This window comes from Myotis nattereri (assembly GCF_964212035.1).
Source record: "Myotis nattereri genome assembly, chromosome: 6".
Classification (NCBI taxonomy): domain Eukaryota; kingdom Metazoa; phylum Chordata; class Mammalia; order Chiroptera; family Vespertilionidae; genus Myotis; species Myotis nattereri.
The window spans coordinates 9,685,235-9,756,787 of record NC_138081.1 but is presented as its reverse complement, the minus strand read 5'-3'; the positions used below and the strand labels follow the sequence as shown (position 1 = coordinate 9,756,787).

General features: G+C 46.9%; 2 protein-coding genes across 3 annotated transcripts in view; one reads left to right on the top strand and one right to left on the bottom strand.

Annotated features, from left to right (window-relative positions):
- Positions 1–11,054: 11,054 nt before the first annotated feature.
- On the bottom strand, positions 11,055–43,837 carry LOC308521083 (bombesin receptor-activated protein C6orf89 homolog). Of its 2 annotated transcripts, XM_081093914.1 has the most exons (8): positions 43,666–43,837; positions 32,131–32,338; positions 31,490–31,703; positions 19,067–19,221; positions 18,804–18,943; positions 17,493–17,622; positions 14,682–14,805; positions 11,055–12,189 (listed from the first exon to the last, which is right to left on the bottom strand). In XM_081093914.1, coding segments are annotated over exons 1-8 (1,068 nt in total). In that variant the 5' UTR covers positions 43,668–43,837; the 3' UTR covers positions 11,055–12,094. The 2 variants fall into 2 exon arrangements, with proteins under 2 accessions (XP_080950040.1, XP_080950041.1); XM_081093915.1 differs by lacking the exon at positions 32,131–32,338 and having other exon boundaries at positions 43,666–43,824.
- Positions 43,838–49,893: 6,056 nt separating this feature from the next.
- The window catches only part of PPIL1 (peptidylprolyl isomerase like 1), a 22,674-nt gene continuing 1,014 nt past the window's right edge, over positions 49,894–71,553 (top strand). The window contains exons 1-4 of the mRNA XM_081093631.1: positions 49,894–50,199; positions 53,847–54,001; positions 70,790–70,858; positions 71,399–71,553. The exon at positions 71,399–71,553 is cut by the window's right edge and continues 1,014 nt beyond it. Of these exons, the coding sequence (XP_080949757.1) occupies positions 50,144–50,199; positions 53,847–54,001; positions 70,790–70,858; positions 71,399–71,553 (435 nt within the window). The 5' untranslated portion in view covers positions 49,894–50,143. The remainder of the gene's footprint in view (positions 50,200–53,846; positions 54,002–70,789; positions 70,859–71,398) is intronic.

Here is a 71,553-nt window from a genome sequence, read left to right as displayed (position 1 = left end):
AGTATTAAAAGGAGAGAAGACAAAAGTCATAGAAGATCAAAACAATAAAACAAAGAATCTGAAACAGAACTCAACAAAAAGAGAAAAAAAGAAAGTATTCATAAAGCAATACAAGAATCTTTGTGAGAATTGTTAACGTAAAAAACATTTAAACCTATAAAGAATTTTTGTGTTTATTTGAGCCAAACTGTTGACAATTGCCAGGAAGCAGTATCATTAACGGATTGAGAGAATGGAGGGTTTTCCTCTATTTTTATACATTGCAATCAAAGGAGGGACATAGATAGCTAACATGAAATCCATTGGTGATAGACTAGAGAGGCGGGAGAAAGCAAAGCAGGGAAACCTCTGGGATTGGATAAAAAGTAAAATGATGGACACATACTTAGGTGGGTGCAGGATCAATTAACATGATAATGAAGGAATTCATGGTATCTGTCCTGGCGCCCAGCACATGAGGTTGTGCCCCAAGGGGTCCAGAAAAAGGGAAGTTACAAGTTACCCAGACATTTCAAGGGTATGTTATCATAGATGCAAAAAGACAGACAGGCTCAGTTAAGGTAAAGGTTGGCCTTGTCAGGGAAGATACCGGCCTAGGATGTAACTGCCCACCAAACTGCTTTTAGTTAAAGTTTAATCTCAGACCATCCTTTGTGGTTACTTTAGGTCTCTGAGTTTGCAAACCGCCATGCAGGCCTCCCTTAGCTTGTCAGGTCAGCATGTGGCCCCTTTCATCCACAGAATGAAGAATGGAACTGGAATTCAAAAGGGCATACCTTGAGCCTGGTGCTGCTCACTGGTTAGAGTACCAGCCCGCATACTGAAGGGTTGCAAGTTCACTTCCCAGTCAAGGGCACACAGCTGGGTTGCAGGATCCATTTACGGCCCCAGTTGGGGCCATGCAGGAGGTAACCATTCAATGTTTTTCTCACATAAATGTTTCTTTCTCTCTCTTCCCCTGTCCCTTCCTTCCACTCTCTCTAATATATATAAGAAGGAATATATACACCTAAGTGACTGTCTGACCGTACAACTGCCCAACCGGTAGCTATGATGCACAATGACCACCAGGGGGCAGACACTCAATGCAGCAGCTGCCAAGCTGCAGCGACTTGGCAGCTACAGTTCTGAGGTGACGCACCTGGAACCAGAGAGGAGGGAGCTCGATTCTGGGGTGCGTCACCTGAGAACTGTCCTCTCGCAATACAGGACCCCTCGGGGGATGTTGGAGAGCCAGTTTTGGCCCAATCCCCACATGCCAGGCCGAAGGACCCAGATTTGTGCACTGGACCTCTAGTGTGTGTGTACTAATAAAAGAGAAACATGCAAATTGACTGTACCTTCGCTACGCCCTAAGCCACACCCACCAACCAATCAGAGCAACTATATGCAAATTAAGCCAACCAAGATGGTGGCCAGCAGCCACAGAGCTGGAGCAAGCAGGAGGCTTGGTTGCTCCGGTGATGGAGGAAGCCAAGCTTCCCGCCTGCCCTGGCTGGCTGTGGCCTCCGCTAAAGGCAACAAAGTTTCAATTATAGAAGATAAATAAATCCCAGATACCTGCTTCCAGCCAGCCTCCACTGGGAGCTTGGGTGGCTGGGGGCTGTGGCCACCGTGCAAATAGCCATCAGCCCCTCACCCAGGCTGGCCAGGCACCTCAGCAGGGACCCCCACCCTGAAGGGACTGTGGCCAGCCTGCAAATAGCCATCAGCCCCTCGCCCAGGCTGGCCACACCCTCAAGAGGTGAGGGTCCCTGCTGGGGGGCTTGACCAGCCTACAAACAGCCCTCAGCCCCTCACCCAGGCTGGCCAGGCACCCCAGCAGGGACCCCCACCCTGAAGGGGGTGTGGCCAACCTGAAAACGGCCCTCAGCCACTCACCCAGGCTGGCCAGGCACCCAAGTGGGACCCCTGCCCTGATCCGGGACACCCTTCAGGGCAAACCAGCCAGCCCCCACCCATGCACCAGGCATATAAAAAAAGGGTAATATGCAAATTGACCCTAACAGCAGAATGATTGGGAATGACTGGTCACTATAACACACACTGACCACCAGGGGACAGACAAACAATGCAGGAGCTGCCCCCTGGTGGTCAGTGCGCTCCCACAGAGGGAGCTCTGCTCAGCCACAAGCCAGGCTGACGGCTGCCAGCACAGTAGTGATTGCGGGAGCCTTTCCCGCCTCCTCAGCAGGGCTAAGGATGTCCGACTGCAGCTTAGGCCTGGTCCCCGCTGGCAAGTGGACATCCCCCAAGGGCTCCTGGGCTGCCAGAGGGATGTCTGACTGTCAGCTTAGGCCCGGTCCCCCGGGGGAGTGGGCCTAAGCCAGCAGGTGGACATCCCCCGAGTGGTCCCAGACTGCGAGAGGGCACAGGCCAGGCTGAGGGACACCCTCACCCCCCTCCCGAGTGCACAAATTTTTGTGCACTGGGCCTCTAAATATATATATATCCTTGAGTGAGGATTAAAAAAAAAAATAGAAAAAGAATGGAATTGCAACTCAAAAGGACATAACTTTACACCAAAAGGTTGTGGGTTTGAATCCCAGTCAGGGAACATATCTAGGTTGTGGGTTCTATCCTTGGTCAGGGCGTGTACGAGAGGCAACCGATGGATGTTTCTCCCTCTTTCTCTCTCCCTTCCTCTCTTTAAATAAAACAAACAGCCCTAGCTGGTTTGGCTCAGTGGATAGAGCGTCAGCCTGCAGACTGAAGGGTCCCGGGTTCGATTCCGATCAAGGGCGCATACCTGGGTTGTGGGCTCGATCTCCAGTAGGGGGCATGCAGGAGGCAACTGACGTTTCTCTCTCTCTCTCTCTCTCTCTCTCTCTCTCTCTCTCTCCTCCCTTCCTCTCTGAAATCAATAAAAATATATTTAAAACAAACAAACATACTCTTGGGTGAGGATTAAAAAAAAAAAAAAAAGCCACATCTTGTTCCAGGAAAAACTGATAAAGAACAAGAAAGAAAATTCTTCAGGCATACAGATTATTTTTTTTAAAGAAAAAAGAACAAAAGAGAGCACAAATCACCTTCATTTTGAAGGGATGTCAGGCTGGCCTGTCTTGTCCCCACCAACAGTCACTGTTGCCAAATGACAACGGAGAAATGTCTCTCAAGTCCTGAGCCAAACCAAGTGTGATGCAAGCAGCATGGTCTCTTCAGCCAAGCTGCACGCACAGAGCGTCCTCGCACACGGAGCAGGCAGCATTCATGGCCCGTCCTGGGAACCTTAATGATGCATTTCAGCAACCAAGAATTCAAAAACGACTCAGGAGTGACGAAGCGATGGTGACGGTAGGGGTGGTGGGTCACACATCAGTTTAAACATAAAATGAAGGCTAAATAACCATGAGAGTTATGGTTTCAGAGAAGAAAACGCACAGATAGTGACAAAAATCAATATACTAGTAGGGATAATTAATACAAGTTGGGAAACAGAGGAAGAGATAAGGCGGGAGAAAGAGCAGACAATTTCCTCATCTTCAGAGCCTTGAACCATGGCATCTAAAAAGGAAACCTAGCTCTGGCCAGGGAGCTCAGTTGGTTAGAGCATTGTCCCGATACACCAAGGCTGTGGGTTCTATCCCCGGTCAGGGCACATACAAGAATCAACCAATACATGCATCAATACGTGGAACAACATCAATGTTTCTCTCTCCCTCCCCCACCCTCCCTTCCCCCGTCTCAAAAAAATCAATCAATAGGTTAAAAAATGAAAAGGAAACCTTATTAAGAAGAATTCTAGTTTCAATGTTTCTCACGATCTTAGCTTCAGAGATAACTTTTAGGAACTAATATTATTTCTTTTTCTTATTCACATAAAATCTATTTAGTACTTTTATTCTTTAAAACAGCATGACTAGTCCCATTTTAATAAAAGCATTTCTATCTGTTCTAGCTAGAAAGATCCTGGAGATGCCTAAAATGCTGTTCACCTAATGTTAGTAGTTATCTCTGAGTGGAGATTTTCATAAGATCACCCAAACTATCTTCAATTCTTACAAGAAGAATGTATCATTTTTTACAAAAAATAAGTCATTATTCTGAGAAAAAGACTAGTGAAACATCTGTCTTCAACATGGTATCTAGGGGCTTGTCAGTTTCATTTGTTAAGAAAGAGTAGCCCTGGCCCATGTGGCTCAGTTGGTTGGGGGTCGGCCCATGCACTAAAGGCTGCTGGTTCAATTCCCTGTCAAGGGCATATGCCTGGGTGGTAGGCTCAATCCAAGCAGGGGACCATATAGGAGGCAGCCAATCAATGTTGTGCTCTCACATCAGTGTTTCTCTCCTTCTCTCCCTCTACTTTCCTTTCTCTCTAAAAACCAGTAAAATATATATATATATATTTTAACATGCGAAGTGTCCCCTCGGGAGTTTGACCAGGAGTTCAATCACTCACTATGATGTGCGCTGACCACCAGGGGACGGTGCAGAACGAAGGAAGGCCCCAGCCAGCAGCCAGCAGCCTGGGAAGGGAGGCCCCCGCCAGCAGCTGGAAAGCCCTGATTGGCCCTGATTGCCAGCCAGGCCTAGGACCCTACCCATGCACGAATTTCGTGCACCGGGCCGCTAGTTAAAAAAGAAAAAAGAAAGAATAAAGGACACATGCCACATGGAGGAATGTGCACTAGTAAACTGGAAATCAAACTGAGCAAAAAGGACATATTAAAATCCCCAAATATTACATGGGATAGGAATTATAACTTCTAATTAAAAACAACCTGGAAGCAACTCGATCTATAGATTCAGCCAATCCCAATGATAACTCCAGCAAGTTATTTTGTGAATAGAGACCAACATTCTGAAGTTTATATGGAGAGGCAAAGGACCTCAGATAACCAGCACATTATTGAAGGAGAAGAACAAAGTTGGAGGACTGACACCACCCGACTTCAAGACTTAAAGATCGCCCTAGCCCAGTGATGGCGAACCTTTTGAGCTCGGCGTGTCAGCATTTTGAAAAACCCTAACTGAACTCTGGTGCCGTGTCACGTATAGAAATTTTTTGATATTTGCAACCATAGTAAAACAAAGATTTATATGTTTGATATTTATTTTATATATTTAAATGCCATTTAACAAAGAAAAATCAAGCACAAAAATGAGTTCGCGTGTCACCTCTGACACTCATGTCATAGGTCCGCCATCACTGCCCTAGCCGGTTTGGCTCAGTGGGTAGAGCGTTGGCCTGCGGACGATTTGATTCCAGTCAAGGGCACATACCTTGGTTGCAGGCTCCTTCCTGGCCAGACCCTGGCTGGGGCTCGTGCAGGAGGCAACCAATTGATGTGCTCTCTCACATCAATGTTTCTGTCTTTCCCTCTCTCTTCCACTCTCCCTAAAAATCAATTGAAAAATACCCTCGGGTGAGGATTAAAAAAAAAAAGACAAAGATCAATAGAACAGAATGGAGGCCCCCATAAATGTCCTTGACAAAGAAGCAAAGACAATACCACAGAGCACACAGTTTTTTCAGCAAATGGCGATGAAACCACTAGACATCCACATGCCAAAAAAAAGAATGTAGACACAGACCATACACCCTTCATAAAAAGTAACTGAAAATGGATCATAAACCTAAATGTAAGATGCAAAACCATAAAACTCCTGGAATAGAACATAGGAGAAAACCTAGATGGCCTTGGGTATGGAGATGCCATTTTGGATACAACACCAGAGGCATGATCCATGAAAGCAACAGTTGGTAAAAAAAAAAAAAAAAAAAAAAAAAAAAGCAAGCAAGAAACATCAAGTGCCTATAATATGATCCCATTTTGGTAAAGCCATGACAAATGCCTTATGATGTATGATTACGAGGGCCCGGAGGAGCATGGCAGAGCATGGCAGTGCAGACATGACATTTCCCTGACTAGGGGAGGGAGACTAGGGTGAGGAAGGTCCAGCAAGTAAGGGAGGAACAGACAGCAGGACACTAAACACTATATAAGAAATGATTATATTCATGCATTTATGTAAAACTATGTAGAAAATTACTAAAAAGCATGAACACGCAAATATGACTTAATCAAATCTTCCCTGAGTGTGTTGAGAGTGGCCCAATCTGCTGGGAGCTGGGTGAACCATCCAGGGCCCTGGCTGTCCTCCTGCAAGGGCCCAGCACGTCCAGGGAGGCGACCCGTGAGGGGCCTGGGCTGCGCGCAGCCAGCAGGTGAGAAGGAAAAAGGCACCAGGGCTCCTGTGAGCTCTGGGCTAAGTGCAGGGACACGGGAAGGTATTGCAGGCCTGAGGATTCCTGGCAACAGCAGATTGCAAGGCCTGGTAGACAAAGGCCGGGAAGAGGGATAAAAAGGAGCCTGTGAATACCAATGAGTACAAGCTGGGTGAGAACATCAGGGAACCCAGGCCAGGTGGGCCGGGGGGCCCACAGAGGAGCCCCGAGGCCTGCCTCAGGAGTAGGCTATGACTGGAAGTCTCCTGAGTTATGGGAAAAGAGAAAATGGGAGAGTTAAAGAATGACAAGTACAGGAAAGTTATCAACCCACATACACACTTTTAATTGCAAGAAGTAAAACACCTTTGTTACGTACGTTCTTCACATGGTGGACGTCTTCCAAGCTCGCAGTACATTAAGTTACAATATTCTGTACTGAGCGCATAGTAACAGCTTAGACCACTCAGAGCACAAGCGGTTGGGGCAGGAGCCTGTGTTCCGCTGCTCCCAGCCCACCCAGGCCCACACCCTGGCGCTGCCGGCTTCTGTCTGTGATGACGTGTGACATGGTAACGTGATGGTGTGATGGCGTGATGACGGCAGGAGGAGGCTGAGCGGGGCTCGGCCTTACCTCTGCCTCCCAGTCTCCCTACCCCAGGCCTGTTACTGACCTTCCCACAGGAGGGAGCGTTTTCTGAGGGCGGAACCACAGAAAGAAGTTTGGAGGGAAAGTTGCCTGGGGTGAGACTGGGGGTTCCCCCTGGGAAGGCCATGTGTCAGATCCTGTCCTCAATTCTCATCGCCAAATGGACGGATTGTTTCTGAAGAGGCTGCTGGAGTTTGAAGGCTGGGACACCGCACCGGGCATGCAGTGGGCTCCTCCTGGCTGGACGCCCGCAGCACCGGCGCGGGGAGCAGTCCCCGCCAGCCCCACCGTGTGCGGCAGGCCAGGCTCGGCCTTCTCCCCACCCTCCTAAAGGTCTGGACTCTCCACGTCTCCAGAGAGAGAAGGATGACAGACGCATTGAGCTCTAATGCTTAAATTATGCGGGCCGGGAACCCAGAGGCTGGGGCCTGGCAGAGGACAGCGGCTGGAGGCTTCCCGCCAAGGCCAGCACTTGAAGTCACGGTGTGCCCTGGGGAGGGGTGGGGTTTGGACATGGGGCGAGGGGGGAGCACCTGTCTGTCCTCTCTGAGATGCTTTTGTGGAAGATGCTGCTGATATGGGGTAGAGGGTGCAGGGGGTGAGGCGGCCAGGAATTCGCATGCTGATGGCGCATTCCCAGAGCCTCCCATTCTCCAGGTGCGTCAGGGCACCCTCCCTAGCAGGTGGCCTTCCCAGCCTCCCGACCCTGACGCACATCAGCTCCATACACCAGCTGTGCAGGGATCTCACCTCACTCACCCCGTCAGAGCCCATCTCCGCCCGCCTTCCCTCATGGATTAGTGGGTGACAGGGCGCCACTGAGTGAAGGAGAATGGGCCTTGTGAACTCGGGAGAATTCCTCCTCCATGGTCAGGAGAACTCGAATGCCCAAAAGACCCCTCTGTTCACTGCCAGGTTCACAGAGGTAGACAAGATGGCCTCTGTCCATGCAACCAGGCTCGCTGCTTCCTCTCCCGAGGCTTGGCCCTCCTGCTGGCAAGGAGCAGGGGAGAGCGAGCCTCTGCTCTGGGTCTGCAGTGCTCACTGCGGAAGCCCCTGGTGAATGAGCAAACTCATCCAGGCGACAGGAAAACGGCAAGCCAGCACCTGCAGCTAAGGACTGGGGTTTTGTTAAAACAACTGCTCCTACACTGGGCCTATGCTGGATTTGAGGAGAAAGGAATAGAAAACAGAACTGAAAAACAAGTGATGTAAGCTCCAAGGGGACCCGCAACTGGAATTGGGCAGAGTCCCTCTTCTGGTCACACATCTGGAAATGAGGAGTGGCGGGGAAATGGCTGGACACTCTGAGTTTTCAAACGGGGAGGGAAAAGTGAAAGACTTTTTTATAGAAGTCATCTGGTTAGATTCTCTCCTCCATTTCAGTCCAAACAGTTTTAAAAACAAACGCCGAAGAGTCCCGCCCCCGGCTGGCGGACCCTGTCCCGAGCCCTCCTCCCCAGTGGGGGCTCATGGGGGTCCAGCACGCTTCCTCCCGGCACTGCGCTGCGCTGAGGCGGGAGAAGATGCTGCGGAGCCCACTGCCCACCCACCAGTACGTAACTGCTCTAAGCCTCAGCTTCTTTACTTATAAAATGAGGATCTAATCCTTACTTTACAGGACTGAGTTACCATTAAAAGAGACCGTAGACTACACAAATGTCAATGGCTCCTGTCTCTTAAAAATGAGCCCAAATCTGCCTATTTAATTTAATAGACCGTTTAGACCAGCGGTTCTCAACCTGTGGGTCACAACCCCTTTGGGGGTCGAATGACCCTTTCACAGGGGTTGCCTAAGACCATCGGAAAACACATATATAGTTACATGTTGTTTTTGTGATTAATCACTATGCTTTAATTATGTTCAACTTGTAACAATGAAATTGGGGGTCACCACAACATGAGGAACTGTATTAAAGGGTCGCGGCATTAGGAAGGTTGAGAACCGCTGGTTTAGACGGTAGATACTGTTTTCATAAACCGTTATTCCATGACTCTCCCCTCCCCTCAGAGGAAAAGGGAGTAGGGGAAGGAGAGGTGCAGTCTGTTTAGTACTTGCCCTCAGGCATCTGGTGTCTGCGCAGCCTTCCTCCAGAGTCTGTGCTCCGGGACCTATAAAAAGGGAGCCTAACCCATGTGTGGAGGTCACGTCACCTCTTGGTAAGCACCCAACAAACTTACGAGCAAGTCCCCCTCCTGGAGCCCTGTGGTTCTGTTCTCAGTTGGCGGAGGTGGGAGCTGGTCAGGTGGTTCCCCTGACCCTGCTTCCTCATTAGATGACCCTTTCCCACACCGGGTCACCTGGAGGGCCTTTGGCTGCTTCCTTGGAGGAGCTGAGAGCGAGGTGAGCAGGGAAGGCCCACAGCACCTCACACAAGCCTCGGAGAACCAGGAAGGGCAGGCTGGCATCCCCGCCCTCCCAGCCATTCCTATAGGACTGGTCAGTGGTAGGTCTGGCTTAGCAGAGCTACCTTGAGAAGAAGGCAAATTATCCTATATAATAAAAGGCTAATGTGCAAATAGACTGAAAGGTAGAACGGCTGGTCGCTATGGTGCGCACTGACCACCAGAGGGAAGACGCTAACATAGGAGCTGTTCCCTGGTGGCCAGTGCGCTCCCACAGGGGGAGTGCCGCTCAGCCAGAAGCTGGGCTCACGGCTGGCAAGCACGGCGGTGGTGGCAAGAGCCTCTCCTGCCTCCGTGACAGCACTAAGGATGTCCGACTGACATCCCTGTGGGGAGTGGGCCTAAGCCATCAGTCAGACATCCCCCGAGGGCTCCCAGACTGCAAGAGGGCACAGGCTGGGCTGAGGGACTGCCCCTGAGTGCACGAATTTCATGCACCAGGCCTCTAGTCTATATAATAAAAGCATAATATGCTAATTAGACTGGACATCCTTCCAGACAAAACTGCAGCGGGCAGGGGCCATGGCAGAGGCCCCCGGCCACAGTGGCAGCGGGTGGGGTTGGGGCCAAGGCCCTTGCACAAATTTTGTGCATCGGGCCTCTAGTCTATATATATAAAAGGCTAATATGCAAAGTGTCTCCTTGGGAGTTTGACCAGGAGTTCAATCACTCGCTATGACGTGCTGACCACCAGAGGGCAGTACGGAACATGGTGGGCAACCAGCGGGGCGGGGCGGGGCGCTGAGGGAGCGAGGGAAGGAGGCGGGGAATCTGATCAGCCCTGATCGCCAGCCAGGCCCAGGGACCCTATTCGTGTATGAATTTCATGCACTGGGCCTCTAGTTTGTATATAGTCAGCAATTAAGAGCAGAAACCGTCTCGAGAATTTCTCCTCTGAAATTTACATTCAATTCTGAATGGGACCGATTTTAATAAAATGAGTAGCACATGCACACGTCCCCACTTAGCAGAGCCACACACTCTTGGTTGAACTGCAGCCAGCTCAGGCTGAGAGGACTTCCCAGGGGTGCCGGGGAGCACCATCACGGGCAAGGGTTTCTTAGCTTTCAGAGTTTTGAGCTGAAGTGGGAATTTTCTGAACATTTAAGGTGTGAAGAGCAGGAGTAAAATGGGAAGGAACACAGGGTAATTCATAAAAATGAAACAGAAATCTCAACCATTAAAACAGCTGCTTTGCGCTTGAGGAAGCCTCCCTTTCCTTAGCCCGAAGGGCATCATTTAGGGAAAATGAGCGGCTTCTCAAGAGCTTGTTTACGTCCGTCCAATCCTTCCCCCCCAGGCGGGCAGATAAGGACGTGCAAAGGCTCGAAAGGCTGGACAAAGCTGGCTCTACGTGCCCCGCTGATTGCAAACCTCTTCAAACCACTGCTTAGCAAGCGTGACTTTCACATGGACAGAAAGTTTTGTTTTTCCTGCATTAATCAACACAAGGCGCTGACTCCTTCACAGAGAACTCCCTCAGGTACAACTCATCCCAGTTTCGCTGAAGCCTCCAGAGGCGGCTGTGTCTCCACCCTGAGCTCCGTGAACCCCGCTTGTCCTTGACAAGCCCGCAGACAGGTGGCTCTGAGACACACAGAGGCCCTGGGGCAGGTGCGGGCGGCAGAGGATGCAGAGGGCCTGAGAGGGGTCACCCGCTCCCCTCACGGCTGTCCGCATGGCCCGTAACTGACACAGACACTCCTGTGCCCATTCACTTTCTGCCTTTCAGGACTAGGGGCCACAGTGTGCTTTGTTTTTCTTCGCAGTGGTGTTGGCATGACCAGGTACCCAGAGGTATCAAAGGAAACAAGAAAAGAGCCATCCTAATTTCATGATTTGATTAATACAGCACTTAAGGGAAACAATGAGCATAGTGAATTATCCAGTCAAAAGGATACAGCTTTATATTGTTACAAAAAGTAAAAACCTCACCTTGTTTCCAGGACAGAGACAGATCACTGTAACACAGGATCACAGAGTTGCACACCCAGCTGGCAAACACTTTGGGTCTGGAATTCCTTCCCCAACCACATTACATCAGCTTAACACATCTGTAAAACATCTTCCCTGGAGTCAGACCCTAAAGATCAGGCCCGGGAGGCACCCTCCACCCGGCCAGCATCTAGCTCATCCCCCCCTGAAGACACTGGTAAGAGCAACACAGCCCACAGCGATGGTGCTGCCTCAGCAGGCAAGGGAGGGGGACCAGCAGCCTAAGTGCCAAGAAACCAGCCAGGAGAAGGGGGGGAGAGCCAAAAGATAAAATGGAGAAAAGTATGACTTCAGGAGTAACCATTTCAATTATAATCAACTTCAGTCTGGCATCGCTGAGACCCCGAGAGCCGCGGACCCTGGGAAAGTTCACTTCTTGAGTGCAGTTTGAGGTTGTTTGATCTTTTCTCAGTGGTTCTTGATTCATTCTGTTTGGGAAACAGCAATGACTTCTTTCATCAGCCATGGCTTTCCTAACACAGCACAGGGTGGGGTGGCCAGGAAGACGGGCACGCAGGCCCAGCTGCAAAAGGATGGCTCTGAAGTCGGGCCAGCAGAGGGGGTCGCTGTGCAAGTGAGGGAGGCACCATCAGTTCCTCGCTGGGAGCTTGGCCTTGAGGCTGCGGGGCCAAAAGACCTGGCGGAGCCCAGTCTCTCCCAGACAGGTAGGTACTGGAGAGTGCTGGCCCAGCAGCGGGGGCGCCAGGCGCTGGCCCTCAGCTGGCTCACAGCTGGCTCACACATGCATGCACAGGGCAGGGAACCAAGTAACCAGCCCCTGGAAAGTGGTTTCATTGTTTTTTTTAAAAAATTATTTCCTCCTTTCAATCCGGTCTTCACCTCAGAACCGTTTCTCGGCACAGTCCTGTTTCCTACGGTTCTGAGAGAGTGGTCGCATCGCAGAGGACCAACGGCTGGACCCCTCGGGCTACAATGTAGACCTTCCAGTGGACAGCACCAGCGTAGCCTGCAGGGTGACAGCAACAGAAGCTTGTGAACGTCAGGGCCTGGGCACACCTAAAAGCAGTTATTATCAGTCTTCCTGTAACCTGACACCCGCCAGGAGCCACTGGAACCAGCTCCATTGCTGCCCTCACCTGGGGACTGAACGCCAATCCCACAGGTTCACATCGGCAGGTGTTCTGATGAGCTGGTGCTGGGCATCAATTCCGCAAAATGACCTTATCGTTTTCAGCAAGAAGACAGGATGGGCTGAGGGGGAGGGGTCCCCTGCTCGATTTTCCTGAGATATCTACAACAGGGCCTCATTACCCAACATCCAGATTGGCCCAACCCAGCATTTCCTAAATTGTGTCCTGTAAGAGGTCCAAGGAAAATGGGTTCTGTGGCCAAGGAAGTTTGAGAAACACTAGATTCCTCCAGGGCTTTTCGGAGCCTTTTATACATAATGTGCACTATGTATTGACAAGACCGGCGTTTCCCGAAGTCTACTGACCAAAGGACCCATTTGCCCAGGGCCTTCCCGCGGGGCGCCTGCTCCTGCCGGTCCTGAGTGACCTGAAGAACTCCTTAGGATACACTGACCAGAATCATGTGAGTGGGCGGAAAGGTGACTTAAACCCTGACCACGCCAGCACTCTCTGGATGGACATTTCGTAGCATCTGATGTGCCCCACTCCTCTGTACACGGAGGGCCCCGAGCAGACCCGAGCCTCCGCCTGGGGAGTCAGGAGAGCTCACTGTGAGCAGTGACTGGACAGTCCGGCGGGTGCAGGCTCACAGCGCCTGACCCCCACGTCAGCCTTGGAGACGCCCCTCTCTCAGGTTTCTGTACCCTTGTCCCCTCCCCTCAACCTTCACAGGACAATGCTTATCATGACAAAAAGCACAGAAGCTGCTTGTCACGCTGCCATTCCTAAGGGTCCCTGAGCTGCTCAAGATGCCACCTGTCCTCAACCCTCCACGGTGGGGCCTGCTCTTGGGTCCTCACTTGTAACGGAGGCGGCTGCAGCCAGGTGTCTGTAGCTGCCACTGCTCAGGTGCCCACTGTCCTCCCTGCCTTCTCCCAGGCACGTCCTCTTCTCTTGTTCTTGTCTTGTCTTCTGTCCCTTCTCCACATCCGTTACGTGGCTGGCCTTTCGTGGGCCAACCTCAGGGCTCCTTTCCTCCTGGTCTGAGGCCGCCAGTCACAGCTCGGCAGGCATTGGCTCTGGATTTCAGCTAGTCTGGACTATGCCCACTGGACCTGCTGCTCAAAGCTTCTCTGATCTCTGTCAGGCACCCATTGTTTCTTCTCCCCTCACTCTATAGCTGGCATTCTAGATGCTTGTGGGAGCCAGAGGCCTGGGATTTGGATAACTAAGGTGTTTCTGCAGTTGTCTGTACTGTCAGGATTTGTAGAGTGTAAGATAGACTTTGAATTCACAACTACACACTCCCAGTGCCATGCCGTGCAGGCCTGTGCAGCTGTCACTCCACCACAGGAAAATAGGTCCAGAACACTTTCCACACAAGAATCTTCCTTTTTGCAGAAATTCCCAGGGGCCAGACCAGCTGTGCTCCATCATTAGTCAATGGTTAATTTGTGCATTTTTATTTTTCCATTTCTAAACTGAAATCAAAGTTATGTAACTTGGATTAAAACTTGGCACACTTCACAGTGTGCACCCTTCCTCCAAAAGAGGTGAGGTTTCTGGGCCCAGGTTTTTTGAAAAGGTAAATTAAAGAAATCAACTGAGAGTCCAGTCTGGGCTCTGCCAGGGACTCCAGGCCTCCCCTAGGTTTTGCGAGGCAGGAAAGACACGAGAGCAATGGGATGCTTGCTCATTTATTTGCTTCTGCCAAGAAAACTCTACAGTCACACTGATTGCTACTGACAGCAGTTGATTTAAACCTGTTTCCCTGGAACCAACTTCTAGAATATAATGCACAGAACAAGTCACAGTTGGGAAATCATGGAGCCAAGGGTGAGTCATGGCTGTGAGGCTGTGACCTGCCTGTGGGACCCACCCGGGAGGTGAGACTGCCTGTGTGGCTGCTGCCCTTACATGCTGCTTGCATTGCATTGTTATATTAGCAAAATGGCACCGAAAGGGGTTTCCTTGAATCTGGAATTGAACCTCCCCTGACCTGACTGCTAAACGAGACACTGAAACTCGAGGCTTTCGTTGCTTAACTGACAGAGGGGCCCTGGTGCGTCACCTCTCCTCTCTGGGTCTCTCTCCTCAGCTGGAAAATAAAGGCCTGCTCTCCATATCGGCATAAGCCTTCCTAACATGGACACGCACATTCTAGATGAATATACAAGACCTTCCTTCTGCCACATTTTCTCATTATTGTTCGGTTTAAGCATAAATACTGACCCTGTCAGTAAAAAATGCTCTTCTTCACTCTACTTCATTGATCTTTGTGAAGGCCATATTTAACTCTTACACTATTTTTTGAGTTAAAGACTAAAGAGATCCTGGGGCCGACCTTGCCCTCCTGGGCCCCACCTACCGATATCGCCGGGCCCCAGCGGCATGGCCATGGAGTGGCAGTGTCTCCGGCACTGGAAGGGCGGGATGAGCTGCAGCATGGCCTCTCCGCTGCCCAGGGTGAACAGGTCATGCATCCTATGCATCTGGAGGGAACACGGGGCAGAAAAGGAAGGGAAAGAAAACAAAGTGAACCCGGGGCTGTGGGAGGCTAACACACAAACATCCACACACTCTGAGCTCCCCAGCAGCCTAGGCTAAAAGGGAAACAGAACCAGTGACACAATTCACAATTCCGTCCAAAAGACGAAAGCAAACTAGTTTCTCCAGAGCATGGCACCTCTCGGCATTGAGACCAGGGCAAACATCGCTCCTGAGAGCTTCTACAGAGACACCGTAATTAAGTGGGGCCTCAACAATCGCCCTACCGCAGAAATGGCACAAGCTTCATAATTTACAACTATTTCCAGTCACAGCTTCAACGTAGGTCAAAGGCAAAACATCTAACTGCAATTTTACGAAAGTCTAGCAAAGGCCAATACGTGTTGGTCTAAGAAAGAAGTCTTCTGAGGGACTAGTTTGATCCAGACTTTTAAACTAATAGATATCTACATATCCTTTGGGCAATGCTCATGAATATTCCTTCTTACTGCCAGGGTTTTGATGAGAATCAAAGAGTGGCAAGTTCAAGTTTACACTTTCTGGCAAGACCCAGGTGAGCAGATATGTCATGCTACTGATTGAAAGCTAATGACAGTAAGATTGGCCTCTGATTCTGAAAACCAAGGAGGCCACCAGGTTATGCACCTGCAGCGGCAATGGCTACACTTCTGAGGGAGCACTACTGCCACCCACAGGCATGGCATGCACCCTGCTGGGTGCCAGGCACAGTTGCAAACCCTGGGCCAGGAAGTAGGACAAAGGGAGAGGCTGATCTCGCTCACCTAGGTAAGAGAGCACCCCTAGCCTCCCCTCCCAGTCCTGCCCGTCTGGGAGAGCCTCCAGATGCCCACAGAAAGCAGGGATCCAAAGTCTGACTTTCCTCTTCACCACTCAGGGCCTCCAGAGTCTCAGATTTGGCCCATCTTCTCTTGTCCCCAACCCTGGTCTCCCTGTTGCTCCCACAGGCCCTGGCCATGACTGATTCCATGGCCACACGAGAGCCACTCCAAATGTTGCTGCGGTGAAAGGAGGAGGCCTAGGGAGGCCTGGGGGCTTGCGCTGCCTGCAGCTGACTGGCCCCAGCAGAAGCGCTGACACCTGCAGTCTTGAAAAACCCCTGAAGACCAACACCAGGCGGATATACTAGTATTTCTTTTCATATACGCCTGACGGGGCGGGACCATGATCCTCCACACCCAGGGTGGGAAGCAGCAGACACCAGGGTGGAGCAGGCCCGCTGTGGGCAACTATGTGGAAGGGGTGCAGGGACCTGCAGCTCCCCACCTCTTCCCCCAGTGCCTCTTAACAATCAAGTCTCCACTTCTGGATCCCAAGGCTCCTGCAGACATGGGGTTTCCGGGCCCAGGGCCCAGGGACATGGACAACAGGGTGGAGTCGCAAGGCCGTCTCGAGCCTGGGCCAGGGTGGGGAACAGATGCTCCAAGAAACCAGACTCAGGATTTTTGCCTATTTGGGCCACTCCCCTTCCCAAAACATCCTTGAGAACCATAACAAGATGCCTCTGATAGGCGGCTGAGTAACTCTGTATTTACCACTTTGGCTGGGCTCCTTGGGTTGCTGTTAAGCAGGCTGATGACATTAACTTTAGATTCAAGTGGGACAAGCAAGATAAAGATAAAGGCCCTCGCCCCAGGATGATATTCTAATTGTGAAGATGAAATCATATGAGGGCCCCGAGTCCAGCCAGCGACAGGATAAACGTCTTTAAAATCAAGGAAGAGCCCAGCACCTCCGCCCTGCTGCTGGCAGACAGAAGAGCTCACTTCTAGACACAGTGATTGTTTTTCTAGGCTTTGAAATTCCTTTAACACGATTCAGCAAACTGGGAGCCAATAGTATCAGGAGGTTGAAGACATAACCCAGTGTTGGTGGGGTCATGGTTTGGGAAATTTAATTTTTTACAGAGTAAAAATTCATGATTTTAATTCTTTCAAACCAATCCAGGCTCAAAAACCTTCCTCAGGAATGAGATTCAACAAAAGACCAACTCAGAGACAAGTAAGCCACCATAGACACAGCATGGCTCTGCCGAGGCCAGTGGAGGGGGACATGAGGGGCCGGGTTGGCCCTGGCCTGAGGTGAGAGGCACGGCCACTACGCTGGGCTGCCTACCTCGGGCACATGCCCATCCACCATTTAGTCCCCAAACCTCTCCATGCTCCCAAGCTTTCTGCTTCTCCAGTTCTCTAGCTGAGGTTCCTCCTGTATTTCTGGGGAAAGCCAACCTGGGAGTGCGGGGGGGTGGGGGGGGGTGGTTCCCTCCTATTAACTTGCTGTGTCCTTGGGCAGATCATTTACTCTCGCTGGGGCTCAATTTCCTTATCTACAAAGTGAGTGACATGGACTATGGAATTACATACTGTTCTCTTATAGTTGCTGCTTTCTACTTTGAGGTAGAGAAGTCAGACTAACTTAGGGTTCTACGTACTTGAATGCAGAAGCGTGGCTTGCGGAAGATAGACTTGCAGGAGGCAGACTCTCCATTGCATGTCTTCCTAAAGGAGCAGGCTGCCCGGTCTCCTGGCTACCAGGGAGGGTGTCCCTGCAATTCGCCCCCTAAGTTGATGTGCAGGGAAGGCCTTGATTATGTCATCGGCCCAGGTCCCAAAGGAGGAAAGTTCTGGATCTAAGTGCTCTCAAAATTTCCTACCTTACTCCCCACAATAGGTTCTGGTTGAAGAAAGAAGCACTTTTTCAAGGAGGCATCTTTTGGAAATGGGAGGTGGGTGAAAACAGGAAAGAGCTCACGTAAAATGTGTGATCTGTTCAGAGGTCTTCTCCTATAAAAGTTTGGAAGAGAAAAAAGTTATTAAACTGGGCAAGCCAGCCTCCGACTAACATAGAGCTGAGCAGGGTGGGAAAACTGTGGGTGGTGGGTAAAGAGGAAAAATATCAGGACAATATCTTAAGTATAAGGTCCATGAAGAACAGTCATGCCAAATCAATTAACCGTAACATGTACACGCACACACATAAACTCCACAGCCACGATTTGTCCACGTGGGTGGGTGTTTATAAAATCCAGCTAAAACAACATATAGAGGAAGGAAAGAAACAATCCATTCATTCTATCTTGGAAAAGAGACTGAAGTACTAACAAGCCAAGTGGGAGAAGAGACCAAGGGAGGAGGAAGCAGCAGACACCGTGAGCCTTCTCCGGAGGCAGAGCGCCATACACTGGGAAGCCTGACTAGGTTGTTAAACTGAGTCACTGATCACGAAAGAAACAGCAAATTTAAAGAAAAGCAGAAGCACCGAGAAATTATCCAACAAAAAGCCTGAAAGCAGTTCTCCTTCCCTGTGGAGGGGTTCTAGATCAGCGGTTGCCAACCTTCGGGACCTCAGGGACCACCGTGGTCCTCGGACCACCGGTTGGCAACCGCTCTTCTAGATGGAAACTGGCTTTCCGTTTCTTTCTAGACAGCACCCCAAGAAATGGACCGAGCTTCTGTAGGACACAGGGAGGAACAGGGAGGCAGATCTGGGTGACCTTAAGCAAGGTAATTAACCTCTCTGATCGCCACTTTTCTGATCTGAAAGGTGACAATGACAATTCCTACTTTCCAGAGCTATTCTGAGCATCACCGCTGAGTAACAGACACTATGCACCAAGGCACACTGCCTGGCACAGAGCGTGATGGGGAATGCAGCCTCCCTTCCATTCTTCACATGCTCTCTCTTCAGCCCTCAACGCCCAGGACCCACGCTGCAGAAACACAATGCTAAACACATACCTAGAGGTAAACTATGAATCAATTAGGCAACCCTGGTGTCCACCCATGCTGTCACTCCTCCATGCACATCTCTTCACTCATCCCTTTCTCTCTCATCACTGGTTTGTCCACTGTGAGCTCCTGCGTGTTCTCTGACTTGCACGGTACTGCAAGGTATCTGCACAGTGTTGACAGTCGGTCTGCCCCTTTCCACATACACACAGGCCAAGCGCCCTTTGGACACTCACCACGGATAAGGAAATGGGAACCACCGGTGAGGAAAGCAGCGCCACCACTTGGCGAAAATCCCTTCCTCGAAGCCTTCTGTCACCTCAGGGTACTGGCACAAAAAATGCTGAATGTCCTTCGACAACAGGGGCCGTTCCGTCTTGGCAAGGCCAAAACCAAAAGCAAAGCAGAACAACATAATTACTTTCCAGGAATGTCATAGAGCTTGGCGGTTTCTGGCCATTAAAAGGGTAGTCAGTGGGAGAATCAGCCTCTAGCTCACCTTGATCACCAGAGGATGGAGTCTCTCAAATTCCTTTGGGGCATCTCCCAGGAGCATTACCTTGAGGGGTAATTTCTGGGCACAACCAGTGCAGTTGGCAGGGATGGGGTCTGACTCATTCTGCTCACGGTCGTTTGTCCACCAGGGGTCAAAATCTGAGTGAGGATGAGACGGAGGAGGCAGATACAGGAAGAACACAGCAGGTAAATCCAATAGGCCAGCAATGAAGTAGGAAGGAAAGATATACTAAGAATTTTTAAAGCTGACAATGGCAACCTCTGAAAAGGAGCAGAGTGCTGGGCCGGGGGGGGGGGGCGGGGGGGGGGATGGGGGTTGTGGAGACGGTGCAGGAAGGTGGGGTACTTTTCCCTGCAGGCTCTTCTACACTGTATGGGAAATATTTTTTTAACCTGTACACATATCTCCTAAGCCAAACCAACAAATGAAGCCGAACAGGAAGACATTCAGTGGCATGGGGTAGAGATGTAGTTCCTCCACCCTTTTTTAAAAAATATGTTTTTATTTATTTCAGAGAGAAAGGGAGAGAGAGAAAGATCAATGAAGAGAGAATCAATGGGCTGCCTCCTGCATGCCCCACACTGGGGTCGAGCCTGAAACCCAGGCATGTGCCCTGACAGGGAATCAAACCCGGGACCCTTCAGTCCCCAGGCCAACGCTCTAACCACTGAGCACCACCGGCCAGGGCCCCTCCACCATTTTCTAACCTGGGGCCCACACGTGTGAACCGTCTACAGCACACGGGGGAGGGGCGGGCAGAGAGGGGTCCCACCATCAGTGCTGAGTCCCGCTGCGTGTCTTCTCCAGCACTCTGGGTGTGGGCCTAGACCAGCGATGGCGAACCTTTTGAGCTCGGCGTGTCAGCATTTTGAAAAACCCTAACTTAACTCTGGTGCCGTGTCACATATAGAAATTTTTTGATCTTTGCAACCATAGTAAAACAAAGACTTATATTTTTGATATTTATTTTATATATTTAAATGCCATTTAACAAAGAAAAATCAACCAAAAAAATGAGTTCGCGTGTCACCTCTGACACACGTGTCATAGGTTCGCCGTCACTGGCCTAGACCCTTGGTTCGCAAGCCCAAATGGAGGCCAGGCTAGCTCCAGGAAGGAGGGGTGAGAGGAGGGAGCAGAGAGGAGGGGTGGAGGGGGGACAGGACACTCCTGGGCCCATCTCTGGAGCAGAGTGAATTGACTGGCCCAGCTCAGAAGGGGCTAGGGGGACTAACCACGGTTTCTCCCCAGGACAGCAGGTGGGTCAAAGGAGGAGTGCTCTCCCGGGCCCTGATGTGCGGGCTGGGTGGCCCCTGCCTGAGGGGTTGGCTCTGCTGCCACACAGTGCTTCTCCTTTCCCCGTTCCTGCCCTCCGGCACGCCTCTGTTCACAACCTTACTGCACTATTTCTTGTTTGCTTTTTGTTCCATTCTGGGTTTTACACGTGTTCTCTGAGATATGTGTTTGTGATAAACTCTAATTTGAATCCAAAATGTTTCACCAGATGGTTTCTGATTAAAACCCAATGGGAACCAACTCAGGAGAGAGCCTAGAACAAAGACAGCAGACAAGCCAAGGTGGCTAAACTGGCCGTCAGTTCTTCACACCGACACACACTCTGGGGGACTGACTCCTGGCCACAGCATGTTGTCGCCGCAGCAGCGCTTTGTCCGTGTTTCCTTACGGCCGCAGCATCAGCGTGGAGGACGCCCTGTCAGGGGCAGCCTGCCTGTGTTCTCAGCGAGTCTCCCAGGCACCCGCCACCTCCGGCAGACAGAACCTGTGCTTCCTTGAGGCAGCTGCCACCTCCCCTTCCCGCCCCTCTCACCTGTGGGAGATCACAACCAGAGGACTGCTGCCCCTTACCCGGGGGGCCTCTGTCCCGCACTGCTCGCCAGGAGCTGCGGGGCAGCTGAAACCCTTTGGTGGCACCGGAGGCTGCAAAGTTACAGGTGTTTTGGTTTTTTTTCCTTTGGGAATACTTTCAAATATTCCTTATCAGAGGCCAAATATGATGGATTCTTTTATTTTAAACAATTTTACTTTATTATTATTTTTATATTTTTTTGTTGATTTCAGAAAGGGAGAGAGAGCTAGAAACATCAACGATGAGAATCATTGATTGGCTGCCTCCTGCATGCCCCCTACTGGGGATTGCGTCTGCAACCTGGGCATGTGCCCTTGACCGGAATCGAACCCGGGACCCTTCAGTCCACAGGCCGATGCTCTATCTGCTGAGCCAAACCAGCCAGGGCAATATGATGGGTTCTTGCCACCATACAAGAACTCTGGGTAATGGACATACATGAGGCACACATAATCATGACAACATGTCTTAATTATATAGCATTTCAGTTTCCAGAGCACTTGTGAGGGAGAAGGGAGGGGAAAGGGAACTAATGTGCAAAGTGCCAGGCCCTATGCTAGTCATTTTCACGCGCTGTGGGATTACTTTTTATCATATGATTATTGAGGAGTTGAGCACACTGACAGTGAGGCAGAGTGTGGTGGGAAGAGCAGAGGATGCGGGCGGCTGGGGGGATGAGAGGACAGTGGCTCCGAGGAGGCTGTAATGAGGGTCCAGGGCTTGGAGAGCTTGAAGCACTTGTGGCTGTACTGAAAGCAAAACAAGGAACCATCACAGGCCTGTGAGGAGTGGCTTCCTGATGTCCAGGAGGCTATTCTGGCTGTGAGTGGGCTGGGTCCTAGAGACGGGGCTGGGAAGAGGAAGACGGGGCTGTACTCCGGCTTTGTCCTTTTAGGTGGGGGGTTGTACTGTGGTGAGAGGCAGTAGGCTGGGGGGGAGGAGGGGACTCCCGGTCAGGGATGAGCCATCTGTAGATCTAAGCAGCACTACAGCATGTCTGTGCGGCTGGCTCTGCCCACGAGCTCCGCCCTGAGGGGGCAGCAGCATAGAAGGCAGAGACCTGAAGGTTTCTCATCACATTTGGGGCATGAGGAGGCAGGACTGGAGGGAAAGGGCACTATTTTGCTTTCTCTGTGGAGATACCATATTAAAACAACAGCTTTACTGAGATTAATTCACATACTATAAAATTCACTCCCAGTGTACAATTCAGTGGTGTTTAGTATATTCATAGAGTGTGTAACCAGCACCATCATCCAACCAACACCCTAAAAAGAAACGCTGCTGCTATCAGTAGTCCCTTCCCATTCCAACCTCTCCCGCCAGCCCTGAGCACGGATTTGCCTGTTCTGGTATTTCACAGAAATGGAATCTACATTTTGTGTCTGACTCCTTCAACTCAATGTAATGTTTTCAAGGTGCATCCATGTGATAGCCCGTATCAGTTCTTCATGCCTGTCTATTGCCGAGTGGCATTCCTTATATGGGTAGACTGTATTTGTTTATTCATCCGTAAGGTGCTGGACGTTTCTACTTTGGGGTTATTATGAATAATGCTCTTATAAACATTTGCGTGCAAATTTTTGGGTGGGCATATGTTTTCAGTTCTCGTGTGCATACCTAGGAGTGGAATTACTAGGTCATTTGCTTACTCTGTGTTTAACTTTTTGAGCAACTGCCAAACTGTGTTCCAAAGCAGCTGTGCTATTTTACGTTCCCATCAGGAATGGATGAGGGTTCCAATTCCTCCATGTCCTTGCCAACACTTCTTATTGTCTATCTTTTTGTTACAGCCATCCTCGTGTGCGTGAAGTACCTTCTCGCTGTGGTTTTGGTTTGCATTTCCACGATGGCTATTGATGTTGAGCATCTTTCATATGCATATTCGTTATCTGTGTATCTTTTTGGAGAAATGCCCATGCAAACCTTTTGCCCATTTTTAATTGGATTATTTGTCTATTATTGAGTCGTAAGAGTTGTAGAGAATAAATTCTTGAAAAAGAAAACATTGTGAGGGAGTGGCTTTACCAGGTGTAGCAGCACAGTGGCATTCTATAAAGCTGGTGTGAGTGAAGTAGTAAAGGCAACCCTCAGAACTCACAGGCCCCTGTCGCCTACTCCGAGATATCTGTAACCCACGCGAGACCCCAAGGCTTGCGAGTCACCCCCACATGTGCAGAGCAGCAATCCCAGCCGAGGGGGGCCCAGGCCTCACTCTGCCTTTCTGTTTCACCTCCCCCACTATAAACACATGTTCTTTTCACCGTTCACTTAGTGCCACATTTTCTGCAGTTTCGTTGGAGATTTTACTGTTTAAAATGGCCCCGAGGCTGTGGGGGAGTAGAGGAGCAGGGAACTCTCTGTACTTTCTGCTCAATTTTGCTGTGAACCTAAAACAGCTCTAAAAAATAGTGTGTAAGGATAATAAAAAAATGTCCCCTGAGCCAAGTGCTAAAGTACTTTCTAGTGTCCCTAAGTACAGGCTGTGATGTGCCTTCCAGAGAAAATACATGTGTTAGATCAACTTTGTTCAGGCAGGAGTTATAGTGCTGTTGACTGAGTTCAATGTTAGTGAATCAACATTGTAAAATGAGGTGTCTTTAAACAGAAACATACAGAAAACAAGGTCTGTATTGATCAGCTGATGATGTGGCTAGAGCAGGGGTGGGCAAACTTTTTGACTCGAGGGCCACAATGGGTTCTTAAACTGGACCGGAGGGCCGGAACAAAGGCATGGATGGAGTGTTTGTGTGAACTAATATAAATTCAAAGTAAACATCATTACATAAAAGGGTACGGTCTTTTTTTTTTTAGTTTTATTCATTTCAAACGGGCCGGATCCGGCCCGCGGGCTGTAGTTTGCCCACGCTGGGCTAGAAGCTTTAGGAACCTGCCTCTATTTCCCCTGGGGTGTGGGTCAGTATTCACTAGTTCAGTGTTTGCAGGGATTTTACAGAACATAACCACAGCACACAATGAGAACCGACTGTATAATCCCACAAAGGAACAGACAAAAAACTTAATAAAACAGAATAAAGAATGTGGCAAGAGATCCAGAATATTTAATTCATGATAAAGGTCAATCTTAATTCACTGACGATAGAAGGGATTCAGTAAGTTATATTGGGACAAGCGGCTACCTATTTGGAAGAAAATAAAGTTTAATCCTTACCTTTCACTATACACTGAAATAAATTCTATATAAACTAAACATATAAATAGAGAAAACAAAATTTTAAAAATAATTAGAGGAAAATATGAGATGATTTTTATAATTTGGGGAGCCAAAAAGGCTTCTTATGCAAGGCATAAGTCAAAATGCAAGATGCCAGATTTAATCAGTATTTGCCTATAAGAAATATAAGAGGTTAAAAACTAATATCTTTAATACATAATGAACTCCTATTTGATGAAAAAAAAAGTTTAAATGGGCAAAGAATAGGAACACTAATCCACAGAAAAATAAATATAAATGACCTATAAAACATATGAAAAGACATCTAATACCATTAATATAGAAATGCAACTTAAAATGAGATACAATTCTTCAGTTTTCTAACTGGCAAAATAATGGCAATATCCAGTGTTGATGATCAACACATGCAAGTTTATGAAGACGATTTGGTAGGTAGTATTTATTAAAATGTAAACTGTGCATGCCCTTTGATCCAGCCATTCCACTTCCAAGAATCTCTCTTATAGCAATAATAGTGTATGTGTATAAAGGTAACTGTATATGAATGTCCCATTTTTTATAATAGCCACTAGTAACTGTTTAATTATGGAATATTCACAGAATGAAATAATATGAAATCTTGAAAAATGTATATACTAGGTTGAACAGTGTCCCCCCAAATTCATGTCCTCTGGAACCTCAGAATGTAACCATATTTGGAAATAAGGGCTTTGCAGATGTAATTCATTAAGACAAGGTCATACTGAAGTTGGATGGGCCCTAGATGCAATCTAAATGGTGTCCTTGTAAGAAGAGAGGATGTGCAGACACACACACAGAGGGAAGAGGCAGAGCTACCCCAGCTAAGGAATGCCACGGATTGCTGGTAACCACCAGACACTAGAAGAAAGATTCCTCCCTAGAGCCTTCAAGAGGGAGCATAGCTCTCCCGATTCCTTGATTTTGGACTTCTAGCCTTCAGAACTGTGAGAAAATGAATTTCTGTTGTTTTAAGTCACTAGCCTGTGGCATTCTGTTATGGCAGCCTTAGAAACTAATATAATGTGTCTAGCCAAGAATAGGTAAATAAGCCTTTTTCTGTGTGCATGAACCAAAAAGCATTTTATATTTATGTATAGTAAGTATCTATCTGTATAGCCATGGAAAAACTCAAGGATGTATATAAAATTATTACCAGTGGAAAAGAAAAAAATTATTACCAGGGTTGTTTGAGTGGAGGAGTTAGAGCAATAGAGGCAAGGATATTAAAAGTATATTTTAAAACATGAAAATCTTACACCTCTTTATTGTCTTTGTATGTAAGTGTTTTATGTGTTTTCCAAATAAAAATGTCTTTGGAGACTGAAAAATTAAGCTGAGTGTCAACTTTAAAATGTAGAGTTCAGTCACCTCAGAGGCAAGAACGGAGAACTGTGGCCAGGCTGGTGGCCAGCAAAGGAAGAAGGGAAAAGAATCACTGAAAGGGGGTAGCGTATGCCACCCATATGAATTAGAGGAGCCCAAACTTCCAGAAGAAAGAGCTGCTTCCCTGGCCGGGTAGTTCCTTTGGTTAGAGCATCTTCCTCATACACCAAGGTTGCAGGTTCAATCTTTGGTCAGGGCACACACAAGAATCAACCAATGGCCGAGGCCAGTTTGGCTCAGTGGATGGAGCGTCGGCTTGCAGACTGAGGGGTCCCAGGTTCGATTCCGGTCGGGGGCATGTGCCTGCGTTGCGGGCGCGTCCCTGGTGGGGGATGTGCAGGAGGCAGCTGGTCGATGTTTCTCTCTCATCGACGTTTCTGGCTCTCTCTCTCTCTCCCTTCCTCTCTGTGGAATATCAATAAAATATATATTTGGAAAAAAAAAAAAGAATCAACCAATGAATGCATAAATAAGTGGAACAACAAATCAATGTTTCTCTCTCAATCTCTCTAAAGAAGAAGAAGAGCTACTTTTGATTTCTCTGCAACCTTGAGATCACCAAGGTGGATAAAGAATGTGCTTATATTGGGTAGTAAGGGACTGAGGAATGGCCAGGCAGTGAAGTGTCTGCGTGCTGGGGACAATTGGGGTTCTTCCTCCCCTTGCCATAGATCCCCCAATAGCAAAGAGAGCAGTGCTCCAACGTGGCCTCCATCTATCTGAAGAGGTTTTATCTCATCTCTATACAACTGACTGGAGCCATCACACCCAAGAGTAAGCAAGTTCCACCCTGGAAAGCAGCCAACAGCACACAGCAGACCATCGCGCCAGCCCCGTCCACAGCCACCTGCCATCCGCCTCTCACTTCTCACCAGCCCGGTTTCCATCCACTCTTCTTGCAACACAGGACACAAAGGCCAGTGGGAGTTGGACAGCAACTTCCTTTTAATTTCCGAGGCTTCTTTACCCCAGAAAGCCTCCTTATACTAGCTGTTTTATATTTTATAAAGGTATGACAGGCAAGTGAAATGCCCATATAAGAGTTCAATAAAACTCATGACCTGTATTCCAACTTCACACCATGAGTTGGAATCATTTCAGTCTGAGATATCAGAAACAGTCTCTGAGACAAAACACGGCCCCAGAGTTAAGAAAGGCAGAAACAGTAACCTCCCAGCCTTCTCTGCAAGTCGGGCATTGTGTGGGAAAGTGGTGGCCAAGGCCGGCCAGGAGGAGTCCTGGTGCCTGAGAGCTGTTTATAAAGAAAACACACTTAGGCTGGCTTGCTGTGGACAACCATAACATGCCCTGGAATTCTGAGTGGAGAGAGTCCTTTGACACAGATTATTAACCTGGAGAAAAGTGTGTGTGTGTATGTTGGGTGGGGGGAGGGGGAGACTTCTTTCCAGGACAAAAACCTCCCTCCGGGTAAAACAGATAGGAAAGAAAGGCACAAAGCCAAGACTAGCTCCACAGGAGCAGGAGGACTGTCTGTTTCCTTCACGGCTCTGTTGAGAACAGTGCCTGGCATACTGTGAGGTCTCAATACACATTCACTGAATGAGTGAATGAATGAATGAAACCTTGACTTTTCAGAAGCTTTCGCAAGTAAGTCCATGGGGAGAAAAATCAAATGAGCAGTCTGACTTTGGAAAAACCCAAAGTAAATATTACGAAAGTACAACTTCTAGATTTCTTATATTACAAATGTACCCAAGAAAAGCCTGCAAGCCCACAACAAAGTTTCTGTGACTTTCCCTGGTGCATGCTCAGTATTTAATCAGGCTACTCTCCAGCAGCTCATTTCTTAGCACCTCTTCTGCAATCCTGGGCATGAGGCAGGATGAAGTCCTGATGGTGAAGGCGCCCTGGGCCAGGTCCCCTGCATGAGTGGCCGTGAACCCAGAGCCATTTTCATGACGGTAGGGATGGAAGGAACCCAAGAAATCACTGTACCAATAGCCTTGCCTTCAGAAGCAATGTGTTTGAACCATTCCGAACCACAAAGTTCACGTATGTTCATGAGTTCTCCTTGTATAAAAATGTCTCTAACTGTGAGATTTTAGGTAAGTTAGTCAATCCCATTGGCATGGTCTTTGAAATGTACATAGAAACAATACTCTTTGTGACTGTTGTGAAGACTGAGAAAATTCATGGCACAGAGCCTGATACAAAGCAATGCTTGATGGAGCTGGTATTATCAGCTCAAGGAATGCTTTATTCTTTTATTTGAAAATAAAAGAGTAAGGTGTTGCCTGAGGTCCAGCATTTCATCGTGGGCGCTGGCCTGGACTCAGTCTGATCAGGCCCTCAGTCCTGAATGAATGATCTGCTATTCCCAGCACTCCTGGGTGTTTCAGCCTCCCCTTGACAGCTCACAGCCGCATCGAGCTCCAGGGATGCAGTGCAGATACGGAGATGCACTTTCTCCTTGTAGGAGAGAAGGATCCCAGGCCTCCTCAGTATAAACAGGTGTTTATAATGAAAGGTTGTAAATGCCCAACATAAACAAAATCACTGAACCTAACATGCCGGAATCTGGCTTGACTGGGTGGATACAACTGGCAGTCAGTGTGGTGTGATGGGAAGAATGCTACACCAGGTTCAGGTGCTAGTTTGCCACGTTTAGCTGGGTAACAAGTTACTTCACCTCTCCTGGCCCCCATGTCCTCTTTATAAAACGGGGATATGTACTAGATCAGTTCCTTTTTAAAAGTTCCTTTTTAGCTCTAAGACAATGATGCCATGGGAGGGTGAAAGCCAAGAGAACGGCTGCTGGCAGGGTCACGGTGGACATAAAGGGGACTAAGAATGGAAGGGAAAACTATGGGTTAGTAAGTGAAAGGATTAAGTCAAACAATAACAGTGCCTATGATGGCGCCGACAGGGAGGACGAGCTGGGTTGAATGCCCAGGAAAAGAGTGGTTCAGACAAATTCTAAAGGGCCAGTAACTTGGAGGACTCTTGTCTTTGGACTTGCAGTGCCAGTGAGAAAGAGCCTTTTCTTTAGGGACTGGGAGCTGAAAGCAAGCATCCGATGCCCCGAGGGAGAGAGAGTGTAGAACTCCCAAATCAAGCTCCTATTCTTCGGTACTGTGTAGCTACAAACAATCATACCACATGTTAAGAGCTCAAACTCTGAAGATGGGCTGCCTGCATTCAAATTACGGTTCCATTACTTAACTAGCTTGGGACCTTGGGCAAGTGACCTCATTTCACTGTACCTCAGTGTCTTCATCTGTAAAATAGGCATAAAACCAGAACCTATCTCACAGGAATATTATAAAGATGAACCAATATATAGAAAGCCCTTTGAATAGGGCCTGGCATCTGGTCAGCTTGTTTATTTCCTGCTGCAACAAGGGATGTTTACATGGCTCACTACAGTCCCTGCATGCTCCTCAAGGCTTTCCCACCCAAGGCTGACACCTAGAAAAAGAACCTCAATTCTGTTGCCTTCTATTTCCCGGGAGGAGCTGAGACCAAGAACTACCAGTGTCAGGAGGAAACCGACCACTTTCGCCACAGCTCCTGCTGCCCTCCATCGTTCAGCAGGAGCCTCGGACGGCCCTGGGAAAGCTAGACAGGCCAGCCCTTAAGGAAGCAATCCCCTCCAGGACTTCCCACAGCACTCCCCCTCCACATTTACTTTAAAGGGACTCCTAAGTAATCCAAGCTGAAAGGCAGTGCTTTTTGGTAGCACGACATTACGAAGGCCAATTAAACTTTTTCACTTTTGGGGCCCTCTCAAGTTAATTCTCCCCAATATATTTCTATTTACCCCTTACAGAATGTCACATTCTTAAGTTTCCTTCCAAATGCTCAGCAAACGCTGTTAGTTTACATGTCTACAGCTTTCCAGAATCATCACACATGGGGAAATACGGCGCATCAATATCCACGTTACAAGTGAAAGCAGCCCTTGAACAGAATCAACAACATTTTAAGAGCTAAACCACACCCTTCCAATGGTCTCTCTTTATAACTGAGCTCCAAGGACTCATTTTACTTCCATCTGCAAAGCAAAATATTTATTTGGAGTGGACCAAAAAATCAGGCTTGTTGACAAGACTCTAACATTTTTTTAATTTTAAAACTCTGACTTAGAAAATGAGCAATCATTGTCCATTGACTATTATTGCTTAACTCAACAGTCTATGGAGATTTACTTTATAGGACAGAGAGAAAGACCGTAACTGCTGTCACCCTGGTCCTAAAAAACCATTGACTTCATCTCCTGTGCCCATGAGCAGAAGATGCCTTTCAAGAGCCGGTGAGGGGGAGACAGGTAAGGAGCTGGCCTGACTGAAGAGGTCCGCTGGCTCTTTCCCCCATGTGCTCTGGACTTTCCTGATCAGAATTAAAAACTTCATATTTTCTGAGCTTTGTTGATGACTTTTCAAAAACAACCTTCCCAATAAATACAGGAAGTTATATTTGAAATTTAAAACTCTAAACATATGAGCTAATTAAAACAACAACAACTCACAAGCCCGAGGTTTTGATTTATGATGTTCCCTTCCTCTGATTTTGATATAATTTTGGAAATCTTTCTGTGATTTCCTCAAATGTACAACAAAAGATTTCAAAGGAGACCAAGCCAAGGGATGATTTTTATGACTGATTAGGTCTTGCTTAAAGACTGGTATTATGACTATTGTCCTGGCCAGTGTGGCTTAGTTAGTTGGGCATTGTCCCATGCACTGAAGGGTTGTGGGTTTGATTACCGATCAGGGCACATGCCCAGGTTGAGGGTTCAATCCCTGGTTGGGGTGTGTGCAGGAGGCAACTAATCGATGTTTCTCTCTCTCTTTCCCTCATCCTTTCTCTCACTCCCGCCCTTTCTTCCAGCCCTCCCTTTTTCTCCCTCTCCTTTCCTCTCTCTCTGGGCTCTAAAGGTTTCAGAGCACAGTTACATAAAAGACCTATAATCCATTTGTGATATTAATTTATACATTCCTTCATAAGGACAAATAAGATTAACATCACCAAAAAAAGTAAAATCCCCAAATGTTATCCTTCTAGTCTTTCTCAAAAAGTAAATTTCAGGTCTTACCACATGTGTCACTATTCTTAAAGGAAACTCCTCAAATGGTCCATCAGACTAGGAATTCCTATGCTACCACTGATGCACTGTTACCAAATTTAAATGTTTCTTAAATTCAATTTATTGGCAAAATTGTACACTAAATAAGTACACTGTGAGACAGAGAGAAAAGACCACATTGGAAGAGCGAGAGATACTTAAGACGAAAACCTAGCCAACAGGCTAAGGGGGTGGTTAGAGGATCTGGTTAAAAGCAGGCTGAACTCAGATGCCTTCAAGAAGTCAACAGCTATTTATTAAAATATCTATTATGGTTTGGGATCACAGGAGAGAGAAAGGTAGAACAGATACATTCAAATCCTTCCTATGAATAAAAACACTCATCCCTAACACATGTGTTTTGGATTTGGCTCCATCAGATGTGTTTTTCCGGTAAGCTTCTTTTTTTTTTTTAATCCTCACCTGAGGATATATTTTTCCATTGACTTTTTAGGGAGAGTGAAAGGGAGGGAGAGAGGAAGAGAGAGAGAGAAACATCGATTGGTTACCTTCCACACACACCCAACAGGAGCCGGGGATCAAGCCTGCAACCAAGGCATGGGTCCTAGACCAAGAATGGAACCTGTGACCCTTTGGTCCATGGGACAACGCTCTAACCACTCATCAACCAGCCAGGGCCCAGGCAAGTTTCTTAATCTTTCTGAGCCTTAGTTTCTCAATCTGCAAAATGAGGAAAATAAAATCTATCCCATAGAATTTTAGTGGGGATTGAATTAAATGAGACAATACAGGAAAAGTGTCTCTCATGAGATGTCAACAAATGTTATTTCCTTTCCTAACATATACCGTCAAGAAGGCTTACTACTCATACGTAGTAAATGAAGCATCTACCTGGAAAGGATCTGTCTTCATCACCCCCATGCAGAGGAGCTCCCTTATTTTCTGGCATATATTTCTTGGTAATGGGCAAGGACATCAGCCGGATGTGATGGATGAGTGAGCGCCAGGTGTACGCTCCAGAAAGCACTGGTTCAGGTTGTAATGGGCTGAAAGGCTGAATCACAAAGTAGGCAGTGAGCAAGATTAATCCCAGGGTTGCGAGGACCTACAAGGAAAGACGGGAAAATTATTAGTACTTATCCCAGCAAATAAAATACTTTCATGCCAAGAAAATAACAGGCCTCATCTACTATTAGTACTTTAAGAACTAATCCAGTTTCATAAATAAGCCATTTATATTCACTTCTGAAAGCACTTAAAGTTTGAGAACCAAGAGGACTGCAAGGCTCACCAAGCTGCTATCATATGATCAGGGGGTGTGTCCACCATTAAAAATACACACAAATATAATTTAAATATAAATACACAGCTTTCATTTAAGACAGTTAACAAAACAGTCAAATTTCCTCATAACACGTTAATTAGAGCGAAGGCCACGGTTCAACGGTGGAATCAGTCACAGTAGTATTTGGGGAGAAAGTTGAAGGCTTTGTGCTCCAACTAAGTTTTGCCAAGTCAGAACCCATTTTTACCTTATACACAGCTATAAGGAGAGGGTACTGGGGGGGCCCCCTCTGAGGTTCATTCTTTTCCAGCAGCTGTCTGATAAACTTTTCAATTGCCTTCTCTGACATGCCGCATTGATGGCCCGTCTGTCTCACCAAATCAACGGTCTCTGAAAGTTTGTCATAAATGCTAATCTCATTGGCAGCAAGATCCATGTCTTCCAATGCAAAATCCCTGAGGGAGAGAAAATAAATGTAAAGGAAAGATGGTTTCTTTAAAGTTCTTCCTCCTCAAAGCTGCTTGCTTTAGAACAGTGCTTTTTGACTGTCTGTGGAAAAGAACCAGTTCGGTGCTTTTCCCAGTCCACTGCAGGCCAATATTTTTGTAAAGTACAATGACTACGTGAGACAAGGTCAAGTTGCTACATAAGTTTTTAAGTGTGGCTTAAATGTAGGCTGGTAACAAATGGTTTACAGACCAAACACTTTGAGGAGCACTGGCCTAGAGCACAATAAATCCCCAGGCGGACTCTGAAACACCAGTGCCATCCAAAATGACTTCTGAAACCCTTCACAAAAGATCTGCTGCTGGTAATTTACTAAAATAAAAACAAATGGAATATGGAGAATGTTGCTAATCAATTATTTCTTTCCATTTATATCAGATAGACCAAACAAAAAAAATTAACTTCCAAGTCTTTTTTGTAACTAACTTTTATTGAGATAAAAATACCAGCCAAAAGGAAGACCAGTCTTGGGCATGGAGTTTAAACCCCAGCAGCGTAACTGGGTAGATGAGACAGCACGCCCATTCTCCCAGAGTTCTGCAAGAGTTTTTATACATCAGCAGGGGGACGGGAAGAAAGAGGTGGTGTGAAAGAAGCTTACGGTAACATGGGCAAAGGGGTGGGAGAAGGTGGGGGGCCAGCTCTGGGACAGCGGCGGAGTCCACATAAAGACGCGTGCGCTCCTGCAGACTGGCTGTGGCAGCAATCCGAAAACAACCAGTGAGGCTCCTGGACTGTCAGGGTAGCCTGGCTATTCTGTGCCAACAGCCACCTGGAAAGCAATCCCACAGGCAATGGAAGGAATGAGCAGTCTGTTAGCTGGCTCTCGGGCAACAACAGATGAACAATTCTGTCTCCCACTCTCTGGCTGGCCTGCCCCTGTAATTTAATTTAGAACATCTCAGAATTTTCTCCTTATCAGACCCTTTAGCAACACAAGACGAGGAACTGATCCCTGAAGGCAAGATGTACGGTGAGGAATATGCTGATTTGCTTTGTTCCTGACAGAGCGAGGATTTCAGGCACACAAAAATCATGGCATGGGAGCTCTTCAGACCTTGCAGGTTACAGTTCTCATGCTTTTCCACAAATACAATTTTAGACAATACAGGGCATTTCATTGTATTTCACATACTGAAAAGACCTACGATCTACAACAATTTCAAGATCCAACTTGTTCTCACAGTTAAAGACTAGTCGTTTCACAGTGGCTATAGAATCAAAGGTAAAATGCCAAGTACAATTCTATCACTTGTACAATAAAATTAGTTTAGCCCTAGCCAGTTTGGCTCAATGGATAGAACATCGGCCTGTAGACTGAAAGGTCCCGGGTTCGATTCTGGTCAAGGGCACATGCCCGGGTTGTGGGCTCGATCCCCACTGGGGGGTGTGCAGGAGGCAGCCAATCAATGATTCTCATCATTGATGTTTCTATCTCTCTCTCTCTCTCTCTCCCCTCTCCCTTCCTTTCTGAAATCAATAAAAATATATCTTTTAAAAAATTAGTTTAGTCCTCTTAAAAAAGTGCTTTTGTTACAGAACATTAATATTTTTCTTCATTTATAAAGGGAAAAAAACAGTGCTAGAGATTTATGCTCTCTTCTATTTTTTTTTAATGCAAAAGGTTCTCTTATTTCACATCCTTCATTCCCAAAGTGTTTCTAATCTCAAAAACCACTGAAGGGTACACTCTAGTGCAGGGGTGGGCAAACTTTTTGGCTCGAGGGCCACAATGGGTTCTTAAACTGGACCGGAGGGCTGGAACAAAAGCATGGATGGAGTGTTTGTGTGAACTAATATAAATTCAGAGTAAACATCATTACATAAAAGGGTACGGTCTTTTTTTTTTTTTAGTTTTATTCATTTCAAACAGGCCGGATGCGGCCCGCGGGCCGTAGTTTGCCCACGGCTGCTCTAGTGTTTCAGTAAGGAGGTGCCGCCACCGGAAGAGCAGAGACAACAGTCCAGCAGAGACAAGGAGGCTGAAATGCCACAAGCCAGCACACCTCAGTAGATCTCTCTTCCAGCAGCGCCTCCTAATGACTCCTGTTTGGTTTTCTTTGTGACTGTAAACCTTTAAGCTCACTAGTGCTGACACATGCCTGCACATCAGAATCACCTGGAGAGCTTTTAATGCATGCTTGTACCAGGGCTCCAACCCAAATCAATTAAATCAGACTTAGACTTTTCTAATGGCAGGTCAGCTAGACTTTGAGGAACTGGGGGAGGGAGGAGTAACCCTACACACTACAGGGGATACATCCTTTCCCCAAACTCTCTGCTCTTGTTTGTTGATGTTAATCTTCACTTGAGGATATTTTCCCCACTGATTTTTAGAGAGAGTGGAAGGGATGGGAAGAGACAGAGAGAGAGAAACATAGATGTGAGAGAGACACACGGATTGGTTACCTCCCACACCCCCCCCCCCAACTGGGGTTAGGGATCAAGCCTGCAACCGAGGTACATGCCCTTGACCAGAATCTAATGCACCACCCTTCAGTCTGAGGGCTGATGCTCTAACCACTGAGCATCACCTAGGGGCAAACTCTCTGCTTTAGCTCAAAGTATTCTTTGTTTTTTTTTTAAGATCTCCAAGGTTTATGTAAAAGCATGGTGTAAACTCAATTTAAAAATGTGTATTTTTTCCCTGGCCATGTGGCTCAGTTGCTTCAGCATTGTCTATACCAGCAGTTCTCAACCTGGGGGTCGAACGACCCTTTCACAGGGGTCGCCTAAGACCATCGGAAAACACATATATAATTACATATTGTTTCTGTGATTAATCACTATGCTTTAATTATGTCCAATTTGTAACAATGAAAATACATCCTGCATATCAGATATTTACATGACGATTCATAACAGTAGCAAAATTACAGTTATGAAGTAGCAACGAAAATAATTTTATGGTTGGGGGTCACCACAACATGAGGAACTGTATTAAAGGTTCGCGGCATTAGGAAGGTTGAGAACCACTGGTCTACACACTGAAAGGTCACCAGTTCAATTCCTGGTCAGGGCACATGCCTAGGTTGTGGGTTCAGTCCCTGGTCAGGTTGCATATGGGAGGCAACCGATAGATGCTTCCCTCTTCCTTCCTCTCTCTCTAAAATCAATAAACACACACACACACACACACACACACACACACACACACATATTATAAGAAAAGTATAATTTGCTAATTAGACCAGACATCCTTCCGGATGACCTTCCGGAGGAAGCCAGGGTTGCGAGGGAAGCTCGGGTCCCGGGGCCAGAGGGAAGCTGGTGCCGGCAGCTGGGGGAAGGCCTACTCTTGCATGAATTTCATGCATTGGGCCTCTAGTACACACACACACAAATACTTAAATGTGTACTTTCAACAAATAGTGCTGGGACAATTGGATATCCACATGCAAAAGAATAAAGTTGGACCCTTCCTTCCAAAATGAGCCTAAACTTGGGCTACAACTATAAAATTCTTAGAGGAAAACACTCCTGGCACTGGATTAGACAACAGCTTCTTAGATATGGCATCAAAAGCATGAGCAGCAAAAGAAAAGATAAACTGGACTATGTCAAAATTAACAATTTTGTGCTGCAAATGATACTATCAAGAAAGTGAAACAAACCACAGAATGGGGAAAAATATTTGCAAATAATATATCTGATAAGGGACTGTATTTAAGTACATGATTCTTACAGTAATAAAAATATGAAAAACCTAATTAGAAAATGAACAAGGGATTTGAATAGACATTTCTCCGAAGGTATCATAAAAGATGGCATCATTAGCCATCAGTGAAATACAAATCAAAAGCACAGTAAGATACCACTTCCCCACCTACTGGAATGGCTACATTAAAAAAGTCAGATAACAATAAGTGTTGGCAAAGATGTTGAACAACTGGAACCCTTGTACCCTGCTGGGAATGTAAAATGATTCAGTTGCTTTGGAAAAACAGTTTGGCAGTGCATCAAGCAAGCAGGAATAATGTTTATTTATATATACTACAATAAATTACCCAACAATACCTACTTAAAATCCATTAAAGCTCATTAGACCAGAAAAGAGAGCAGAGGGAATTCTAGAAAAAAAAAAATCCAGTAAAGCTTTTTAAAGTGTTGGGAGATGGGGCACATGGAGGTATCCCCCAGGCAGAAGAGGACATCATACTGGTGTGCCCTTAGGAGAACCATGAAGGGGACAGAGTGCTGGTGAAGTGAAAGGAGGACCAATTATCATCATTTTTAATGGCTGTTTTACAGCTTTTGTAAACCTCTGCCCATTTCTGATACACATAAAAATCTATTAAACTCCCAGTTTAAATCACAAAAGCAATAGTTTCTTTTTTGTAATTCAAATATACAATGATATTACGATACTGAATGTATTTCTGCAATCTGCTCATCTTCTTTCCTGATAGTCTTTTTAAAAAAATATATTTTCATTAATTTCAGAGATCAAGGGAAAGGAAAAACATCAATGATGAGAAAGAATCATTGACAGTCTGCCTCCCGCACGCCCCCTACTGGGGATGGAGACTGCAACTGGGGCATGTGCCCTGACCATGAATGGAACCATGACCTCCTGGTTCATGGGTCAATGCTCAACCACTGAGCAACACCAGCCAGGCCTTCTTCCCTGATAGTCTAACACCAGTTCCAAAGTTATCGGAAAGGTAGTTACTTATAATTTAGTGAAATGTCTTGACTAAATTATCTTGATAATAAGTCCTCCTTTTGCCTTCCATTAGGTCAGTGGTTCTCAACTAGGTGCAATTCTGCCCCGGGCCGGGGGGGGGGGGGGGGGCATTTGGGAAGTCTGGAGACATGGTTAACTGTTACACTTGAGGGATACTACTGGCATCTAGTGGACATGAAGTTAAACAACAAAGATCTTGTCTCTAGGTAAGGGTTTCATACTATCAGAGCAGCTCCCTCCCTGTGATCCAGTGAAAGTCAGCTGTCAAACATGAGAGTTTGGCCCTGGCCAGCTCAGTGGATAGAGCGTGGGCCTGAGGACTGAAGGTCCCGGGTTCGATTCCCATCAAGGGCACGTACCTCGGTTGTAGGTTCAATCCCCAGCCGTGGTCGGGGTGTGTGTAGGAGGTAACCAATCAATGTGTCTCTTTCACATTGATGTTTCTCTATCTATCCCTCTCCCTTCCACTCTCTCTAAAAATCAATGGAAAAGTATCCTTGGATGAGGATAAAAAAAAGAGTTTGTATAAAAACAAAATAATATCCCTTCAAAAAAAAATCAAACACAAAGTCCTGGCTATGCATCAAGTATAAGGTGACTGAGTGAAATCAGCTGAAGGCTTGAGGGCAGAAAGAAGTTCAATTCTGGCAGAAATGAGCTTGGCCAGAGAGGGAAGTTCCGAAGAATGACTCTGCCTCCTAACAGTGCCTTAGACCTGCAAGGGCACAGGCAGGAACACTAGCAGCATCACACAAATCAAAGCATCATGCATGCACCCCCTGGACATGCTGAGTTGTCAGCTCCTCTGGGAGAGGGGCCCAGGGGCAGAAGTTTTCTCTGCTGACCACACCCCCAACTAGGAGACACTGCTTTGAAACAAGTTCTCAACTAGGGGTGATTCTGCCCCCCAGGGACATGTGGTGATGTCTGAGGATATTTTTTCTTGTCAAAACTGAGGGGGTACTACTGGCATCCAGTGGGTAAAGACTAAACATCCTACAAAGCACAGGACAAACCCCGCAACAAGGAACTGTCCTGCTCAAAACATTGAGTACTGAGGTTGCGAAATCCTGCTTTCAAGAGAGGCCTGGGGTAGGGACGCCAGGGAGCTGTCCACTTCTGAAGGAGCACTTCAAGAACAGGAGGAAGAAAATGACAGCTCTGACGAAATGTTCCCCACAATTCCCTCGGGGTCTCAATCTAGGAAAACACAGGGCACAGGCATAACAGAACGACTGATGGAACATCTAAATAAAAATGTTTGTTTAAAGCAGAAAACAGGTTAAAAGGTCAGACTAATGTGAACCCCTCCTTGGCCCTGTTTATTTAATAGAATGATATATATATGTCCTAAATACTGCTATGACATCAGCCTGGAGGTTCTCAGCTTGGTAAACTAAACAGATATGCCAGCTAGGCAACTCTAAGAGGCAATTATGATTCATCTAGTTAAAACACAAAAGGGGAAACACCAGAGTTGAGAAATAAAGTTTCAAAAACCCATCTAAATATGTCCCAATCTTCAACAATGTGAGCAATATCCAGAATAATATTAAATTTTGTTTTTCCCCTACTAGGTTCTTTAGTATTATGCTAGCTACATAGTATGCTAATCCATTCTTTAGTATTATGAATATGTTCTATTATATTTTGTCCAATGATTGCCACTCATTTTCCCTCTACTATAGGGGAATAAATGGGGCCTTTGAATTATAATAAAAACCACTAAAAAAAAAATCTTTAAAGAAAAATAATTAAACATAACTTAAAAGAGTAGCAATTTAAAGCTGCAATAAGTATTTAAAATTTATAATTGTGAGAATTCTACTTTTTCTACTACTATCATCACTTGACTCTAATGGTCCCTTTCTTGCCATCTCTTCTCAATGAGATTTGAAGAGTCTAGTACTTTCTTCACTCTCTGAAAATAAGCCTTTTCCATTATTCTCTCAACTTTTTATGTTGAACATTTCAAGCCTCCAGAAAAACTGAACTAGTACAATGAACATCTGTATGTCTTAGATTCACCATTTGTTAACACTTGGCCATACTTGTTTTCTGTCTGTCTCTGTTTTTATCGGAACCATTTGAAAATTAGTTGCGACACATCACAAAATCACTTCTAAATGTTTCAGCATGCATCTCCTAAGAATAAGGACGTTATTATATAGTACATTAAGCATCATTATCATACCTATTAAAATTGATGATTTTCTAGTCTTATCTAATATCCAGTCCATAGTCAAATTTCCCTAACTCTCCCCCAAAAAGGTCATATTGCTTTTTAGAAAATCTAGGAGCCAACCAATGTGTCACACATCAGTTGTGTCTCTTTGGTCTACTTAAACCTAGAACAGATTCTGGTTTTTTTTTTCTTTTATGACACTGGCATATTTAAAGCAGGACCCCTCCATATTTTCAAATTTATCTCTGCTTCTATCCTCACCTTTTCCAATTTCTACTGTTTAAGAAATAATAATCCTTCCTCTCCAGATTTCCAATACATGCACTCTCCCTCCCTTTGTAACCAAGCTCCTAAAAAAACGCACTCCAACTTCCTATTTCTCAGATCTCCATTCACTTATTCGCTGGCTGAAATCATATTTCTGTCCCACTGCTTTCACCAAGGTCACCAATGGTTTCTACATGCCGAGTCCAAAGGACGTTCTCTCAGTTGTCAGCTTCCCTGACCTCTCTGCAGCGGCCGCCGTGGCTACCCATTATCTCTCTCCATCAAGTGCTCTCAAACTCTGGCATGATTCTCTGGTTCTTGTCCCAGAGTCTATGTCCCTGGATGTTCGTATTCATCACAATTGTCCTTGACCTTCTCATTCCCTCCCTGGCTTTAACAACCAGCTAGCTATTAGTGAGCCCCAAATCTCTTCCCTAGTCTAGAACTCTCTCCTGAACTCAAGACCCAACTTCCCACAGTCTCCTATATGTAATGTGTCGATAACTGACTTATTATTTCCCCCCAGTAACTGATTTCTCCTACTACATTCCGTTTCTTATAATGGAAACACCAGTTCTCCAAATTTAAAACCTCTGCTCCTCCTTCCTCATCTCCACCAATGAATCAATCACTAAATCCTCAATTCTACATCCTGTATGGTTCTCCCATTCATCATCTCCTCTTTAGCTCTATACACTAATGGTAGTTAAGGCCCTAAACGTCTCTCCCACAGACAATCACAAAGATGTATTTAATCTCTACACTTGCAGCTCACCTCCTCTTCACTGATCCATCCCCCTCACTCCACAAGTTACTTTCCTGAAACACAAATTGGCTCACATTACTCATCTATTTAAAATTCCTCCCTTGGCTCCCCATGCCCTGCTGGGGAACAATTCAGCATGGTGATTAAGAATACAGGCACTGGCCCGGCTGGTGTGGCTCAGTGGTTGACTGACAACCTATGAACCAGGAGGTCAGAGTTGGATTCCCAGTCAGGGCACATGCCCAGGTTTCAGGCTCAATCCCTTGTAGGAGGCATGCAGGAAGCAGCCGATTGATGAAGTTTCTCTCTCATCAATGTTTCTATCTCTCTCTCCCTCTCCTTTCCTCTCTGAAATCAATAAAAAATATAAAAAAGAATACAGACACTGGCATTAGAAAAAGCTGAGTGAATAGATTCTCCATGTACTGTGTATAGGCCAGCAGACAGTACTTAACCTCTCTAAGCCCCAGAGTTTTCATTTATTAAATGGGGATAATTGTGTCTTTCCAACAGTGTTGTTAAGGGATTATAAAATGAGATATGTAAAACATTTGTCCTAATACTCAAATTAAATACTTAATAACTATCCTATCTAATAGAGATAATATGCAAATTGACCATCACTCCAACACACAAGGTGGCCGCCCCCATGTGGTCACAAGATGGCCTGCAGAGGAGGGCAGTTGGGGGGGACCCAGGCCTGCAGGGGAGGGCAGTTAGGGGCGACCAGGCCAGCAGAGGAGGGCAGTTGGGGGCGACCAGGCTGTCAGGGGAGAGCAGTTAGGCATCGATCAGGCTGGCAGGTAAGTGGTTAGGGGGTGATCAGGCTGGCAGGCAAAAGCGATTAGGGGCAATCTGGCAGGCAGGCAGGCGAGCAGTTGGGAGCCAGCAGTCCTGGATTGTGAGAGGGATCTCAGATTGGAGAGGGTGAAGGCTGGGCTGAGGGACACCCCCGCCCCCAGGCACAAATTTCATGCACCAGGCCTCTAGTCATAAGATAAAGTCCCAATTACTTAGCATGGCTCTTTATGATCTGGTCATTCTACCTGTTCAGTCTCATTTCCCATTCCTTCCTCACATTCTTCACTAACACGTTTCAGATCTTTTTGCTTTTGTACACTTAATTCCCTCTGCCCACAAAGCCTAGCCCCCAGTGCTTCGTCCAATGACTGAACCCTCTCCCAACCCTGATTTTTAAACCTTTTAAATTCTGAACCTTAAACACAACTCTATCACTTTGTATTACATCAATTTTTTTAATCTCCCTCTCACACTGAATTGTTTCTTGAAAGCAGAGATAAATAAAGACGATAACAACACACGAAACTAACAACAGACATGCAAATTTACCTAAGAGACAAGAAACCCGACCAGTGTCTATGGAACAAATTTATAGAAAGGACCTAAGAATGATCATTCTGTGCCCAAACTAATTTAATGCAATAATGGTTTATTCATTTTACTTTTTATTCTTCTACTTTAAAAAAAATACATTAGCCCTGGCTGGTGTGGCTCAGTTGATTGGATGTCGTCCTGTGCACCAAAAGGTTGCTGGTTTGATTCCCAGTCAGGACACATGTCTGGGTTTTGCACTGGATCCCAGGTAGGGGGCATGCAGGAGGCAGTCAATCTATGTTTCGTTTCGCTCTCACACCGATGTTTCTCTCTTCTCCCTTCCTCTCTCTCTAAAAATAAACTACTTTAAAAAAAAAAAATTCAATAGCCCAATGAAAATTTACATGAGCAGGTCAAGAACCTTATACCTGAACACTCTCTGTGGTGTTAAAGTAGTTGTGGAGGAATAAGGGATTCAAACTGGGTCTTGAAAATTGTTTTGGCCCAAAGCTGAAAGGGCCTCTCTCTGAAATGCAAGCTGGGCTGTGTGAACTTCAGTCAAAACTTCCATGTAGTGAAGGAGACAGCTTTGCCACCCTAAGCTGCCTTTAGGGATATTAACTTTAAGTCGGTTGTCAAGAAAAGACGCAAAGCACCTTTGATCCTCCCTGGCTTTCCTGCCCTAAGAGATTGGGATGGAAAAGCTTGCTTCAAGAAGACTCCATTGTTTTCTGGGTTGCCTAGCAAAAATGTACATGTTGTGTTCTTCCTTAATTACCTGCAAATTGCTCATTCTCACTTTTGAAATCTAAGATTCCACCCCTCCCCCTCTCCTTTGTCCAAAATGACAAATATACCACTGTCTCACTGTCTTTGAGAATTTCATGCATATGTGAATTCCCTGTTCACGTGCACTAACATGTTTATTTTCTGCTCGGCCAGTGTGGCTCCGTGGTTGAGCATCGACCCATGAACCAGGAGGTCAGGGTTCAATTCCCAGTCAGGACACATGCCAGGGTTTTGGGCTGGATCCCCGGTGGGGGGCGTGCAGGAGGCAGAGGATCAATGATTCTCTCTCATCATTGATGTTTCTCTCTCCCTCTCCCTACCTCTCCCTGAAATCAATTTTTAAAATGTTTGTTTTCTCCTATTAATCTGATTCAGATGGGAAAATTCAAAAGATGGGAGGGAAAATATTATTCTATAGTTCATATTATAGCCCCCACAACTTCAAAGTCGAATCTGGGTGAAGGCATGTTGTTCCTTAGAGAGAAATGGCGGTAACTCAAATGCAAGTACATTTACGAAGGGAGGGATGTTCACAGACGATTCCACCATGGGAACCACCGCATGAGCAACCAGCTAAAGTCTTAATCATATCTTGGAGAAGTCTCTATTATCAGGTGATGACGAAAGAAATACATTCTCGAATTCCAAAGCCATGTGGGCCCTTATTGGACCAGAAAAAGTGTGGCTTGTCGGGTGGCTGGCCTTCAACACACTATGGAACACGAAGAAGGCGAATTTCCCGGGGCTGGAAGGCGATTACGAACGGCTCCTTTATTGAGGTCAGTGAACCAAGGCTTCCATGTTCCTTTCTGAAGCCAAGATGCCATGTTCGTCACATACCAAAAATGCCCTCTTTAACAACTAGAAAGATGGTTCTGAGCGGGGCGGAAAACCTAATCTCAATACACCAAAAAAATTTAGAAACCCGTCCAAGGGCAGTGAAAGGCCGACTTCGCTAGCACCTCTCTTGTGAGGCCTGGGAGACTGGCCCACCCAGGGCGACCTCGCTTTGCTCCCGGGGAGAACCCCGGAAAGCGGGGCGACGTCTTAAGGGAGTCGGCCCGGGCGAGCGGCCAGGGGATGCTGTCAGTCTGCACAACTCCGGAGGCTCAAAAAAGAGGTCAGCGAAGGGGCAAGCGGGGCGGCGGCGGCGGGGGAGGGGCTGCGCGAGGATGTCACAGACGGCGCGGCGGCGACAGGTCCCGGAGCGACCTCCCCCACCCGGCCCTGGGCCCCAGTCACTCACATGCGGGGCCCGCGCCCCTCTCGGGCTCCTCCCGCCTCGGGGACAGCAGTCGCCGGGCGAGAAAGAGAAGCCGATAACTTCCTGCTTCCGGCGCGCAACCCGGAAGCGACTCCCAAGCTACCGGCGCGGCCGCACGCCTAGAGTAGCTCCTTCTCCACTGCCCCGCTTCGCCAAACGCAGAACGCATGACGTCAGATGCTCGCGGTCACTCTCGCGAGATCTGGAGAGCGGGGTTCTCGCTCCCCCTGGCGTTCAGTTCTTCCTCCTCCGTGCTTTCCGGCTGCACTGACACAGATTAAGTGCCTGAACGGATTCGTTCAACAAGCATTTGTGAGCCCCCTCCTGCGTGCCAGGCAGAGTGATGGCGTGGGAGGGATGAGTAAATGGAGGGCAGGCCCTTACCTCCGGAGCTTCTTGTCTAAACGAGAGAAGGACAAACAGGTAACTCAAATTTACACCTGGCCCACTCAGTTTTTTAAAATTTTATTTTAGAGAGAGGAAGAGAGAGAGCCAGAGAAACACCCGATGTGAGTGAGAATCATCAATTGGTTGCCTTCTGCACGCGTCCTGACCGGGGTCGAACCGCCACCAACTGAGCCACACCCGCCAGGGCTCAATACTTTTTGAGTCTTTTCTGCCAGACATTACCAAGCACTTTATATTCGGGAAACCGCCCCAACAACCCTATGACATAAATAGCCCCACAACATTTCTGCTCGCACCAACCAAGCTGGAGGTTACGAAAAGGTTAACCTGCTGGGATTACATATATAAAGAGCGGTGGGGTGATCTGAACCCGGGCTCCTTATCTTGCCCTGTTTTTAGTGCCAAAGAGCTTAACTGCTTCCTCCAAGACATCTGCCAACAAAATGCCACTGGATTCACACTAAGGAAGCCACAGGTACCAAGGCTGTGTGATACTGATGCAGGAATAGGCAAACCAATTAAACAGAACAGAAACCCAAACCACTCATAGATAGACACTTTATGAAAAAGAGGTATAAGAGGGGAGTGAGGAAAGGATAATGCTTTCAATAAATACTACTGGGTCAGCTGTATATCCATGTAGGAAAAAATGAAACTTGGCTCCTACTTTACATGATACAGCAAAATAAATTCTATGTGCATTGTAGATCTAAGGCAAAACAATAAAACTTTAAAGCTGCTCTGTCCAATACTGTCACTGTGCAAGTGACTACTGAATACCTAAAATGTGGCTCGTCGGCATTGAGGTGTTCTATAAGAGATAAAATTGATACATTGGACTGCATTAAAATTAGAAACCTCTGATCATTAAAGACATAATGAAGAGAATGAAACACAAGCTGTAGCGTAAAAGAAACAAGCTTGTATCCAGGATATAAAAAGAACCCCCCCCCCCCAAAAAAAAAGAAAGAAAGAAAGAAAAAAGAGCCAAATAGAAAAATGGACAGAAGATTTGAACACAAAAAGATATCACAAAAGAGGATATCTAAATGGCAAATACACATATGAAAAAGTGTTCAACTTCCTTAATCATTAATGGTTAGGCAAATGATTACTGAGATATACAAGCTCCAGAATTGCTTAAGTGAAAAAGACTGGCAACATTAAGTGTTGACAAGGAAGCAAAGCAACAGCAACTCACACACTGGTAGGAATGTAAATTGCTACAGCCATCTTGGAAAACAAATTGGTGTTAATTAATAAATTATAATATAAACATAACCTATTATCCAGCAATTCTAATTCTAGGTATATACCCCCAAATTCATGTACAAAGTTGCACACAAGAATATTGGCCCTGCCCGTAGCTTAGTTTTTAGAGTATTGTCCCCATGCACTAAGGTTTCGGGTTCAATCCCTGGTCAGGACACATACAAGAATCAACTAATGGTCCTGGCCCATGTGGCTAAGTGGTTGGAGCATCAACCCATGCACTGAAGGGCCTCAGGTTTTATTCCCAGTCAAGGGCATTTACCTGGGTTGCAGGCTTGCTTACCACCTCTGGTCAGGGCGTATGCGGAAGACCGTCAGTAGCAACCAGTCTGTGTGTGTGTGTCTCTTTCTCCCCCTCCCTTCCTCCCTTCCACTCTGAAAAAGTAATGGAAAAAATATCCTCAGGTGATGTTTTTTGAACAACAAAAAAGAATCAACCAATGAATGCATAAATAAATAGAAGCACAAATCGATGTTTCTTTCTCCCTTCCTCTCTCTAAAAACAATCAATAAAATATTTTAAAAGAAGCCGAAACCGGTTTGGCTCAGTGGATAGAGCGTCGGCCTGCGGACTGAAAGGTCCCAGGTTCGATTCCGGTCAAGGGCATGTACCTGGGTTGCGGGCACATCCCCAGTAGGAGATGTGCAGGAGGCAGCTGATCGATGTTTCTCTTTCATCGATGTTTCTAACTCTCTATCTCTCTCCCTTCCTCTCTGTAAAAAATCAATAAAATATATTTAAAAAAGAAAAAAAATATTTTAAAAGAATATTAACAGCATCATTCTTTGTAACAGGCACAATATGGAAACATCCCAAATGCCCATTACCAATAGAATATTACACAGCAGTATATTCCTCCAACAGAACACTACACAGCATTGAAAAATGTACCACTACGTACAACAACATGAATATATCTCACAAACGTGTTAAACAAAAGAAGCCAGATATAAAAACACTTTATGACTCCATTTATATAAATTTCCAAAACTAATCTATGAATTTAGAACTCGGAAAGTGGTTCATTACCTTCGGGGATGGGGAGGGGCACTGATTGATGGGGGTGCTTCTGTGGAGCTGGAAACAGGTGTTTTTTTTCTTGATTTAATGGTGGTTACACAGGTGGGTTTGTTTTGTGATATTTAATTGAACTGCCACACTTAGTATCTGTCCACTTTTCTGGATGTATATTATACTTCAATTTAAATATTTACTTTAAAAAAATGTGCTCTGGGGAGTCCAGATGTCCTAAAAATCCCATGTCTTTCTGGCCCTTCCTGTCATTTTCTATACCACAGCCCGAGTGACACTTCCAAAAGATGCAGTAAACATTAGACACAATAAATGAAGTAAATACAAGCTACTCTGACTAATTTAACGAGAACTATTAGTTATAACTCAGAAAAGGAACCTAGACCTCTTGGTCGACTCCTTCCTGAAGTCACTGGCACCCAATGTTCCCTTAGGGACAAAAAGATCAACAAATAGTGAGGCTCTTAAAGAAGGATTTTGAAATGAGATAGCAAGACACTGTCTTATTCTTGTGTAAAACTCCAAAGCATCTTCACTGTGCCCTAAGCCTCCCAATATATATAGTAAGAAACTACAAAAGGTCCAGGAAAAGGCAACTCAGATAACAACAGACAAAACGGACAATAATAAAGCCTTTTCCTAATCCACTCATCTGCTGATGGGCACTTAGGCTGTTTCCAGATCTTAGCTATGGTGAATTGTGCTGCTATGAACATAGGGGTGCATATATCCTTTCTGATTGGTGTTTCTAGCTTCTTGGGATATATTCCTAGAAGTGGGATCACTGGGTCAAGTGGGAGTTCCATTTTTAGTTTTTTGAGGAAACTCCATACTGTTCTCCACAGTGGCTGTACCAGTCTGCATTCCCACCAGCAGTGCAAAAGGGTTCCTTTCTCTCCACATCCTCTCCAATACTTGTTGTTTGTTGATTTGTTGATGATAGCCATTCTGACAGGTGTGAGATGATACCGCATTGTCATTTTGATTTGCATTGTGGTACATCTACACAATGGAATACTACGCTGCAGTAAAAAAGGAGTTCTTACCATTTGCAACAGCATGGATGGAACTGGAGAGCATTATGCTAAGTAAAATAAGCCAATCAGAGAAACATAAATACCACATGATCTCACTCATTTGTGGAATATAGTGAACAACATAGGCTGATGAAAAGGGATAGATCCAGAGACAGAGAAGCAGCGATAAGACTGTGAAACCTCAGAGGGAAAGTAGGGGAGGGGGGTAAGGAGGAGAGATCAACCAAAGGACTTGTAGGCATGCATATAAGCCCAACCAATGCACACAGACAACAGGGGGGCAAGGGCATGAGTGGGAGTGGGGGGTTTATGGGGGGAATGAAGTCACATATGTAATACCTTAATCAATAAAGAAATTAAAGATTGAAAAATAAATAAATAAATAAAAAGCAAAAATGAAAAATAAAGCCTTTTCCTTCCAGCTCAAGGGTTACAAAGAAGGCATGAACACAAGACCACAGGCAGTGTAAAACTAATTATACCTTACATTAGCATTGTTTTTTGTTTTGTTTTGACATTTTGTTTTGTTTTAATATTTTTATTGTTTTTTAAAGAAAGAGGAAGGGGGGAAAAAATCTATTCATAATTGGTTGCCTTCTGCATGTCCCATACTAGGGATTGAGCCCAAAACCGGGCATGGGCCCTGATGGGAATGGAACTGGCAACCATATGGTGCACAGAGGACACCCAACCCACTGAGCTACACTGGCCAGGGCTAAAACAATGGTTTATGGCCATTATGCATCCAGTGAAACCTGAGCACCCTATGCTCAGTGCTCTGTGAGGAGGGCATCGAGATGCAGGAAGGCCAGTTCCTCTCTCACGGAACTCGCTGTCTAGTTTGATCTTTACACCCTGTATAACCTTATTCCTACTTGACAATTACGGAAACTAGGATTGAACTGTGGTTAGGGGCACAGGCTCACAGCTGTGGTACATTGAGCAAGTTATTAATCTGTTTTCTCAAAGTAAAAAGGGAATAAAAATGTCTACCTCATAAGGTTTAAAAATATTTTTATTGATTTCAGAGAGGAAAGGAGAGAGAGAGAGAGAAAAACATTAATGATAAAAGAGAATCATTGATCGGTTGCCCCCTGCACACCCCACACCGGTGATCAAGCCTGCAAGCTGGGCATGTGACTGATGCTCAACCACTTAGTCACACCAGCTGGGCATACCTCAGAGGGTTTTCAATATTAAATATTGTCAAAAGTTCAGAAATACTGGAAGTAAAACCACTGGATCAATAAACAGACTGTCCAATCTCAAAGGGAAGGGGGTGGGGGGGTTGGTTGGGAAGAGAGCAAAGAACTTGTATGCATATGTGCATAACCTATGGGCACAGACTATAGTGTGGTGAAGGCCTGGAGGGTAGGGGCGGGCTAGAAGGGGTCACTGGGGAAAAATAGGAGACATATGTAATACTTTCAACAATAAAGATTAAATAATAAAGCAGCTTACATATTGAGGAGGCAACGGCTGTTTATTCTTCCCAGTGATTGGTTATAAAATTAGACTTTTCCTAGTGACAGAGAATGGGTTAAAAGTGGTTAGCTTACATCAATTTCGGGGAACAGTTTAAGTTCTGTTTATGATTTTCAGAGGGATTAACAAGAACTGGCCTAAGTTTTGCTTGTATGACTAAACTGGTGTGTCTGCTCAGGGAATTTTCAAGTCTGTTCTCCATCTGTGTTGGATTTTAACAATGTTTAAAGTACCCAAAAGTGCTTAGCCCCAGGCTGGCACAAAGTCAGCATTCATTTAGCCATCATTATTAAGGGCTGTGCAGAGCATTTACCGTGTTTATGTACCCCATTTATTTCTTGTCCTCTATCCAAACTTCCCTGCAGTGCCTCTCCTTTGCTTCTCCACCTTGACCCTGAGCAAACCCTCCTAACACCATTGGGGGACCGTCTATCCCAGCAGGCCACTCTAGACCTTGCTCGAGCCCTTACCTCTTTGATCTGCATTGGGCTTTCGCCCTTTCCTTATCTCTCATTTTCTTCCAGGCCCTTCCCTCTCTCTCTCTCCAGACTCTCAGCCTTTGCAGTTTGGAGGCTCGGATTTGCTCTCCGTCTTTAGACTAGTGGTTCTCCACCTTGACTGCACATTAGACTCACCTGGGTTGAGAACCACTGCTTTCGACAAATAAGCAAATCATCTAACTGTTGAATCTCAATTTTCACATCTGAAAAACGAAAATAACAGTACCTACTTCATAGCAGATAAGATAATAAAGTGTGATTGCTATGGAAATTGTACCGAGCCTTCTCAAAGGTAGTTCTGGCATCTCCCACCTCTATTCCCTTTCATTCTCCTCCTCTTATTTTCGCACCTGCCTTATTGTGGGACCAGGAAATTCTTGGAATGGAAAGTTAGGACAGAACTCCAATCGGAGCGAAGATTTGCCGGTTGTTCCCGCCTCCCACGCCTAGACGGACCAATCAGAGCGTCCGAAGAGTGGCGCGAGGCCCCCGCCGCGGGAGCGCGCTCTCTCCTCCGGGCTGCGGCCGACAGGCCTGCTTTCGCCTCGCACCCCGGCCGCCGGGCTTTGGAGGTGGGGTCCTTCCTCTTCCTTTTCTCAACGTTTCAAATCTTGGCGCCGCAGGGTTGAACCGCGGGGACCGGAAGTGTGCCCCGCACCGGCGGGTCCCCCGCGAATCGACGCCGGAAGTGGCAACTGCTGGGGAAAGATTCCGCCGGCTCCGCTATGGCGGCCATCCCTCCCGACTCCTGGCAGCCGCCCAACGTTTACTTGGAGACCAGGTGAGGGGGTCGCCTCGGGGCGGGGCCGGCGGAGGCGACTCGGAGCCCGGGCTTGTCTGCGGGACTCCCTTCTCGGCGGGCTCTCCCTCCTCGTGGGAGCGGCGGCCCGAGGGCAGGCGTGGACCGTCGCTGTCCTCGTGGAGCGGCGGCCGCGGGGGCGCCTGATTACCCTCCTCCCACCGTGCTCCGTTCATTCATCCCTTCCTTCAGGCCGGGGACGTAGGAAATGGCACCTGAGGAGACAGGTGGATGAAACACACAGCCGTGCCTTTAGGGGCAGACAGTATAGTGAAGGAGACAGCTGTGCAAATGTGGACGGGATGGCCCTGGCTGGTTTGGCTCAGTGGATAGAGCGTCGGCCTGCGGACTGAAGGGTCCCAGGTTCATTTCCGGCCAAGGGCACATGCCTGGGTTGCAGGCTCGATCCCCAGTGGGGGGTGTGCAGGAGGCAGCCGATCAGTGATTCTCATCATGGATGTTTCTCTCTCTCTCCCCCTCTCCCTTCCTCTCTGATATCAATAAAGAAATATATTTAAAAAAATAAACGTGGACGGGATGAATGTCACAGTTGTGACGCCATGAGTCTACAGTGTTAAACAGGAAGAAGCACATTTGCTCCACCATCAAATGTGATACAGCGGAGCCCCAGCCAGCTAGTGCCCTGCCCCGGTGCAGACGGAGCATCCGTTAGTTTAATCCTCCCAGCAGCTCAGGCCCTGCAGGCATTGCTCCACCTTCTCTCCTCCAGCTTTAGCAGGGACATCCGGAGCTCACAGGTTAAATGGCGTGGCCTCATTTGGAGCCCAGTATGTCCGCCTCCCAGGCTAGGTTCCCTGGCCTCATTCATTCCACTGCCTCTTTGGAAAAAGCCCAGAGCGGCCTTTCCAGAGTAGGACACATTACCGGACGTGACTTCTTACTGCTACAGCACCCTGATAGTAAAACGTCGTAGTCTGACATTCAAGGTGATGTTTTTCCTCTGGCCTTCTACCTCTGGCTACACTTTCCAGTCCCCCATCCCTCTGCCTTCCTTCTGCTCTTGTCTGTACTGCTTTCCACCAGAGCACAGTTCTCTCAGATGCTGCTTTTGCTCCCAGGCCATTTCCCCCACCTTCTTATCTGGCAACATTCTCCTTCAGATACCAACCTGAAAGTAATTTTTGAACTCAGCTGTTAACATATTTTTTAAAACTATAAAATAAATCTAAATTTAAATCCAGGCAGTATAGAAGTGTATAGAAAAAGCATGAAAGCCACCTCTCATGTAAAAACACTTTTAAAAATGTGTTTATTGATTTTTAGAGAGAAGAAGGAAGAGGGATAGAGAGAAACATCATCCATTGGCTGCCTTCTGCACACCCCCTACTAGGCTCAGAACCCGGGCATGTGCCCTGACCAGGAATCAAACCGGTGACTTCTTGGTTCATGGTTGACACTCAACCACTGGGCCACACTGGCCAGGCTAAAAACATTTTTAATAGTTTGTTGAATGATCTTCCAGACCTTTTCACATAAACATCTCTCTTTTATGTTCTTTTTTTTTTTTTTGACAAAAATAAGATCATATGCTCATACTGTGTGTATGTTTCTTTTTCTGTAATTTGATTTTCTTTCACTCACTAATATATACAGTCTTCCATAGTATGAATGTCTCATATTTTAGTCATTCCCTCTCTGAAGGTCATCCAAATTGCTTCTTGTGTTTTGTTATGACAAATATCCGAATGAACATCCTTGCACAATTGTATCCTTAAGAACTTTAGTCATTTTTTTCTGTAGAGTAGATACTTGGTTGAAATTGCTGTCAAGAAGTATGCACATTTCAGTATTGTATAGGTACTTCCTGATTGCCATTCTAAAGTTATTATCTGTATTTAAAAAAATACCCACCGGAATGTAAGCTCCATGAAGGGAAAGCACCTAGATCCGTGCCTTGCCCAGAGTAATTGTTAATCTGTGCTGAATATTAGTAACGTGAAGGATGAATTGCCAGCAGAAAGCTATGTTCTAGCACTTAGCACATATACAGCAGGTCCTCGAATTAAGGTTCCTTTCAGTGTCCTTCCGTGATAACGATGAGGGGAAAAGATTGCTATCCAGGGCCACTGTCTCTGGAGTTTGCATGTGCTCCCCATGTCTGCCTGGGTGTTTTCCCAGGTACTCACATCCCAAAGATGTGCACATTATCGAGTGAGCATGTCGCAATGGGTCCTAGTCTGAACGAGTTTATGTGTGTGCGCGCAAGTGTGCCCTGGATGGAAGGGTATCCTGTCCAGTTTGGTTCCCACCTTGTGCCCTGAGCTTCTGGGATAAGGCTCCAGCCACCCTAGACTCTGAACTGGAATAAGCAGGTTGGAAAATAATTGTTTTAACTTGTTTTTATTAATCTTCCTTATGTGAATATATAGCTCACATTTATTTCAATGTAAAGTATTAGAAGTGTTTGGGCCTTTTTTTTTAAGAAATTTGGTGATGTTCTTATGATCAGAAGTATGCCACAGGGACTTACCTCTTATTTGTATCCACTAGCCTCTGGTAAAATTTATTTCATTATACATTCTTTCCCTAAAAGTCAGTTTCCAAGAACCTATCTACAGTATAGAGTGTTTACTTCAGCGGTTCTCAACCTGTGGGTCACGACCCCTTTGGGGGTCGAACAACCCTTTCACAGGGGTCGCCTAAGACCATCGGAAAACACATATATAATTACATATTGTTTTTGTGATTAATCACTATGCTTTAATTATGTTCAATTTGTCACAATGAAAATACATCCTGCATATTAGATATTTACATTACAATTCATAACAGTAGCAAAATTACAGTTATGAAGAAGCAATGAAAATAATTTTATGGTTGCGGGTCACCACAACATGAGGAGCTGTACTAAAGGGTGGAGGCATCAGGAAGGTTGAGAACCACTGGTTTACTTGCAGTGTGCTTGGCACTGGGTATTCAGTCTGTACAGAGTTGACCGCGTTCTCACATTCCTGGAGTTTAAAGTCTAGGTGAGAGATGGAGAGGGGAAGGCACCTGGCCTCCATCTTTTCCTTCTTCCTTTTCCTTGGCAGTACTTCAGCGGGGGAGGGCTCATCACATTCGGTAGGTATAAAGGTTTGAAGTCATCAGGTTTTGCCTTTGTTGCAGCCCCTCCTAAATACACACAAACTGTACCTTTTTCCCCCCCATTAAAGTATTTATGAATAGGTACTGTATTTCCATGGTTCAAAAATATAAAGTTTAAAAAAGATATTCATTGACAACTTCCTGTCTCCTATTTACCCAGTTTCCACCCCACCCAGAAACTTATAATAAATATGAATTCCTGATACTTTAATGTCTTCCTTTAAAAATATTATAAATTAAGTGTAAGACTTTTTTTTTTTCTAATTTGGGGGTTGGTTATATTAATTTCTGGTAATCAGTAATAAATTTTTAATATATAAGGCATTAACATTTTAGTTGTCCACGGTTGTGCTCATGTTATTTGCCTTGCGTTGTTTTCCTTGGTGAGCATGGAGCCTGATGTTTATCACAATTTCATGGCTCACAAGTTTGAAAATGCAGAGTCCTGGAGCAGTCCATGTCATTCCTATCTGCTGTGACCTTGTTCTTGACTGGAGCCTCCCGCCCTCTTCTGTCTGCAGCATGGGGACCATCGTGCTGGAGCTGTACTGGAAGCATGCTCCAAAGACCTGCAAGAACTTTGCTGAGTTGGCTCGTCGAGGTTACTACAATGGCACCAAATTCCACAGAATCATCAAAGACTTCATGGTCCAGGGAGGTGACCCAACAGGGACAGGTACAGTTAAGCCAGCATTAGTTTCTGAAGTTTCATTCTGTTGTAACTGATGTGAGGCAGCCGGGCTCTCTTCCACATGCCGGGGACTGGGTTAGTGATTCGGGTGACTATTGCTGTCCTGCTAGCACACACCCTCCCCCAAACACACGTGGGGAATTGACCAGAAACTAATCTGGACTCTGGGCTTTATAGAGTTTCTCATAACTTCCATGTATTGCTTACTAAGAGCAAATAATATTATAGGAATGTATAGTGTAATCTACTAATCCAAAGTAAAGGAAGACATTTTCAGTGTTGTGAGAAAAATAGAATACTGGGTTGTTTGATTAATTTGTTCGTATTGAACACCTGCTTTGTGCCAGGTACTTTTCTAAGCTCTTGTGTAGCCATGAACAAAGAAAAAAGTTGCTCTCAATAAAGCAGGAAAAGGATGTGGGGATGTGATTTCAATAGCAAAGCCAGGGAAGTCCTCTCTGGGTAGATGCTATTGCTATTAATGGAGCAGAGAAGCGAGGGAATGAACTTTATGACTGGAGGAAAGAGTCGGACCAGATGCCCTGAGGCAGGAGTCCATGTAGGATTTTGTAGGGCATGGTACAGACTGGATTTTATTCTGAACTAGAGGCCCGGTGCACGAAATCTGTACACTCGGGGGGGGGGGGGTGTCCGTCTCCCCCCCCCCCCAAGCCCGGCCTCTGCCTCGTAGTCCGGGAGCCCTTGGGGAATGTCTGACTGACGGCTTAGGCCCACTCCCCACCATTAGTGCTGCCGTGGAGGCGGGAGAGGCTCCCGCCACCACCACTGCATTCGCCAGCTGTGAGCTTGACTTCTGGCTGAGCAGCGCTCCCCCTTTGGGAGCACACTGACCACCAGGGGGCAGCTCCTGCATTGAGCATCTGCCCCCTGGTGGTCAGTGTGCATCATAGCAACTGGGTTCTGTGGTTTGGTCGATTTGCATATTAGCCTTTTATTATATAGGATAAGATGGGAGCCATTAGAAAGTTGTGAGCAAAGGAATTACATGATCTGATGTATGCTTTAAAATGCTCGCTTTGGCTGCTGTTTGGAGAACAGATAAAGGGGCAAGAATGAGAGCTGGGAACCTGTTAGAGGGCTGCTGTAGTCATCCAGTATAGAAATATGTGGTTGGACAAGGCTGGTAGTGGAGAAGATGGTGAGAAGTGACTGGATTGAGGTTATGCTTTGATGGAAATAGAGCCAATGATATTTACTAAGGTTGGATTAGGGGGTGGGTGGGGGTGTGAGAGAAAGAGATGATGACTTCAAAGTTTTTTACTAGTATTTAGTAAAGTGGGGAAGGCTAAGACAGAAGCGTGTTTAGAGGGGGAAGATTAAGAATTTGGTTTTGGTTTTGGACACATTAAGTAGAGATGTTGAATAAGTAATAGGATAAGAGTGGGAGTTCATGGAAAGTTCTGGAATTGAGGTATGAATTTGAGAGTTATCATCATTTAAATGGGATTTATTAGCACCAACCTATGATCCAGGAGGTTGGGGTTCGATTCCCAGTCAGGATACATGCCTGGGAGATAGCTAGATAGGTAGATAGATAGATAGATATGGAATAGCCTGGCTGGTGTGGCTCACTGGTTGAATGTCAACCCATGAACCAGGAGGCCATGGTTTGATTCCCAGTCAGGGCACATGCCTGGGTTGTGAGCTTGATCCCTCGTAGAGGGCGTGCAGGAGGCAGCCAATCGATGTTTCTCTCATCAATGTTTCTATCTTTTTTAAAAAAATATATTTCATTGATTTTTTACAGAGGAAGGGAGAGGGATAGAGAGTTAGAAACATCGATGAGAGAAACATCGATCAGCTGCCTCCTGCGCACCTCCTACTGGGGATGTGCCTGCAACCAACGTACATGCCCTTGACTGGAATCGAACCTGGGACCTTTCAGTCCGCAGGCCGACGCTCTATCCACTGAGCAAAACCGGTCAGGGCTGATGTTTCTATCTTGCTATCCCTCTCCCTTCCTCTCTTTCTAAAAATCAATATATTTTTAAAAATATATAGGAAAGTAGAAAAAAAGAACAAAAATTACTCTGAAGTATACCTCCTAAAGATTCCTAACCACATTTAACTGTTTCCCCAATATCTCACCTCTCAGTAATCATCAGTGTTAACTTTTGGTGGCCATTCTAGACATCTTTCTTTTCAGATACCTAGTTAAAAGGATGAGTGGAGAATAACTAGCTAAATGGGAATAATTTAGAGATTAGGCTATGTCCCGCATGCTATTGCTTTTTACCCAAAAGGTATTGTATTTAATTTTGTATACATTTAACAGAAAAATTGACTTCCTGCTGTGAGAGATGAGGCAATTAGTACTTAAATTTCTACCCGCCCCTGTTGTTTAGGAAAAGCTCAGTTTTGCATATGCATACCTCCTGTGTTGGGAAAAACCCAATCCTTCCCTCCTGTTTCTCCTTTGCTTTTACATATTCACACAGAACACTTCACTCTGACACTTGTGTCGCCAAATATATAGTAATTTTCCTTACGACAAGTAATTCTCTGCAACACCAGCCAGGTGTCCTGCCATTTAACTTAATTCTGACACTATCTACCTGAAGACCATGTCATATCCCACAGGTTAAGGGCTCAGTCCCACAAGACTGTCTCTCTCCCCACCCCCACCCCCACACTCACACTCACACACACACTTCAGACCACAAGCCCAGGTACAAGTATCTACTTCAGACCAACTGGCTATAGATGGGAGATTCCAACGACACCCTCCTGCAGTTTGATTACTTTGCCAGAGTGGCTTCTAGAACTTGGGGAAACACTTATGTTTACCCATTGTTGGAGGATAATGGTGAAGGATGCAGATGAACAGCCTGATGAAGAGATGCATAGGGCGAGGTCTGGGAGGTCCCGAGCCCAGAGCTTCTGTCCCTGTGGAGGTGGAGTGTGCAGAGTGTGCCACCTTCCTGGTGTAGATATGTTCGCTCACCTAGAAGCTCTTCGAACCCTGTACAGGCATGACCGATGAGCTCCATTTCCAGTCTCCCTCTCCTCTCCGGAGAAGTGGTGGTGGTGGTGGTGGTTCCTCGGGGCGGGGGGAGGGGGTCTTTCTGGTGACCCCATCAGGAGCCCACCCAGAGTCACATTATTAGAACTAAAGGTGCTCCTCGTGCTCTCACCACTTTTGAAGGGTTTTAGGCGCCCTGAGCCAAGAATCGGGAACAGAGACCAACTTATATATTTTCAGTGATCTCAGACCTATCCTCCCTCACTCCCAGTTTTTGTTGTTTTATTTTTCCTTGTCGGAGTTTATAGCATTTTCCATTCTACACCCACTTGGGTTCTGCATTTCAGAGGGTCCGGGGCTCACCAATAGGCTCTTCTATTCACAAGTGCTAGCAGGTAGAATTTCTCGGTGAGCGGTTTTCATTGCAAGGGCCGGAGGCTGTTACATCTTTAACTAGGTCATGGTTGAGAATTTCTGCCTGTTGCCCTTACACTTGAAAAAGACCATGACTGGGTGTGCGCTTCCTGGGCCACACTCATTCCCTCAGATCTTTTTCTGAGGGAAATAGACATCCTATTCCATCACCTTCAGATTTTGAACATGGCTTTGAAGAATACTGAGATCAGATTTTCTTCTTCCTTCAATTCAGGGAAATTTTTTTGATTTATGTTTATGAATTTTTTCTGTTATACTTATTGGATTTTCTATTTCAGGAAACTAATTCTTTGTTTCATCACCTTTGCCATCACATTTCTTTTGAGAGTCTGAGATGATGTTTTTCCATATTTTTTGCATCCACTGAAATAATCTCACACCTTTATTCTGTCGCGTATTCAATTTTTAGTCATGTCTATTTTGTTCTTTCCTGCTCTGATTTATTTATTAGTGCTGTATTGGTGTCATTTGGTTCTAAATCTGTTTCCTTAGTTCTGCAGCCTTTTCTGTTAATTTATTATCTTGTCTTTGAACTCGTTTTATTGGATTCTTATTGACGCATTGGTAGCTCGAGACAGCCACGGAGAAGCCCTTCTTGGATTATGTTTTCTCACAGACTGAGTTCCTGAGGTGGCCCAGGAACTGAGGGTCCCCCCACCCACCAAGATGGCCAGTGCTGGTAGCCCCCCCCCTGCCACTCCTGAGCACTTGTGTGTGCGGCAGCCCATTCCTTAGCTTTTTCAGGGCTGCTCGCCCACGTCCTCTGATGGCTTCTCAAAATTGCAGGATTCTCTGGGTGACACTCCTCCTTTCTTGATTAGGGAGTGCAAGCAGACAAGTTTTTCCTTGCTAACTCTTCAACATTTTTGGAGTAAGTTTGTTTCTTTTTTCTTATTTGGTTGATGCTGGTGAAATTTTTGCCTTTTAAGTTTGAATTTTTTGTGTTTGCTTCATCAGGTATTGGAGGGAAAATGGTCCACATTCTTTATTTAAAAGTGTCCTGCCAACACTTCGATGTACTTCTTTCCTGTCGTCTTCTCTCTTTCATTGTTATAAGATTAAAAAAATATTTTTGGTAATCCTCGCCCGAGGGTATTTTCCCATTGATTTTAGAGAGAGTGGAGGGAAAAGAGGGAGAGAGAATCATGGATGTGAGACACATCAATTGGTTCTAGGGACTGAACCTGCAACCCAGGTATGTGCCCTTGACCAGGAATCGAACCCTCAACCCTTCTGTGTGCAGGCCAACACTCTAATCACTAAGCAACACCAGCCAGAACATTATGAGACAAAATTTTAATTCATGTCAGCAGTGAACAGAGAGAGTCAATGATTAGGGTAAAAGAATTAGAAGTGACTCATATGTGAGTTACTCATGCCAGAGCGTCCATATATTTCTGTAGTTCTCAGTCCTTCATAATGTCACATTTCCATGTTGTAACTTTAATGAAATTGAATAGCTCAAAAGATTTCCAAATAATTGCATCCAACCTCAAGTATAACGAATGATTGAGCTCAGCCTGCTGGCAGGTCTGTGGTTGAAGGCAAACAAGAGCTTGGTCCTCCTGGGTCACTAGTTTGAACTGCTAGCTGATTAGGTAACAGGTTTTTACTAGACATCTCAGGAGCGCAGCTTGGTATTGTGGACCCTTCAGCAAGTCAAATACCTCTTCCATCTCCTCCTGTGACACAACCCACCACCTCTCCACACCTGGAACCTATTCTTTCCAGCGTCGTTCTGATACACCTTTTCCAGATGTTTTCTCAATTCATATACCCTTTGACTTCCTGCTTCATTTTAAACCATTTTTCTTTCTTTAAATTTCCTTTAGTGTAATAACTTTATGCTTTCTTTTTACTTAGCCCTCTGAATGCCTGATTTTTTTATATGTTTACTTTATTTTATTTTAGAAAGGAAGGGAGTGGAAGAGAGAGAGAGAGAGAGAAACATCATTGTGAGAAATGTCAACTGGCTGCTTCCCGCATGCACCCTGACCAGGGATCAAGCCCGCAATCTGGGCATGTGCCCTGATCAGAAAATGAACCAATGACCTTGAACCGACAACCTCTCGGAGCATGGGCTGATGCTCAACCAAATGAGCCACACTGTCTAGGGCTCTGAATGTCTTTTACCCGTTTCTACAAACTTCTGTTCCTCTCCTCCCTGTACGGCATGGTACCCTATCCAGTGCTTCCTTTGCTTCTACTGCTCTGTGCTTAGCCTCACAGGGCTCACTGGCTGCTGTGATTGCAGTGATTAATTATGTGCCGATTATGTTGTGCGTCACCCTCACTCTGAGTTCATCTCTCCACTTGCTCCAGGAACACCTGAAGTGTAACATGTTGACAGCAAATTCATTGTTAATTTTATTCATTTGATGAATATTTGCTAAGAGGCTGCTGGGTATCTTGTGCTATCTAAGGCCTGTGAGGGGTACACAAGCATTAGAAGCCAAGGCATATTCCCCTCCCCCCCTTTTTTTTAAATCCTCACATGAGGATATGTTTTTATTGATTTTTGAGAAAGAAGAAGGGAGAGAGAGAGAAACATTGATCATATGTACCCTGACCAGAATCGAGCCGACCACCTTTTGGTGTACGGATGACGCTCCAACCAACCGAGCCACCTGGCCAGGAGAGAAGTCAAGGCATTGTTCTTTTCCTTGCAGAGCTCTTTGTCCAGGAAGACAAGATATTCATTATGAGAAATATCTAGAAAGAACAGTATAGTCAATGAGAGGCCTGGTGCATGAAATTCATGCACTGGGGGCGGGGGGGGGGGGGCGATCCCCTCAGCCTGGCCTGTGCCCTCTCACAGTCCAGGAGCCCTTGGGGTATGTTCGACTGCCGGCTTAGGCAGGAGAGACTCCCGCTACCACTGTGATTGCCAGCCATGAGCCTGGCTTCTGGCTGAGCGGCGCTCCCCCTGTGGGAACGCACTGACTACCAGGGGGCAGCTCCTGTGTTGAGCATCTCCCCCTGGTGGTCAGTGCGTATCATAGCGACCGGTTGTTCCGCTGTCAGGCCAAAACCGGCTCTCCGACATCCCCCGAGGGGTCCTGGATTGCGAGAGGGTGCAGGCCAGGCTGAGGAACCCCACTGGGGCACAATCCGGGCCGGGGAGGGCTCCAGGGCATGTCCGGCCTGTCTTGCTCAGTCCTGATTGGCTGGACCCCAGCAGCAAGCTAACCTACTGGTTGGAGTGTCTGCCCCCTGGTAGTCAGTGCAAGTTATAGCGACTGGTTGAGTGTTGACTGTCTGCCCCCTGGTGGTCAGTGCATGTCATAGCGAGCGGTTGAGTGGTCTAGCATATCAGCATATTACGCTCTGATTGGTTGAACGGATGACCGGACACACTTAACATATTAGGCTTTTATTATATAGGATATGCAAATGTATGCAAGTGTGCTGTGGATTATTATATAACATAGGTTGGAATAATCTACACTAATAAAAGACAAAGATGCTAATTGACCGCACTTTCCCTACGCCCTAAGCCATGCCCACCAGCCAATCAAAGCGACTATATGCAAATTAACCCAGCCATGGAGCTGGAGCAAGCTGGAGGCTTGGTTGCCCCAGCGATGGAGGAAGCCAAGCTTCCTGCCAGCCCAGAGCCGGCTAAGGCCTCTGCTTATGGCAACAAAGTTTCAATTATAGAAGACAAATAAATCCCAGATACCTGCTTCCAGCCAGCCTCCACTGGAAGCTTGGGTGGCTGGGGGCTGTGGCCAACCTGCAAACAGCCATCAGTCACTCACCCAGGCTGGCCACACACTCATGGGGTGAGGGTTCCTGCTGGGGGGCTTGGCCAGCCTACAAATAGCCATCAGCCCCCCACCCAGGCTGGCCAGGCACCCCAGCGGGGACCCCCACCCTGAAGGGGCTGTGGCCAGCCTGCAAACTGCCATCAGCCACTCACCCAGACTGGCCAGGCACCCCAGCAGGTCCCCCCCACCCTGAAGGGGATGTGGCCAGTCTGAAAACAGCCCTCAGCCCCTCACCCAGGCTGGCCAGGCACTCCTATATAATAAAAGGGTAATATGCAAATTGACCCTAACAGCAGAATGACTGGGAATGACTGGTCACTATGACACACGCTGACCACCAGGGGGCAGATGCTCAATGCAGGAGCTACCCCTGGTGGTCATTGCGCTCCTACAGGGAGGGCTATGCTCAGCCACAAGCCAGGCTGATGGCTGCCAGCACAGTGTTGGTGGTGGGAGCCTCTCCTGCCTCCTCAGCAGCACTAAGGATGTCCGACTGCAGCTTTGGCCTGCTCCCCACTGGCAAGTAGACATCCCCCGAGGGCTCCTGGCTGCCAGAGGAATGTCTGACTGCCAGCTTAGGCCTGATACCCCAGGGAGCAGGCCTAAGCCAGCAGGTGGTCATCCCCCGAGGGGTCCCAGACTGCGAGAGGGCACAGGCCAGGTTGAGGAACCCCCCCCCCAAGTGCACAAATTTTTGTGCACCGGGCCTCTAGTTAATAATAAGAGAAAAAGTACAGTGGAGTGGGATTAGAATGGGTAGGGAGCATATTTGAGGTGGGCTTGAAGGAATGTAGAATTTTAACTCTTGGGAGGACAGGGAAGGACATTTTGGATTTTGGAAGAAGAAGGAGTACAGAGTGGACACACAAGTAACAGAAGCATGTAGGATGTGAGGGAGAGCCGACCACCCCAGGTGTCACGTCTCACCCGCTGGACTGGCTCTGCGACACAACCCAGCCACCTTGCCACACCCGGAGCAAATGCATAGGGTGTGATATCTAAGGCCCCTGAGCTGCATGCTTAGGGGACAGTAAAGGAGCAGTGTGAGGCAGAGTAGGAGATAGCATGGGGGGTAAGAGGGCCAGTTCATGGAGACCCTCCAGATGGGAGTTCAGATTTGACCTAGCACCATTCAGGGACCGTCTGGAACTCTTAAGTCTGGAATAAAAAAACGATGTGAGGAAATGTAACCCAGCCATGGGATGTGGCGAGTAGTTTAGTGTGGGGCAGTGGTCGGCAAACTCATTAGTCAGCAGAGCCAAATATCAACAGTACAACGATTGAAATTTCTTTTGAGAGCCAAATTTTTTAAACGTAAACTATATAGGTAGGTACATTGTTATTAACTTAATTAGGGTACTCCTAAGGCTTAGGAAGAGCCACACTCAAGGGGCCAAAGAGCCGCATGTGGCTCCCGAGCCGCAGTTTGCCAACCATGGGTGTGGGGTGAACAGGAGGTTGTGGCCCAGTAGGCTTGGGGTTGAGTCTTGGCTCCACCGGAACACTTATTAAATGTAGACTAGTTATGTGACCTTGCTGAGCCTTCTTATCTATGAATGGGGAGTGTGGTCATATGCACCTCAGGAGGCTGTTGTGAGTAGTAAATGAGCTGATCTTCATCAAATGGTTTGCACAGGCTTGATACAAATAGGAGTGCAAAAAAGTTTAGTTATTATTTATTTTGGTTGTTAATTCATTTAACAAATGTTTGTTAGACTCCTACCGTGGTCCAGGCATCGTTCTAAGAGCTGGGGACACAATAGTGAATAAGAAAGCCATGTGGCGCTCACTGTGGTGTGACAGACAGACAATGAGCAGATAAGTACATAATATACTGTCAGGTCATGACATGATATGGGAGAAATAACGCATAAGGGGGTAGAGCAGGTATTCCCAACCTTGGCACTATTGACATTTTGGGCTGGATAAGTCTTTGTTGTGGGGGATGGGGGCTTTCCCGTGCATTGTAGGATGTTTAACTGAATCCCTGACCTCAACCTGCTAGATGCCTGTAGAACCCCTCACTGTGACAACTAAAAATGTCCCCATATATTACCCAGTTCCCTAGGGGGCAAAGTCATCCCTGGTTGAGAACCACTGGATAGAGAGTGAGGGAGGTGCTGTTTTGGAGAGTGTGATGAGGGAAGACCTCTCGTCAGATAAAGTGCATTTGAGCAGAGTTCTAAATCCAGGGAAGTAGTGAGCTCTGAGACTGCCAGAGGCAGGACACTCAGAGGGAACAGTAGTCAGAGCCTTAGACCAGGCTGTGCTTGGCCAGAAACAGCCCAGAGGACAGTACCTGGAGCAGGTGAGTGAGGAGAGAGTGGCAGGAGGTGACTTTGAAGGTTAGCGAGTCCCTGATCATGGGGTGTCTTGTAAGTTGTGCTGAAGACTTTGATTTTGTCCTAAGTGTTGAAATGTCACGGGAGGATTTTGAGCAGACCACTGCCACACTGTGACTTGTTTTTAAGGGATCCCTCTGGCCTCCAGGTGGAGAAGCGACTGGTGTGGAAAGGGAAAGGCAAGGTGACCAATTGGAAGCTTTCATTGTCAAAGCTAGAACTTGTAGCCAAGGTGATCGTGGTTCTGTGGGTCCTAGTCCTCTGGGAAGCAGATGCCAAAACAGAGTTAGGCATGGAAGAGCTTTATTGGGGTAACACCTGTGAAAGATAAAGGGGTGAGGGAGTAAGGGCTGGGAGGGGAGTTCTTCACACATCCGTGCAGGCCTCACACTGTGAAAGGAGAGCAGGCAGAGGAGAAAGCACCAGCAGAAAAGTATGAGGAGCCGCCAGTGAGGTGGGGTTGCAAGAAGGGTGACATCAGCTGTCAGATCCTGCTTATGGTTCAAGCAAGCTGAGGCCTGAGGGCTGGCCATTGGGTTCAAGGGCGTGGCAGTCACTGATGACCTTGACAGAAGCAGTTTCGTTGGAGTGGTGAAGGCAAAAGTCTGAATGGAGAGCATTCAAGAGGTAGGAGAGGAAGTGGAGACACCAAGTGAGGACAGCTTTTTTGAGGAGATTTTTCTGTGAATGATATGCAGGACGATGAGATACTAGGAGATGGAGTTTTTTCTTTTGTTTGCTTTTTAATGTGGGAAATATTCATACCATGTTTTTATGCTGATGGAATGATCCACTAGAAAGAAAAATTGATACAGGAGAGGGGGTAATTGTAGCTGCAAAGTTCATTGCAGGTAAATGGTTTGTGGTGGTGAGATAGTTAGATGAACAATTTATTCATACTGCATTAATAAAGGAGGAAGAAAGATGTAGGAAGAAACGGTAAGATGTAGGAAGGGAAGTGAATTGGGCGTGTGAGCATGTGAAAGGTCTCTTGCCTTTTTCTCAGTGAAAGAAGAAGGAAAGTTACAAAGAGCAAGGAGCAGTGAGGGATGGTGAGGTTTGAGGACGGAAGAACTGAAATAAACCCAAAATCACGACTTCCTTTTGCCTCTCACGGACAATGCTCAGGTTCGCTCAGTTAAAGGGAGCCCACCGTGGCAGATACTACTACTGTCTGTAGAACTGCATGGCTTCCGTGCGTTATTTAGTTCTCATAACAATCATATGAGACACAAGTGCTACTATTCTTGTTTGCATTCAAGGAAACGGAGGCTTAGAGAGGGTAAGTGTCTTGCTTAAAGTTACCCAGCTAGTAAATGGTGGAATTGGAACCGAAATCTGGATCTCTTGACCCCAAAGGCGAGTGAGGAAGAGAGAACATCTTAAGAATTCAAAGCTTCTGGGAGAACTGCAGCGTGGTTTCCCACGTTGGATCTGGTGTTTGGCATTTCCCGGGTTTCCCTAACAGCAGCTGCACTTGTCAGTTCCCCCTTCCTCCTGTTACTAACAAAGCGGTTGTATCAACTTGGGATGCCATTGGCTACAAGTCCCAGAAAACTCAGCCCTAATGGCTTAAACTAAGAGCTTTTGTTTTTCTCAGTACGGGAGTGTGTGGAGTAAGCAGTTGCAGCCATTGGTTCAGCTGCCCAGCAGAGTGTGAGGGACCCAGGCCTGCTATGTGTTTCCACTCCACGGTTCTTAGCGTCTTGACTTTTGATCTCAAACTTGTCTTACGTTTGCAAGACGGTTGCTGCCACTCCTAACACCTGCTTTCAGAGAAGGAAGGTGGGGAAGAGCTCTGGGTGAAAGACTGGGAGCGTGTTTGTCCCTTTTATCAGGAACGCCGTCCTTCTCCCAGGAGTCTGTCTACTCGGCAGGCTTCTGTTTGTGTTAGAAGCCAGAACCGGGTCACCTGGCCACCCCTTGTTGCAAAGGCATCTGGTTGATACCCGCCTTCCGTGTCTCTGAGGGTGAGGCTGGCTGTGACGGCGATGGGGGTGCTCAGGACAGCCGGCCTGCAGTGTCTGTGAGAGGTTCCCTTCCCAGAAGAAAGGCTTTGATTGGCTTGGTCCGTCACCTTCCAGTGTGCAGTGCCCCAGACAGAGCTGTCCCGTGGGCCCCCTTATGGGCCACTGACTGGCCTCCCTGTGGCTGCTTGGGGCTGGGTACTAACCTCGGTCTCACCAGCTGTGGCATGGGAGCCGTGGGGACAGGTAGCAAGCACCACAGTTAGAGGCCGTTCCCTGTGTCTTCGATGCCACTCCAGTTGGTCTGCAGAGGTTTTCACAGTCACTGAGCAGGAGGAGGAAGAAAAGACATCGGGAATCTTGAGGATAAATGTTTTTTTAAGAAGCAAAAAGCGCAGGTCATAAAGAAAAAGATTAAGGAATTTCAACAGCAAAAACTTACGTGCATCAGAAGACCTCATTCAAAAGTGCAAAAAGTCAACTGGAAGAGGGTATTTGCAAAGCATTAGCTGAAAAAAGATTCGTATCCAGAATACTAATCCTAATGATATAATATACATATAAATTCTAAAATGTCAAGCCACTCACTAGAAAAGTGGCTGTTCACAGAGAAGGAAAGCTAAGTGGCCAATAAACTGAAATTATGCACATTTCCTCTGTCAGGGAAACGCAGGTTAAAACCCCACAAGCGATCAGACGCCTGTTAGACTGACAAATGTTAGAAAGCTGCCAGAGAACCTAGAGCAGTGAGAGGAAGAGAGAGCACTGTGGGTGGGGGTGCACACTGGGGCTCTTCTGGCAAGGTATTTGGGGAATGGAGTGTCAGAGCACAAGCCAGAGCCCTACACGAGCTCGGGTGCTCTGAGTGGCTGTGAATCCATGTATCCTTCTAAATTCTTCTATCTGGCCCTGGCCAGTTTGGCTCAGTGGATAGAGCGTCAGCCTGCTGACTGAAGGGTCCCAGGTTCAATTCCAGTCAAGGGCACATGCCCAGGTTGCGGGCTCGATCCCCAGTAGTGGGTGTGCAGGAGGCAGCCGATCAGTGATTCTCTCTCATCATTGATGTTTCTATCTCTCCTCTCTTCCTCTCTGAAATCAATAAAAATATTTTTAAATAAATCATAAATAAATTATCCTATCTGATTACATCGGGGCTGATTCCTCCTTGAACCTTGCCCACTGTACTAACTGTTGGGAACTTAGTCCAAGTTCCTCAGGTCAGTTCTTGGTGGTGGGGCAGATGGAGACGCCATGAGAGGCTGTGGGTGTATAAGAATGAGTCTTCATTGCAGAAGCCAGTGGCCACAGAGCCATCAGACAAGAATAGTCCTCACAGCAAGGTCCGTACAGGCAGGCAGCCAGACACCGGCTGGTGAACACATACCTTTCCCACAGAAGCAGCATCAGTCTCTTTTTTTTTTTTAAATATATTTTATTGATTTTCCACAGAGAGGAAGGGAGAGAGATAGTCAGAAACATCGATGAGAGAGAAACATCGACCAGCTGCCTCCTGCACATCCCCCATTGGGGACGTGCCTGCAACCCAGCTATATGCCCTTGACCGGAATCGAACCCGGGACCTTTCAGTCCGCAGGCCGACGCTCTATCCACTGAGCCAAACCGGTTTCGGCAGCATCAGTCTCTTATCTGAGCAGCCGCACGCTGCCTTCTAGACTCACCGCCTCCCATCGTAGCGGTACCTGAGCTCTCCGGCTCAGCAGCTTCTCCTGTCTCTCCTGCCCTGCTGCTCTCTCTCTAACACACTTCTTCTCACACTTCATCTTAGCTGCTCTCTCTCCATACTCCAGCAGACTAGCTGGTCAGTAACCTACTTTTATACTATGTAGACAAAGAAGGCTTTGTGCCAGTAGTTACATCAATCTTATTGGCTACTGACGGGCACAGTGTACCATGTGTCCTTGCACCCACTCATGGTATCTTGGCCTGATTAGGAGTCCCAGGCTCCAAGTCCTTGGACTTTCCAGTTAGGCTCATGCCCAGAGCGGCCTTGGCCATTCTGGTGTACTGATAACAAGGCTTCTGTGCTCCCATTGGCTTTGACTGTCCGGGGACCTGGCGTGCTTCCCACATGGAGTAATGGTGAAATAGTCTGATTGTGACCCTGCATATATACCCCCAGCGAGCTGTGGTCTCTGAGAGGTCCTGCACTTGTTTGTGGACCATAAGAGAGTGGTTATTACAGTGTGTTTTGTAATAGGAAAACATTGGGAAGACCCTAAAGAGCCATCAACATGAGAAAAGATAAGCTCGGTGTAATCACACAGTGCAATGAATATTTCAGAGAGCTGCACGGAACAAAGTGCATGACTGTGACAGTGGTGAACAGAAAAAAGCTAATTGCAGAAGACTGCGTTATAATACACTTCTCTAAACCTAAAAACATGCAGAACAACACATTTTTAAGGGATGCATATATATATAGTAAAGAAGAAAATGCATGGAAATAACAAACTGCTGGTCAGAATAGTGGTTCCCTGGGAGAGTGGGGGTGGAGGGAAGCAGGGTGTGTATGCATGGGGTCTAACTGATTTGCCACATTTTGTTTCTTAAGGGTAAGATGTACAGTTGTTTGTCATATTATTTGCATTTTCTTGTATGGATGAAATACTAAGTAGCCTATATAATAAAAGCCTAATATGCAAATCATCCGAACAGCGGAACAAACGGTCGCTGTGACGCACACTGACCACCAGGGGGCAGATGCTCAGTGCAGGAACTGCTCCCTGGTGGTCAATGTGCTCCCACAGGGGGAGCGCCGTTCAGCCAGAAGCTGGCTCACAGCTGGTGAGCGCAGCGGTGGTGGCGGGAGCCTCTCCTACCTCCACCGCAGCACTAAGGAGCAGTGAGCCGAGCGGTAAGGAGCACGGGGTTCCGGACTGCGAGAGAGATGTCTGCCTGTGGGCTTAGGCCTACAGGCAGACATCACCCGAGGGGTCCTGGACTCCGAGAGGGTGCAGGCCAGGCTAAGGGACCCTCCCACCCCCCGGGGCATGAATTTTGTGCACTGGGCCTCTAGTGTTGAATAAATGCTTAAAGGAGAAGACAGAAGAATAAAAGGACTTGGGGAGTAGAGAGTTTAGAAAGCAGGTCTGTGCCTGTCGCTGCTGTATCTATACCAGGCCAGGCACATAGCACATTTCTGACAGCAACATCGTCGGCTTTGTAAGTGATCCTTTGTAAGTGACATCTGTGCAGCCTGCTCTGCACCAGAGAGCTCTTTCATCGCTCTGCCCCCCAGCCAGGGCTCCCCCATTCCACATGCCCAAAGGACTGTTTTGATTGGAATTATTTGTCTTGATGACATTTTGTTACAAACCCTACTGAGTGGGTTTAGGTTATGAAAATAGCATGTTATGGGTAAATGTGCTGCAGAGGCCCAGACTCGCTGCCGCTGGTCAGACTGCGCCAGAGAGTAAAAAGGGGCTCGGTGCTCTTTGATCTCCTGCGGATGACTTTGCACACAGGCTGCTTCTGTGACTCCCGAAATCCCCTTCTTGCTGGTGGAGCCATTTATGTGGTGGGTTTCAGTGGCCTTGACGTTTCATTCTTGCAGCCCCGGCTTGCAGGGGTGACGCTGCCAAGGCTCAGTCGCGGGTGGACAGTCGGCTCCTGAGCATTCTCCCCAGCTGGCTTGTCAGGCCTGGGTGTGGGCTGAACCGTTTGCTGCCACACCCTCTCCTCTCTCATCTTCAGCCCTAGCATTTCCGCTAACCACCCCTCCCCACAAACCTCAGACAGGAGCCTGGACTCTGTAGTCAGAGAGAACATATTGGCTACATTACAGCTGTTTGGAGGTACACTGGCAGGTTAGAATTTTTGGAATGAATTTTTACATAGTTTAGTCCAGAAGCATAGGTAGGCTGGGCCAGGTGGGAGGCTTCCTCTGAGTCTGTTAGGAATCACCCCCCACCCCGTTCCTCTTCGCAAAGAACTCGGGGCTCTGACAGGCTCCCTGTGGTGGAACATCCTAAAAGGTAAAGCAAGGATTTTCACCATGGAAACACCATGGCCCAGGCCCGGTGCCTGCGGGGTGGGCATGGCGCTTTCACATCTACTTTCCCAGCAGGCTGACTGCAGGGAGGGGCGTTCCCTGGGTGCGGGCTGTTTTCTGGCTGCCGGGCAAGCAGAGTCAGCTGGTAAACCCAGTGTTCACGGTTTGTCTTGGCTGGTCAGCTCGGAGAAACCAAAGTACTTCAGTACGGCAGATGGTTGAACATACCACTTTGTTCTAACAACAAAACCTGGGTGTCCAGCACAGCACCAAGCTCCGCAGACACAGTATAACTACCTGGTGGTGGTGAGGTCACTAGCAAACCATTCCCAACCCCGTGTTTCTTCACAGTCTCCTTCCAACACACTGCCGCTCCTTCCTGCCAGGTTGCCCCTGACCACCGTTCCTGTTTCTCCTTAAGCGAGATGTCTTTGACTTATTTTTCTTCATCTAGATGAAGGGAAATAGCTTTCAATTCGTGTGCCATCTCTGATCCATTACAAATGGCTGCTGGAGGTTTGGGTCCATTGAGATTCAGGGGCAGATCTGAGCTCAGTAGGCAAGTGCTGATTGATTAGCAAAGGGTTAGGGCTTCGGCGTTCCTGTCTGAATCCTCATCAAAACGTTAAGAATTTGCCAAACCGGTTTGGCTCAGTGGATAGAGCATCGGCCTGCAGACTGAAGGGTCCCAGGTTCGATTCCGGTCAAGGGCATGTACCTCGGTTGCGGGCACATCCCCAGTAGGGGGTGTGCAGGAGGCGGCTGATTGATGTTTCTCTCTCATCGATGTTTCTAACTCTCTATCCCTCTCCCTTCCTCTCTGTAAAAAATCAATAAAATATATTTTTAAAAAAATATTAAAAAAAAAACGTTAAGAATTTAACAAATATCTTAATTCATCAAACTATGAATGGTGATTATCTGTAGATGGTTAGATTACAGGGCACTTTAATGTTCTTTTGATAGTGTTCTGTGTTTTCTACATTTTTGACAGCGAACATGTATAACTTTAATAAGCGAGAAAAACACTGTTGGTGTTATTTTGAAAAGAAATGTCTTACCTGAGTGAAACCAGTGATTGGAACGTGCTGGGTAGTGCTTGGTTCTGCTGAGGGCTGTGTGGCTGCAGCACACTGGCTGGGGCTCACTGCTCCCTGCCTTTTCCTTTGCTCTACTCCTAAAATCCTTTGACCCTGGACATAGTTCTTGCTGAGAGGGGGGATGTGAGACTGGCTGATTGGCTTCTCGTCTTCCAATGTGGCAGGTCGAGGCGGTGCGTCTATCTATGGCAAGCAGTTTGAAGATGAACTTCATCCAGACTTGAAATTCACGGGTAAGTATGTAATCTGCTGGACTGGGTGAGAAGGGAGGGTGGATTTTGAAGGTTCGTTCTTTTGGCTGTGATTCAAGGTGAAAGCCTGGCATGGTGGCACGGTGCCATGTAGCTGCCCGCCGCGGCGCCACGGAGAGCCCTGGAGGATTAGAGAGAGTGGCGCCTCTCAGCATCCTGAGCGATTCAGAGTGCTGGTCTGAGTGTCTAGACTCTGCTGGCTGAATGTTGCTCTTACACTATAGCAACACAAAAGCTTCCGCAGAGAAGCTGGAGACCTTGCTGGATTTTTAGGGCCGGGGCAGCATAGCCCAGTGGTTAGTGAGGATCATCATGGACAGCGGCTGGGGAGCAGGCGAAGAGGCTCGGGTGGTGCAGCTGATGGCCTCTGTGCAAAGGCAGAGAGCCTGCCCTGGGGAAGGGGGGTGATGAGAGAGGCCAGAGCAACGTCTGGCTTCTTTTCATCCCTGCGATGGTATAGCAGCGCCAGGTTGGAGCCGTGGGGGTTTTTCATACTCTTCCCTCTCTTCCTTTTCCCACCAGGGGCTGGAATTCTTGCAATGGCCAATGCAGGGCCGGACACCAACGGCAGCCAGTTCTTTGTGACCCTAGCTCCCACCCAGTGGCTTGATGGCAAACACACCATATTTGGCCGCGTGTGCCAGGGTATAGGAATGGTGAATCGAGTAGGAATGGTG

What these genes read in the sequence shown, in the direction of transcription:
- LOC308521083 (XM_081093914.1), bottom strand. An exon ending in TGAAGACAGATCCTTTCCAG is followed by an intron (nt 19,222 to 31,489) that starts GTAGATGCTTCA and finishes ATCCTCACTCAG; the next exon opens with ATTTTGACCCCTGGTGGACA. An exon ending in AACCTATTGTGGGGAGTAAG is followed by an intron (nt 14,806 to 17,492) that starts GTAGGAAATTTT and finishes TGTTCCCTCCAG; the next exon opens with ATGCATAGGATGCATGACCT.